Below are 72089 nucleotides of genomic sequence, written 5' to 3' on the forward strand. Positions count from 1 at the left end.
CAAACGCCAACAAGAAAATCTACGATTAAGGAAATCAACGACAAAATATAAATGGATTAATGTTTACCATCCCTGCGATGTTAGCGGGCGAGAGCAAGTCCAGTCCCAAACTGCTTGAACGATGTACCTTTCGCGAGGTCAAATGGAAGGGTTAGGCTAAAGGCAACTCTATCCCTCTCACGATGGAGAGCGGGTCCTGCCCCTCCTGGCAGCCCGAATAACTTACCCCAACCCCCATCGTAGTGAAGAGCAGACCATCCACATCGCTATCCGAATAAGTTACCTCCCTCGCGGGGTACCAAAGGTAAAGGCAGACCAAAGGGTTGCCTTATCCCTCCCGTGGTAGAGTGTGGGTTAGCCCTCGGCAACCCAAAGGTCAAGGCTTACCTTTCTTGCAAGCTTCAATAGGTGAGTGTGGGTCCAGTCACAAACTACCTGAATGACGTACCTCCCTCGGAACCAAAGGAGTAGAACTAGGCCGAAGGTTGTTCTACCCCTCCCGCGATGGAGAGTGGGTCATGGCCCCCTAGCGGCCTGAACAACTTACCCCGACCTTCGTCGCAATTAAGAATGGAATCAGAGCCAGCCTGACCCAATACTTACCTTCCCTGCGATGTCAACGAGCGGATGCGGGTCCAGTCTCAAACTGCCTGAACAACGTACCTCTCGCGGGGCCATTGGGGAAAACTAGGCTGAAGGCTGTTCTACTCCTCCCGTGATAGAGAGTGGGTCATCCCCCCAGTGACCTAAACAACTTAACCCAACTCCTATCGCAGTGAAGAGCGAACCAGCTATACCTCTGTTTGAACTTACCTCCACCACTAGATACACAAGGAAAGCTAGGCCTAAATGCCTTATCCCTCATGCGATGAAGTGTGGGTCAGTCCTCAGCTATCTAAAAACAAAAGATTTTACCTTCCTCATAAGAGTCAATAGGCGGGAGTGGGTCCAGTTGCAGACTATTTGAAAAGTTACCTCCTTGTGGGGTAACAAGGTGAGTCGAGCCAGAGGCTACTTGGACCCTCCTTCGGAGAAGAGTGGGTCCAGCCTTTAGGCGGCCCAAATACTTACCCCGATCTCCACTGTGAACGAAGAGTGGGTTTAGCGCCAATCTGGCCCAAATCCTACATTTCCCTGCGATGTCAACGAGAGGGAGCAAGTTCAATCTCAAATTGCCCGAATAAGTTACCTCATTGTAGGGTAATAGGGGCGAGTCGAGCCAAAGACCACTCAGACCCTCTCGCGGAGGAGAAAGGGTTTGGCCTTTAGGTCACCTGAATAATTACCCCGACTCCTATCACGGCGAAAGAGCAGACCAACCCCACGGCTATCTGAAGAAGTTTCCTCCTTGGGGAATCAAAAGGGTGGGTTTGACTTGAGGCATCCCAACTTCTCTCTGATGGGGTGCAGGCCTAGTCCTTCGACTACTCGACGTGAACAAAATATCCAAGCTAGAAAAGTTAGAACAAGGGGCTACACAATGTCAATAGACGAGAGCGGGTACCTTCCCGCGGGGAAACAAGGACAAGTCGAGCCCTCTCGCAGAGAAGAGCGGGCCCGACCTTTAATCTACCCGAATACTTACCACGACTCCCGTCACAGTAAAGAACAAACCGACCCACGACCACCCAAAGAAATTACCTCCTCGGAGGGTAAAGGGGCAAGTCGAACTAAGGCGTCCTGACCCTTCCCCGGCTGAGTACTATCGACCGCACGAATACTAAAGTGAAAAGCACGAACATCAACAACATTGACGTTGACAACACAAGCAACAACAGAATGGCAAAAAACGACAAGCACAATACGATATAGGCCGGGAGGCCCAGGTTTGCAAAATTAACTCATGCCCTTAAGAAGAAAAAATAATAGCATCCTTATATTTTGACTAGGGATCAGATGCAAAGTGAAAGGATGAAAGAATTGAGCAGGGTAATGCCCAACAATAAGGCAGACAATGAAACGAGGAAGTCGGCGTAAGGAGAATGCGGAGAAACATTGGCCTCACCAAACAAAGTCACTAAGGTCTCAGAAGAATGGCTACACATCAAAAAAATTTCATCCCAATCATCACAGGGACTCTATCTACCCGTATGAGAATCGTGACAACATGTCATAGGAATGGCGTGGAGAATCACTCTACCCATCCATGATGATCAGCACATGATAAGACTCATGCACCCGAAAATCACAATTACTACTAATTCATACCATTCAAACCCATCATCTCAAAATTGCAGTGTTAAGATAATCCATAAACATAACGAAGAAGATATATTATTTTTCATGTAAAAAAATGGGAGAGTTACAGAATATGCAAAGCATATCCTTACAACATATCCTTACAACGTATCCACAAACATTCACCCCATATCCTAGTACAGTCTTAGAATAATCTACCTGAAAAGTATTTAAATACTTCGGTGGCGCTGACGCTGCTCCTCCTGTCACTTCCTTTGTAGTCACTTTCTTTCTTTGAAGACTCTGACTCCAAAGAAGATCAATCACTTTACAATCTCAAAATTGATATTTTTCCCTAGTCCAATACCTTTTATAGGGCGAGACCGTCACGTTTCCTTCTGACTCTAAGTACGTCTGAATATGAGCCATTTGATCTCGACCATCCATTTATCCTTTGGACTTGAAGAATTGTAGAGATCGAGTGATTGATGGGACAAGGTTTACACATTCGTCTAGCTTTCCTTGAGTCCAATCTAGTAGTTATCCCCCTAATAAGAGTCTCCTATATGGCGTTGGACCATACATTTGAGATAAGATGATATAGCCTGCAAGTACGTGATTTTTTCTCCACAAGCTTAATCTAGATGTGACATCTCAGATGGAGTATGGACTTCTGCATACAACAGTTGTCACCTCCTGGACATCTCCTCATTATCCCAGAGAGCCCATACATCTGTATCAATCTTGTCCTTGACCGTTGGTCGTCTTTGTTCTGCAAGCCTCCAGCATTGAGATAAGCAGGCTTTCTACAACATGCTACTTGACTTACTTTTTCTTTGGCCGCAGACTATCCACCCAGTTGTTGCCTCTTCTTTGCATGCTATCGAATGAATCATCCTTAGTTGATCGGTTCTGAATCGTGTATGTCAGGCTTTCTACATACTATTGCTCATCCTACTCTTTGGACTAGCTGCATTTTGCATGAGCGATGCCTCGTCTTCCATAGCAGCTTGCCATAGGAATGGGTCTCTTCCCTTTCTCCGGCACAGTCTTCACATAAAATTTGTTGAACATTTTTTTTATTAGTAAAAAATTTGTAGGAACTATTTTTTAATAGCCTTTATTGCTTTTTACATTATTGAGTCTTGTGTTTATCTTGTCCTATCAAAACTTTATCAGGCTTTTATTTACATGGAACACATGCTAGATTAAGTTGTTGACATAGACCGTGAAGAATACAAAGGATATTGAATCGAAAAGATCAACTAGGAAATTCTTATCCAAGGTTTAAATTTTTCCCATCGTTTTGACACTATCATTATAAATTAGTTCCTCCATCAATATTCCATCAAACTTTTCTAGTGGCAAGTTTGATATGTGGCTTTTAAATCACATCATAACCAATAAGCACATGACACTTGTTTGCTCGAAATAAGTCTAGCATCACATCAAAACATAAACAACAAATAATAATAATAATGAAAAAAAACAACCCCACACAAGCAATTAGCAAAAAGTTTAGATGATGTATTTCAATTGGGAAATAAGTAAGTTATAACCCAAATCAATCACTACATTTTTTATGCAAAATAATCTGGAATAGTGGGATTGGTTTCATACAAAGGATAGAAGAATATTAGTGATGATATCTATTCTATTTAAAAGTTACAATTAGCTTGATGAAGCAAAAAATCTGGATGCATAATAAAAAGCAGCAGACAAATTAATTAAGGTCCCACTCAGGCTGCCTCCTCCCATGGGCATGCAGGATAAAGATGAATAATTAAGGTGGTCCAGTCAAATGATAAAAGAGATTGCTTTAAGCTCCTGTTTTAGTATTTACTATTGGAAGCAAGGTAGGTAGGTGGATGTATTGATAGTGTTAATTCAAATAAAGTGGTGGAGTGCTCAGCCATTTCTTTGAGTGCAGTTCAAGCAGATCTTTTGAATCTCATATTGTTGATGATCCCAACTGTTTCCAAATTCATAGTCATGGATATTGAGGTCGTTTAGACAGTAAGATGAGATGAGATGAATTGAATAAAATAATATTAGAATATTATTTTTTTAATATTATTATTATTTTGATATTTGAAAAATTTAAATTATTTTATACTTAAATTTATCAAATTTGACACATAACATCCATAGTTTAAGGATGTAGATGTTTGGGTAAGAGTATTTTTCTTCTAAAGTAGAATAGTTTTTTTTTTTTTTTTTTTAAATCTAGGGTACAACTTTTCCTCAAATTCTTTCCAAACATAAAAACTACTTAATTTGATATCTTTTATTATTTTTAAATAAATAATCTAAATAATAATTACTTAAAAAATTATACAAATTCATTGGGTGATGCTACAGCCCCCGCTGGGGGCTCCCGCTGGGGGCTGTAGGATTATTTTATATATTTTTTATTTAAATAATTTTTTATATAGATTTTTTAACATTTTTTAATATTTTAAAAAAATAATATATTTAAAATATTATTAAGAAAATATTTTTTTAATCAGAAAGTAAAAAAATATATATTTTCTTAATTACGAAGTAAAATAAAAAATTATTTTTTATAATTTTTTATTTTACTTCATGATTAAGAAAGTATTTTTAATAATATTATGATTTTTTTAAATATTTAAAATGGACATGATACAGCTTCGCTGGGGTTCCTGTTGGGCTTAATATGTACTCTTTTATGTGTATTTTTTTAATTTATTTTTTATATAGATTTTTTTTACACTTTTAAAAAATAAAATAAATTTAAAATATCATTAAAAAACACTTTCTTAATCAGAAAGTAAAAAAAATTATTAAAAAATACTTCCTTAATCACGAAGTAAAATAAATATTATTTTTTATTCTATTTCTTGATTAAAAAAATATTTTTTAATAATATTATAATTTTTATTTTATTTTTTAAAATATTTAAAATTATTAATAATATTTATATTAAAAAAACTAAAATAAATAGATAAAAAAATGTTACATGCCCAGCGGGAGCTCCCAGCGGGAGCCCCCAGCGGGGCATGTAGTATTTTCCAAATTCATTACTCAAACATCTTTAATAGTGGGACCCACGTTTACACAAAAATCTATAAATTTTCTTCTATTCTCTACTTCTTAAACTATTCATTATTTTGATTTATGATGTCATATTTGATATGTGAACATTTTAAAATGTATCTTATCATGAATATAATTTTTACTGATAAATGAATAATGATAGTTCCCCTTTAAAAAAAAAAACTATTCATCACCAAATAGTAGTTATTAGTGCAAAGCGTAAAGCATATGGGTGAATAATGTATCTAATCTATGTATTTTTTACCATAGATTAAAATGCATAAAGCACTGAATCTCAAACATTGTTGTCAGTTTTTAGCTTCGTTTATTTTTAAAGATGAGATAAGATGAGTTGAGATTAAAATTAAAAAATTGAATAAAATATTATTAGAATATATTTTTTAATATTATTTTTGTTTTGAAATTTAAAAAAATTGTAATTATGAGATGAAAAATTTTCAAAGTTTTGGATTTTAATTTTAAATAGATGAGAGGTTTTCAAAGTCTTGATTGGGTTTTTTCCCTACCCCATATAACTTCTTCATTATAATTATAATTAGTCGTTAACATTCGAAAATAATTAAAGTAAAATAGTCAAAAAGTGAGGAAGTTAGATGAATAAATAATAATAGGTCAATAGTTATAGGAAGATAAATAGTTTTTTTTTATATTATTTAGTTGGAAAAGTAACAATAAAATGTAAGTGTTGGAAATTCAAAGACAAGGAACGAGAAATCAATAGACACTAATAATGAAAAGTCATTATTTTCCTCTCTAGTAAATTATTAACCATGAATGGTAAGCGGCATTTTGTCTTCAATCTTTTTTAATCTTAAATATATATAAAAAAAAAATAGAGTAGATTTATTGTGGTAATAAAGACGAGAAGTGTTACAGCGACAAAGAGGTCTCACATTGACATGACTTCATATGATATATATATTTATTTTATAATAAAAATAAATAATTTACAATCTAACGTATCACATCAAGTCACGTCATTTTGTAAATCTATTTTTATTAAATCTCTTAATGGGTTCGAGTAATGAGATTTACACAATATTTTTTACAGCATATTTTATAATTATATTTTAAAATAAGGATATTTTTATAAAGTAATATTATTTTTATAAGATATTTTATAAAAATATCATTCATTTTAAAATATAACTATAGAAAATATTGTGAAAAATATTGTCTTTATCATTTTTCACTTCAAATAAAAAAACAACGAGGGGACTCAATAAAATACATAAACCATACTTCAAAATTATAATATTATTACTATGAAAATTAAATAATAGGACAACGTCCTATATACTTATTCCATAGGCAAAGAGAGATATGTGATTAAGACCTATTTAGATTGAGAAATTATTTTATTATTATAATTTTGTTAAATTTTTACGTAAAATATAATAAATAATTTAATTTTTTTAAATTTTAATTCAAATTTTTTAATTTTTTAATTTTAAAATTTAAAATAATAATAATAATAAATAATATTTTAATTATTTTTAATTTTTATCTAAAATCGTCTAGATAAAGAAAACATTAAAAAAAACTTTCAAACAAAAAATGGGAGAGTTTCGTACACACACGAGCTATGAATTAAGAGGAATGAAAACAGCTAAGATTCAGGAACATCACCTGACAAAGCAATAAATCGAATAGAGACAGTTTTTAGGTTAGTACGTACCTTGTCTTTTTCAAATTTCAAATTTTAAATTTATTCACGTGTATTAATTGTCTGGCTAATTATGTCTCTTTAAAACCTTATATTGCAAATAATTAAAAATTAAAAATCATCATTTTAATTATCATTTATTTATATATTTTATGATTTGATGATAAGTAATGAATAATAAATAATTTTTAATTTAATATTATATTAAAAAAATAATAAAAATATGACGACAAAAAGAATGACCTAGTGCTCGCCATTAATGAAAACGAGCTATAGAGAGGGAACACAAATGTTCTAAAAGGGATATCTATCTCACTTATTCTTAAGAGCATTGCTTGATCTAAAGCCTCAGTTTTTTTAATTTATTTCATTTTATATAATTTTTTTAAATTTTTATAAAAAATAAAATAAATAATTTAATTTTTTCAAATCTCAAAATAAAAATAATATTAAAAAAATATATTCTAACAATATTTTATTCAACTTTTATCTCATCTCATCTGTAAAAACAAACGAGGCAGAATTCCGTATCTCTGAATTCTAGGGTTTAATTTGAGGAAGAGAAAGATTTAAAAAGTCGGGTAATACTTATTAAACATTTAATGTTATCATAAAAATTCACACAAAATAAATATCATAATATCCATTTTAGGAGGAAAAAAATTCTTTCAATTTATAATTTAAATTTGATGAATTCAAGTGAAAAGAGAGATAAACACAAACAAGGAGAATGGCTATACATCAGCTTGTAGCAGCAGCATATCTCACATGATTTTTTTTTTTTTAACTCAATACATTAAGGTGCTGCGGCTACAAACTGATGTAAATAATTTTTCAACAAGAAGAGGCCAAGGACAAGGGCCCCCAATGCTTGAAGAAACAATTTCACTGGGTGCTTTGGTTGCATGTTTTTCTTCGTAACTTTTGATAATTTTGCTCGTTTAGGTTTATAAGATGATCAGTCTCTCATAAGAATTAAGGAGCATGTATTGTCCATAATTTTTTTAAAGAAATATTTTAACTATAAAATGATTACATAAAAATAAATTTATAAACTAATGTAGCTTGATGTGGTGCGTGAGATTATAAAGTTATTTTTATTATAAAATAGATCTAACAGATCTCATGAAACCATATCAGTTTGTAGATTTATTTTTATGTAATCTATTTGTGTTTGTAGCAGTTCTCATTTTTTTAAGTAAGCCATTTTTGTCATTATTAAATCAGCTTTTGGTCTTCATAGTTTTTTCTTTATATTTAATTTGAAAAATATTATAATTGATATTATATTATATCTACATAGTATGTAACTCATGTACTATTTAAGTTGAGAGTGGTTTGGATTCAGAAATAAGTTGAGATGATTTGTAATTAGTAGAATAAAAGTTGAATTGTTTATTATATTTTGTGTGAGAATTTGAAAAAATTGTTTTGAAATTTGAAAAAGTTGAATTGGTTATTATATTTTGTATGTGAATTTAAAAAAATTGTAATAATGAGATGAAATGAATTGATGTAAATTTTGATTTCAAACGAAAAACTTTTTAATATAATTTATTGTTATACCTTATTTAGAAAACTCAAAACTTGGTTTATCATTTATAAATAATTATCTATTTTTTTATATAATTCATATATAACTTGTTTTCAAAGTTTAGCCTCTTTCTTTTAATTGCAACACATAATAAGCTTAAACGTAAAAATTCTCAAAATTATAGGAAGAATGAAATTTTGAAATCTATTATTTTTCTTTATTATATTTTTATTTTTATATTATATTACTCTGTTTACATTGGAATGTGTAGATACAGAGTTGTGCAGTGTACTTTGTGGAGGGTACTTGCAGCAGTTAGGAGCCCCACAAGGACTCTGCATCCATCGTTCAATTGAGATCGATAGATTTTAAATGCATGGGATTGCAACGGTGATCACGTGCAAAATCCATTAATGGATTGAGAGAGGCAAGCCAGAGAGCCATAACGTATTTATAATTAATGAGACGATTGGGTTTGAAGTTGATTTTAATTTATTTTATTATTATTTATTATTATTCAATAATTTTAACTTATAAATTTCATTATTATTTACAATTCATCTCATTATTATTCACAATTTATCTCAACTCATTTTAAGTCATCTTTAAATCCAAACGTCTTCTGACAAAATAGTTGTAATTGTGAGTACGTAACCGTCATGTGATTATTTATGAAAAAATGAATAGATACGAGATATGTGAAAAAAAATTAATTTTTTAATAATAAATTTTATTATTTTTTAAAACGACTGCATGATACTTATACAATTATTGAGCGTGAATTCTACTCTTTTTTTTTTTTATTATTCCTTAAGGAATGCGAACACTTGTATAATTCATAATTTTATTTAATGAGCATTGCTATTCATAAGCCCATACACTACACACCAAAATTTTTTTATTTTTTTAAAATTATTTTAAAGTTTGTTTTGGTTTTATTATTCTTAAAATAATTGAATGATTCTACTCATAATTCATATACCACACATTTAATAAGAGAATAAAATTAAAGAAATCATAAAAAGGTTGGTGTGTGGTGTATGAGGGTTAAGAATATAATTTTTCTTATTTAATATTACTCAAATTCAAAACATTCTTAACTTGTCTAAATTATGTAAATTCAAGAAACGTTAGCTGTAAAATACTATGTGAAAAATTTATAAGTAATATAATGTGTGTATATTTCTTCATTTTTTATCTTTATTTTTTTAACGAATAATTATATAACTTATTTTATATATTAATTCGAAGTCTTAAAATTCAAACAAAAACTCAGACAATATTGGATACCAATGGATTTAAATTTTAGAAAATCATAAATACTGTAAAATTTATTTTATGTATAATTAATGTTAAATACAGTTTTGGAATATGCAAGTCTGATGTATTCCCTTTGAATAAGAGTGAGTTTACTATTAAAAAAATAATTTCTTTCATGTGAATTTTATATTTATCTATTTTTTTTAAAGGTACGCACGGGTAATGTATGTTCTAAGACTATTATTTTTAAGGGAAAATGCAGTTTAGATAGTGAAATGAGATAAGATAGTTTTAAATAAAAATTAAAAGTTAAATAAAATATTATTATAATATTATTTTTTAATATTATTATTGTTTTTAGATTTAAAAATATTGAATTGTTTATTATATTTTATGTGAAAATCTGATACAATTGTAATAATTAGATGAAATGATATAAGATTAAACACTTTTACTATCCAAATGGGACTAAAGATATAATTTCTCTTTATGTTTTTATCTCTTTTTCGCTTTGAATCCTCTAAAATTCGAACAAAAACCTTAAAGAATCCGAAGTGTTCAACTTATGGAATTACGGCAGTAAGAAAATAATTGACAGTTACGAATAACAGTGAATGCTTTTGCCGGGGGATATAACTCCCCTGATAGCCAAGCAAGAGTCCAAGCTGTGTCTGACCTTTGTGTTCTGACATTCATGGCATCATTTTTGGTTTTTGCACAAGCATAGATTCTCCGCCTACACAATTCTAAGTAGCTCTTGCCTTTCTTCTCAAATCTGTGAAGTGGTTTTAGCTGGGGGAGAGGCGGGAGGCTGGTGATGGTTGTATACCGAAGATTCAGATCAAGAAACAGAGAGGCCAAAGTGAAAAGACAATGGTGACTGGGAGCTCGGAAGATAGAAAATGGAGGTTTGTTCTTCCTCTTCTTCTTTTTGTTCTTCCTCTCTATCTCTCTCTCAAACAGCATTTTTCTTCACTCTGTGCAATGGGTTTTCTCTTAGTGACAAAAAAATGGAAGGGGGCGATGGTTCGAGAACGGTGGAGTCCTTAAGAGGGAGATTGCTTGCAGAGAGACAAGCTTCAAGGGTAGCTGAAGAAAATGCGGTTCTTCTGGGCAAGAAGGTATGCCCTTTTCCCTAACTTTCCTGTAACTAAGGTTTTGATCTGCTGTTCTTTCCCCCTGATTGGTAAAATTGGATATTCTCTCAGATCCTTTTCCAAAATATTTGAATTTTTTTTGTCTGACATTCTCTCTCTAATTTATTCTCTAATGTGACTGAGAGGTACAGTTGATAGAACTAGAGAATCAACTTAAACAAGAGACCAAACTGAGATACAAAGCTGAAAAAAGGTTCCAAGTTTTGATGAAGAAACTTGAATCCTTGAACATTTCCACCATATCTGTGGAATCAGAGCAGTCCAGCTCGTCAGAAAAGGGTGAAATGTCTTGTACATCATCGACTATTACCTCAGATTCCAAAAACCAGGAAGAAGATGAATCCAAGTCCCAATTCACAAGCCCAGAAATCTCAGAAGACCTGGAGCACAATGCATCAGAAACTACTTCTACATCCACTAAAATTCCTTCAAGTCCTTCCACTGAAAATGATTCTGGGTCTCTGGGTACTGCTAATTCCAAATCAAACTCCAATCTCAATGATCCTTCCCAGCACAGATTCAGCTATAAGTTGAGTACCAGCTGCTCTGAAGATCCAAACACTGATAATCATAGGTACTGAATTCCAATCTGCAATTGTTCTTTTCAAAGTCAATCTTGGTTTTGTAATCAATGAAATTTTTAAACATTTCTGCTAATCATATATAAGTGATGATTTGTTTCAGTTGTTCAAGCTTAAAATCTTCGATAGTAGATAATGAGAGTGATCAAGGGGACAAAGTTGATAACTCATTGGCATTAGTTACGGTGAGTTTTCCGGCGACATCAAAGACCGTTGAGGTGAAGCCACTAAATCAAAGTGTTCGTGAAGTTCTTGATGCTCTAAGGCATGCCAGGGAAAAACTTCAGAGCTCAATGCAGAGAAGACATATGATTCAAGCTGGCCCAGCTTACACTCACTTCTGCAAGTAGTAATTATGTCAATTTCCTTTCATAATATAATACTATGGAAAGAAAGAGACAAGTCAGTAAGATATAGTCATTTGTGTTACTTTTGCATGGAAACAAACAGAGAACATGTAATATTATCTATCAATCTTGCCGTCGATATTGTCTATCAATTTTTGAATTTATTAAGACAAGAAAATATATTATAAATAATGCTACATACAATCGTTGAGCGCACAAACGTCGTGTAATCGTTTTAAAAAATAATAAAGTTTATTATTTAAAAATTAATATTTTTTTTTATGTAAATCCCATTTATATATATATATTTTTTTTTTTTGAAATGATTAAGCTGCGTTTAACTACTCATAACTGAGAAATATTAACTGAATCCAAAGATTGCATTAATCTGAGTGCAATGTTAATAAAGTAGTTCTGATTGTACTTGAACGTCAAAATGAGCATGTGAAGTGGGAATTTCTGTCTATATCTGATCATGGCGATGGGTCCCCACTCTTGGGTTTTACTTGTGTGACTCTTTACTCATGGTCATTTGATCCTTGTGACTTGCATTTAGGGGATTTGATTCTTGGGCTTAAGTGTTCGCGGTTCAGAATAATTACAAAACTACCCTTCTATTTTGATCAATTAAACCATTAGGGAGACCTAAACTAGGCAGTTGTAGGGCTGGACAAATGAGGACTATATCCAGCTTTTATTTGTGATGAAAAAATTATTAAATACTCTCAAAATGCGAATGGCGTGGTATTCTCACTCTATCAATATATGTCATGTGATTGTCGCCTCGTTTGTTTTTAGAAAATATCTCATCTAATTTTTATAATTTTTTTAACTTCTAATACAAAATAAAATAAATAATTTAATTTTTTCAAATTTTAAAATAAAAATAATATTAAAAATATATTTTAACAATACTTTATTTAATTTTTTAACTTTAATCTCATCTCATCTTTGAAAACAAACGAGTTCTAAAATAACTTATCTAAGTATTAATTTCATAATATCCTATAATAGAATGGGAGTACGGGCATTCGTCTTCGTATTCTAAATAAACCTAATATTTACTTTTGTAACTGAGCCTCTTTTTGACTGATAATCAAGGAAGAATCATTGATTAGGTTTTAAAACATCTCAAAGTTTAAACATGTTTAAACGTTCACTATATATGTTTTTTCATGAGATTTGAACATGTCAAAAAGCAAGGATGCCTAACCCCAAGCATATTCCCTTAGCCTGCTATGCCTATGCAGTTTTGTCTAAGGGTGTATAGGAATCGACAGGACCAGCTTTTGCCGATGAGAATTGTCCACCGGAGTTAGGAACCAGTGGAGAACCGATTGGCCGGCGGTAGAAAATATAAGGAATCAATGTCCGCAAGTTCGGTCCCAATCTGAATCAGGTTCAAATCATCGAGCCAACCTTATATAATATATATATATATATATATATATTCTTTATATATATCAAAGGTAAAATGAAGTCGTTTCACTTAAATGATTTAAATGGCATCGTTTTACACTAAAGGTATAGGAAAAAAAATATGCGTCGTTTAGCTCTAGGGTTTAATAACCCCTCCCCTCCCCTCTCTCTTCTTCATCCCAATGGATCTCTTTATTTCTGCTCTCTCCCCTCTCACCCCGCAGTGTAGTACTGCGCCACAATCCTCCCCTCCTCTCCTCCTTCACGCAGTTTGGAGCTTGGTCTGTCCCTCATCTCTCCAAGATCTCTCATCAAACTCTTACTCGAACTATCCCTCACGGTCTCACCTCTCCGAGATCTCTCCTCTCTGAAACGTCTCTCCGAGGCCGAGCTCTCTGTTGTTCAACTTCATGTCGAGCTCTCTCGTTCTTCTCTCATCTCTCCTGTTCACCTCTCCCTCCTGAGTTTTTGTTATGAATTTATGATTTTGTTGTAAATTTTTAAATTTGTTGCAAATTTTGATTGATTTTGTTTTAATTTTTTTATGTGAATTTGGGGATAGATTAGCAATCGACAGACCGACCGTAGAACCGATCATTATCAACCATAAGAAATCGCCGTTTCTCTTTGTCCCTGCTGGCCGGTTTCAATCGGCACTTAAAAAACTATCGGTGCGGTTTTGATTTTGGACCGAAACCGCACCGATAGGTCGGTTTTCAGTCCTAATTTTGTCTGTGATTGGATTTAATTGCAACCCAACAGAGCATATGCTCTTTTGAGAAATTCTTTTTGGCCTTAAAACCTCTTAGAGTTTGCTCTCTACTTTATATGGTAAAAGAGAATTCCACATTATACGAAGAAAGACAATGGCAGGTCGATGTTGTTTCCAGGTGCATATATATATTTGGTAAAAAGAAAACGAGACTAAAGTGAAACTTTTCCACGAGAGGAGGCTCATGCATTTTAGCTTGGTCCAGCAATTCAACTGGCTCTATGTACAAGATAGAAATAAAATAAAAATAATAAACGTACCTTTGCCGGTGGGATTAGAGTACTGATGTCCAGCCTATCTTAAAGATATGATTTCAAGAAATCTCTATGTAGGTGCTCAATGGTACGGTTCTTATGATGAGTTCTTGAATATTAGTAATGGAAGTCTTCGAGAGAAAATGAAAATTAAATAAAATATTATTAAAATATTAAATTTTAATATAATTTTAATTTTAAGGATCAACACTCCAGAAAATTTCACCATACTTTACTTTTCTGTAAAAAATACCACTTCCCGTGGATTTTAAAATGGAATTATGAAAGAAATGGTGATGTTATGACACGAGTTTATTTCACAAAATGGTGGGATAAATTCGCGTATGTTCAAAAAATTGTTGATTTCCTGATCAGAGATTTTCCCCAGTCTGCTCCAAATTTGCAGAATATTACGGAATTTCCACAGATCATGACTGCCCCATCCAACAGGAAATTCAGATGTTTTTGTTTTGCTAAAAACGGAATCTGCCATCTCTTAAACAAAAAAGAACAGAAGCATTGATGCCTAACCTTGTTAAAGGTTTAGCAGCAATTTGTACAGAACCTATGTGAATATATTTAAATCCCTCTTTTCTGTATTTTTTGATATCTTCCTCATCAAGGAGATAGCATTTTTCCTGGGATTTAGATATACTATAGGTTTGTTCGACTGTTCGAACATTCAAAGTATTCAAAAAAGTATTTTTCAACCAAGTGGTTTTATAAATATCAGATGGTTTAATATCTGGGATCTTCCATGATCCTAGATCAGGAGATAGCTCTTCTCCATAAGAGCAATCCTCTTCATTGACAATATCAGGTGACAAAGTCGACCTGGAACTAATTGAGGAATTACTCCTCCTCATCCTAACAGGTTTTGATCCTAATCTACAGGGAAGGTTGCATCTCAAAGAGGCTGCGAACTTTACCTTGGCTGGTTATACACGGTCCACCTAGTATGCCCTAGACGCCTACCACGGCTGGAACGGGTCTTATAAAGGTGCTTGTTATAACACAGACACGATACTGGACCACCTAGTGCAGAAACTCCCGCACCCGGTAGAAGATGATCAAAACAAGATAGAAAAAAGAAGAATAATGTGCAACAACTAGATACCAAATATGGCTCTGATACCATAGACAGCGGAAATGGAGAGAAGAGGGATTAGAGAAGAAGAGAAGAAAGGAGAATATGGAAAAATAAAGCAAAGCAAATAAATATGCACAATTAAAGGCAGGCGGTTGAACCGACCATATGCATGGATGCGATGCAAAATAAAATAGATAGTATGAAAATAAACATATTCATAAACTTTTGCTAAATTGTCTCTGCCTAGAAATGAAATAAGGTTCTCCTTTTATAGACGAAGGAGTTTCTGTATACATGGGATCCGTGACTCACAGCTGTCGTTTACTGTTGAAGCACGGGAAAGTAAAAGCAGAAAGTAAATCCGTGAGTGAACAGTGTTATCACTGTTTAACCACGGGTGTCATCATTGTGTCTGGCGGCTGGAGCTGCTTTTGACACAAAACGACAAAGCTTAAAGGGGACTAGTGGATCCGGTCCTCTTTGAACTTAAGTAGTTGGCAAAAGTGGTACCTTCTGTCGAAAGTAGGTAGCAATTATTCTTCATCTGTGTCTATCCCGGCAAATCCGGAAATGGAGAGAAGAGGGATTGGAGAAGAAGAGAAGGAAGGAGAATATGGAAGAATAAAGCAAAGCAAATAAATATGCACAATTAAAGGCAGGCGGTTGAACCGACCATATGCATGGATGCGATGCAAAATAAAATAGATAGTATGATATGATCCTAATGACAGTGATATCAGCTGTCATTAGGATCAAAACTTGTTAGGATGAGGAGGAGTAATTCCTCAATTAGTTCCAGGTCGACTTTGCCACCTGATATTGTCAATGAAGAGGATTGCTCTTTTGGAGAAGAGCTATCTCCTGATCTAGGATCATGGAAGATCCCAGATATTAAACCCACTGATATTTACAAAACCACTTGGTTTAAAAATACTTTTTTGAATACTTTGAATGTTCGAACAGTCGAACAAACCTATAGTATATCTAAATCCCAAGAGAAATGTTATCTCCTTAATAAGGAAGACATTAAAAAATACAGAAATGAGGGATTTAAATATATTCACATAGGTTCTGTACAAATTGCTGCTAAACCCTTAACAAGGTTAGGCATCAATGCTTCTGTTCTTTTTTGTTTAAGAGATGGCAGATTCCTCGGATTTGAGGATAGCATTCTCGGAATGGTCCAGTCTTCTTTATCAGAAGGACCAGTCCATTTTGATTGTTTTCCAAATATTACATTGGCTTTGACTGATGAACATATTTTAAAATGGGAGATAAATGATCTTCGTAATAAAGGCATTATCAGGAATAGCAAGTCACCTTGGTCTTGTCCTGCTTTTTATGTCCAGAAAAATGCTGAACTAGAACGGGGTACCCCTCGTCTGGTTATTAATTACAAACCCTTGAACAAAGTCTTAGAGTGGATTAGATACCCTATTCCCAATAAACAAGACTTAATTCATAGGTTGAGTGATGCTGTAGTCTTCTCCAAATTTGACCTTAAGTCTGGGTTTTGGCAAATCCAAATAGCCGAGTCAGATAGGTATAAGACTGCTTTTGTTACCCCTTTTGGTCATTTCGAATGGAACGTCATTGACTTTGTAAGGACCTTCTCGTCTGCGGTAATTACTTCTTTTGACCCATATGCGAAAGCAATTGAGTCAAAACCCATTCCTATTACTCCTCAATTTTTCCTCCCAAAAGGAAAAGCTGAGTTCTTGAAAAAGAATTTTGTTTCTTATCTGTTTCATATCGAGCCCAACAGCACGATATTTACAGATCCCTTCAAAATTTCTTCTTCATATTTTCCTCCTCTTTTTCACTGGATCCCTGAAGATTTCTCAAAAAATCTCCAGTTTTATTCCAGTATTTTAATTCAAACAAATTCGTTGGTTATCAAACCCATTCCTGACAAGTTTGATCCCAACAAATTGATTTACCGCAGTGCCTATATTCACAAAGTCATCACTCAGGCAGAATGGGGGTCTTCCCCATATTCTACCAAAAAACTTGACTTAATAGACACTGCTTTCTCTTATTTTGACTACATTGATGCTTGGAAGCGCTTCATGTTCTTCCAAACTCCTGCTATGGACCATTCCTGGTTCTTATGTTTTGACAAGAAATTCAAAGGACATCTCCCACTTTGGTTCATCCAATGGTGGAACCAATATGGATATGCTCCTGAAATACTTCCTGATGAGCTCTTCAAAGCTTATCAACAATTTTCAAAAGTCGTCGGTCCAACCCTGGATCAACACTCCAGAAAATTTCACCATACTTTACTTTTCTGTAAAAAATACCACTTCCCGTGGATTTTAAAATGGAATTATGAAAGAAATTGTGATGTTATGACACGAGTTTATTTCACAAAATGGTGGGATAAATTCGCGTATGTTCAAAAAATTGTTGATTTCCTGATCAGAGATTTTCCCCAGTCTGCTCCAAATTTGCAGAATATTACGGAATTTCCACAGATCATGACTGCCCCATCCAAAGGACCTGAATATCCACTTTTACTTCAGGCCCCTGCTCCTCCACCAAAAACCGAGGGGGGGAAGGATAAGGACAAGGACAGTTCCTCCAGCAAATCCTCCAAGTCCAAGAAGAAAACAGATTCACTCTTCGACAGACTTAATAAAAAGGATTTAATCAACATTTTAAAAGAAGAATTATCAAAGTCTCAAAGCAAGTCTGAAAATGACTCAGACACAGCATCAGAGGCTTCATACAGCAACTTCTTCGGTAATTCCGGATTCGTCGGGATAGACACAGAAGAAGAATAATTGCTACCTACTTTCGGCAGAAGTTACCACTTCTGTCAACTACTTAAGTTCGAAGAGGACCAGATCCATCAGTCCCCTTTAAACTTTGTTGTTTTGTGCCAAAAGCAGCTTCAGCCGCCAGACACAATGATGACACCCGTGGTTAAACAGTAATAACACTGTTCACTCACAGATTTACTTTCTGCTTTCCCGTGCTTCAACAGTAAATGACAGCTGTGAGTCACGGATCCCATGTAAACAGGAACTCCTTCGTCTATAAAAGGAGAACCTTATTTCATTTCTAGGCAGAGACAATTTTAGCGAAAACCATATTGTAAGCTATCTGTTTCCTCTCTGCCTATTTTCATATTTCCCAAGAGCAAAGATCCTTTAGTGATCGCTCTACTCTGTGCCATAAACTTTGTAATCTTTATTAAAGTTTATGAATATGTTTATATTATCTGTTTCATTATTTTGCAATGCATCCATGCATATGGTCGGTTCAACCGCCTGCCTTTAATTGTGCATATTTATTTGCTTTGCTTTATTCTTCCATATTCTCCTTCCTTCTCTTCTTCTCCAATCCCTCTTCTCTCCATTTCCGCTGTTTATGGTGGACCGTGTATCTCCTTCCGAATTCCAAAATATTATGAACGACATCTTCAATTCGTTCTCTGCTTTCACCATTGTCTACATTGACGATGTTCTTGTTTTTTCCAAATCTATTGATGAACATTGGAAACATTTGCAAACGTTTCTTGACATCATTAGATTCAATGGTCTTGTTGTCTCGGCAATAAAAATTAAATTGTTTCAAACCAAGATTAGATTCCTTGGTTACGACATCTCTGAAGGAAAAATCAAGCCAATCCAAAGAGCCATCGAATTTGCTGATAAATTCCCTGATGTCATTCTTGATAAAAATCAATTGAGGAGTAATAGGAATGGGTTTTGACTCAATTGCTTTCGCATATGGGTCAAAAGAAGTAATTACCGCAGACGAGAAGGTCTGTGGTTGAATTGGTTTGCCAAGTGGTTGAAACCTGTTGGCAATATCAAGTGCTGTGGAGGCAGCACTGGTGGAAGCAGATCCAGCCTCATTCTTGATGAGGTTTATACTGGGCAATGGTGGTGGTGGATTCACCTTTTTCTCTCTCTCTCGGGGTTTCTTTTTGCTGGCCATGGTGAGGTTTCTGCAAAAATTCACGGGTGAGAAAGTCAGGGATAAAATTTTTTGTGCCTTTGATATATTCAATATCAAAATCAAAAACACTAAAAATACCTTGCCATCGTGACCTTCTCTTCTTTCCAGCTGACGAAGAATTGAAGGGATCAGGAGTACTGTTTAGCGAAAACCATATTGTAAGCTATCTGTTTCCTCTCTGCCTATTTTCATATTTCCCAAGAGCAAAGATCCTTTAGTGATCGCTCTACTCTGTGCCATAAACTTTGTAATCTTTATTAAAGTTTATGAATATGTTTATATTATCTGTTTCATTATTTTGCAATGCATCCATGCATATGGTCGGTTCAACCGCCTGCCTTTAATTGTGCATATTTATTTGCTTTGCTTTAAAGGTGAAAGCAGAGAACGAATTGACATCTTCAATTCGTTCTCTGCTTTCACCATTGTCTACATTGACGATGTTCTTGTTTTTTCCAAATCTATTGATGAACATTGGAAACATTTGCAAACGTTTCTTGACATCATTAGATTCAATGGTCTTGTTGTCTCGGCAACAAAAATTAAATTGTTTCAAACCAAGATTAGATTCCTTGGTTACGACATCTCTGAAGGAAAAATCAAGCCAATCCAAAGAGCCATCGAATTTGCTGATAAATTCCCTGATGTCATTCTTGATAAAAATCAATTGCAGAGGTTCTTAGGATCTCTCAATTATGTTGCTGATTTCTACAAGGATATGAGGAAACAATGTCGTCCTTTGTTCAAACGACTCCTTTCTAATCCTCCTCCTTGGACAGAAATTCATACTAATTTGGTAAGGAAAATTAAGGCACATGTCAAAACTCTTCCGTGCCTTGGTATCCCTACTTCTGATTCTTTCAAAATTGTGCAAACTGATGCCTCAGATATTGGTTATGGTGGCATTCTGAAACAATGTGTTTCACCAGGCTCATCCGAACAAATTGTTCGCTTCCATTCTGGAACCTGGAATCCTGCACAAGAAAATTATAGTACTATTAAAAAAGAAATTTTAGTTATAGTACTATGTATTTCCAAATTTCAATCTGACCTTTTAAATCAAAAATTTTTAGTCAGAATTGACTGTTTATCTGCAAAATCTGTTTTAGAAAAAGATGTTAAAAACATTGCATCAAAACATATTTTTGCACGATGGCAAGGTATTTTAAGTGTTTTTGATTTTGATATTGAATATATCAAAGGCACAAAAAATTTTATCCCTGACTTTCTCACCCGTGAATTTTTGCAGAAACCTCACCATGGCCAGCAAAAAGAAACCCCGAGAGAGAGAGAAAAAGGTGAATCCACCACCACCATTGCCCAGTATAAACCTCATCAAGAATGAGGCTGGATCTGCTTCCACTAGTGCTGCCTCCACAGCACTTGATATTGCCAACAGGTTTCAACCACTTGGCAAACCAATTCAACCACAGACCTTCTCGTCTGCGGTAATTACTTCTTTTGACCCATATGCGAAAGCAATTGAGTCAAAACCCATTCCTATTACTCCTCAATTTTTTCTCCCAAAAGGAAAAGCTGAGTTCTTGAAAAAGAATTTTGTTTCTTATCTGTTTCATATCGAGCCCAACAGCACGATATTTACAGATCCCTTCAAAATTTCTTCTTCATATTTTCCTCCTCTTTTTCACTGGATCCCTGAAGATTTCTCAAAAAATCTCCAGTTTTATTCCAGTATTTTAATTCAAACAAATTCGTTGGTTATCAAACCCATTCCTGACAAGTTTGATCCCAACAAATTGATTTACCGCAGTGCCTATATTCACAAAGTCATCACTCAGGCAGAATGGGGGTCTTCCCCATATTCTACCAAAAAACTTGACTTAATAGACACTGCTTTCTCTTATTTTGACTACATTGATGCTTGGAAGCGCTTCATGTTCTTCCAAACTCCTGCTATGGACCATTCCTGGTTCTTATGTTTTGACAAGAAATTCAAAGGACATCTCCCACTTTGGTTCATCCAATGGTGGAACCAATATGGATATGCTCCTGAAATACTTCCTGATGAGCTCTTCAAAGCTTATCAACAATTTTCAAAAGTCGTCGGTCCAACCCTGGATCAACACTCCAGAAAATTTCACCATACTTTACTTTTCTGTAAAAAATACCACTTCCCATGGATTTTAAAATGGAATTATGAAAGAAATGGTGATGTTATGACACGAGTTTATTTCACAAAATGGTGGGATAAATTCGCGTATGTTCAAAAAATTGTTGATTTTCTGATCAGAGATTTTCCCCAGTCTGCTCCAAATTTGCAGAATATTACGGAATTTCCACAGATCATGACTGCCCCATCCAAAGGACCTGAATATCCACTTTTACTTCAGGCCCCTGCTCCTTCACCAAAAACCGAGGGGGGGAAGGATAAGGATAAAGACGGAATCCCTTTTATCTCTTCTTTATATCCTTTCATGACTGAGAAAGACGGTATCACTACCGACCCTTTTGGTCAGAAAGTAAAATTTCATTTTGCTTCCCGATTTGAAATCGATTCGGATAAGAGCAAGAAATCTTTGTTTTTAGCAAAACAAAAACATCTGAATTTCCTTCAACAGGAAATCAAGTACAAAAAGATTTCTGAACAATTATCCAATTCCATTTTGATTTCAAAAATTGATGCTTTCAACAAACGTTTAATTACAGATGTTTGTTCTGATTTACCCAATGCTTTTTGGTATAGGAAGAAACACATAGTTTCTCTCCCATACATTAAAGGGTTTAATGAAGCCAATATTCCAACAAAAGCTAATTCTATTCAGATGAATAGCAAGACGCTGGAATATTGTCAAAAGGAGATAAATGATCTTCGTGATAAAGGCATTATCAGGAATAGCAAGTCACCTTGGTCGGGATTCCCAAAATCACTTTGTCAGACATGTTTTTTACTAAAACAGAGGGAATCCGAAAACAAATATTATTCTGGCAAACAAGAGCATTATTGAGCTCATAATTAATGGTCATCTTTGAGCCATTTGCCGAGAATAATCTTTCAGTAGATTTTTCAAAATATTTACTAGGAATGATTCCTTCTTGAATACAATTCAAGTCTGATCCAGAATCAATCATAGCAACAACAGAAAATTGAAAGTCATGAGCAACAATAATATTAACTCGTGAAAACCATTTAGGAGGAATAGTATGACGAATTAAACAAATCTGGTTGTCGGTAGGGGAACCCTGTTGACTAGAACCAGCCTCAGTTTGCTCATTATCAGAAGGGATATCATGATCAAGTTGTTTATCAATCTTGATTAATAAAAATTCTTGTCTTAAAACTTCGTTCTCAGATTTGAGATTGTTTATTTCAGACCTGAGATCTCCAATTTCTTTTTTGACAGAATTTATTTCAAATTGTAAATCAGAAACAGAAATACTCTTGGATTTTTTCTTTGAAAATTAACCCTTTGAATAGAAGGTTTAGGATCCTTTCGGAGCATAGACTTCTTTAGCTTTAGAAGGTATTCTTCTTTAAGCTCAGGGTCAGTAATTTGAGAAATTAAGGTAAGCAAAAGATTCTGTTCTTCTTCCTCCTTTGTTAAGACATTGATTGTCTTACTAGGGGGCTTACTACAAGCAGAATTACAATTGCAACCCAGCTTTAAGTCAGAGGGATCAGGAGTAGTAGCTTCAGAGTGATATTCTGAATCACTAGAGCTGTACTCAAGAATCTCCGATGATGAAGACGAATCTGTTTCTAGGAGTCGAAACAGTTCTTCTCTATCATTGGGATTAATATCCATCTGGCTAAGCTTCTTTTTAAAAGCTTTGGCTTTCTTGGGACATTTGTTAGCAAAATGTCCAGTCTTGCCACATAAATAACATTTTCCAGAAGAATCATCTTTGGAATTTTTGAAATTCTTTTTCTTCGGAAAAGATTTGGTAAATGGTTTTTTATAAGTTTTCTTATAAAATTCATCACGGGGTTTTCTCCTGAAACCACCATGAGGTTTAGCCATTTTATGCTTTCTTTTAGATGGAGCAATACTAGGAAGACCGAATTGTTCACAAAAAGTGCCCATTTCATATTTGGCCTTCTTACTATTTCTCATCTGTTCTCGAAGCATTCTTTGATCATGACACATACTAATGCCAAGTTTCTTAACAATACTGAAGATGTCACCATAGGTGTATTCTTTATAGTTAAGTAATCCATCAGCACCAGTAAGTTCTTCCTTGACTTTGTAAGCAAATAGTCGAGGTAATCCATCAATAAATTTCTCCTTCCAGTAAGGCTTTTGACTGTCGTCACGAAGCATTACTCGAGAAATAAAAACATCTTGATACCATCTGTAATCTGACATCTGGTGACATCTGAGATTATTCAACTGGTCGCTCACACGACTAGTTACATTAGATGGTGTTCCAATAAAATGTTTTAAAATAGTAAAAATCAAAGTGTTGATGCTATCAGGGTGTGCAGTCCCAATAGCTTCATCAAAAATAGCTAATCCTTCCTTATTGCATTTTACTGCATGTTGGATGGATTCCCTAGCATCACTGGTTAGATACTTATCCCACCAGTTTCTTAAAACTCCGGTAAAACCTTGAGTTAAAATAATTACAATATCTGGTTGTCTAATGTTATTGTTGATATAAGCATTAGCAACCATTGACATTTTACTCATGGTATTGATGATTTCTTGTTCAGAGAATCCATCAATATTCCATTCGTATACTTTGTCAGCAGAGTAAGAAGATTGGTTTTGAAAAACTTTTTCTTCAAACTGTAAATCAGGAGGTGTGGGTCTGGAATACCAATTCTTCGTCAGACTCATTGGCTTGGGTCCTTTTGAAGAAAATCTGGCTATTTCCAGGTTTTGAAAATTCTTTTCTATAAGATCAATATCCTTGTCTTCAGAGGATTCTTCGTTAGAAGATTCTTCTGAAGTTTCTTCAAGAACAAATCCATCACCATTACTATTAAGAGTACTGGTAGAAGGTTGTTCTTTCTTTAGATCAGCAAGTAATTGATCAATTTTATCCAAAGTTTTGGCCTGAGGATTTTTAAAATCGATTTTTTGCCTATCTTCGGGTAAACTAATCAAAGGTTTTTCAATCTTTTTCTTTGGCTGATAAAATGTTTTAAAATAGTAAAAATCAAAGTGTTGATGCTATCAGGGTGTGCAGTCCCAATAGCTTCATCAAAAATAGGTAATCCTTCCTTATTGCATTTTACTGCATGTTGGATGGATTCCCTAGCATCACTGGTTAGATACTTATCCCACCAGTTTCTTAAAACTCCGGTAAAACCTTGAGTTAAAATAATTACAATATCTGGTTGTCTAATGTTATTGTTGATATAAGCATTAGCAACCATTGACATTTTACTCATGGTATTGATGATTTCTTGTTCAGAGAATCCATCAATATTCCATTCGTAAACTTTGTCAGCAGAGTAAGAAGATTGGTTTTGAAAAACTTTTTCTTCAAACTGTAAATCAGGAGGTGTGGGTCTGGAATACCAATTCTTCGTCAGACTCATTGGCTTGGGTCCTTTTGAAGAAAATCTGGCTATTTCCAGGTTTTGAAAATTCTTTTCAATAAGATCAATATCCTTATCTTCAGAGGATCCTTCGTTAGAAGATTCTTCTGAAGTTTCTTCAAGAACAAATCCATCACCATTACTATTAAGAGTACTGGTAGAAGGTTGTTCTTTCTTTAGATCAGCAAGTAATTGATCAATTTTATCCAAAGTTTTGGCCTGAGGATTTTTAAAATCGATTTTTGGCCTATCTTCGGGTAAACTAATCAAAGGTTTTTCAATCTTTTTCTTTAGCTGATCTTTGGGGAAGACCAAAGGATGATCATTTCTAAAAACAGGAGGAGAAGTTAAAACAGGTTTCTCCACCTTTTCTTCAATCCGATCCAATTGTTCTCCGATCGTTCGAAGAGCAAGATTCGCAAAATTATTTTGAGAAATAATCTTTTTTGTTTCTTTCAGAATCTTGTCCTTGTCTGGATCTTTTGAAACAATAGTATCAGATAGTTTGAAAGGGGAAGCAATTACTTCCGAACCTTTAAAAGGGATAACAACAGTCTCCAAAGGAGGGTGACTGGATTGAATCACAGTCCTACCTTCTTCTTTGACAAATTCATTTTTAACAACATTCAACGTGTTTTTTGAAACATAAGTATTTTTTGCAAAATCTAGAAGAGAAATATGCTGTTGAAGCCTATTCATCTATTCTTTCCATTTGCGTTTGACACGTTGTTTTTCTAAATCTGAAAATTTTGCAACATAGGCTTTTCGTCTTTGTTTGTTTTCAGAAGAAGCAAAATCTTTTAATAAAGCAGGTAAATCTATTTCAAAAGATTTGTTCAAAACATTTAAACTGTGATGAACTGGAAAAACAGGTGCAACAGGGGCTTGCATATCTGAAGCAGTTGGAGACATAGAAGACGTGTCTTCTTTGTCGGCTTCATCATTTACGTTCTGATTCTGTGAAGAACCAATTTCTCCTTTTGCAGAATAAAAAGCAGAAGTAACTTGAGAGGAAGTAGAAATTCCTTTCATTTTCAAAGCAGGTTTAGCAGGTTGGGCTGTTCTTACAGAATCCTCAAGAAATTGATGGAAATTAATATCCTTTCTTGGATTGTTCTGAACAGGGCCAACAAAACTAGATCTGGAACCAGCAAAAGAATTTCTTCTTCTACTACTGGAGGTTTCAGATTTATCAAAAGAAATTTTAACATCTCCATTGAGATATTGCTGGATGATGTCAACACCAGCATCCTGGGCAATATTCTTTGGAGGTAAAGGCATTTCTTGTTCCAAAATCCATTCATTAGGAAGAGAAATATCATCCCAATAAATCCTTTTAGGAACTTTAATATCCACATCTGAAGAACTACTCTGGATCAGAAGAGTATGCTTTCCAGATGGTTTTGCAATGGCTTTTGGGTCTAAATTCGTTTTTAAAAGACGATAATAAACCCTGAAAATTAAAGCAAGAGGTTTACTTCCTTCAATCATGTGATATCCAGAAGTTAAAATATTTAAAATCAAACATTTTAAAATATGGTCATCAGTTAAAGCCAAAGTAATATTTGGAAAACAATCAAAATGGACTGGTCCTTCAGATAAAGAAGATTGGACCATTCCGAGAATGCTATCCTCAAACCCGAGGAATCTGCCATCTCTTAAACAAAAAAGAACAGAAGCATTGATACCTAACCTTGTTAAAGGTTTAGCAGCAATTTGTACAGAACCTATATGAATATATTTAAATCTCTCTTTTATAAAACTTTTAATCTCCTTATCGCTAAGAAGATAACATTTTTCTTGGGATTTAGATATACTGTAGGTTTGTTCGACTGTTCGAACATTCAAAGTATTTAAAAAAGTATTTTTCAACCAAGTGGTTTTATAAATAGAAGATGGTTTAATATCTGGGATCTTCCATGATCCTAGATTAGGAGATAGCTCTTCTTCATAAGAGCAATCCTCTTCATTAACAATGTCAGGAGGCAAAGTCGTCCTGGAACTAATTGAGGAATTACTCCTCCTCATCCTAACAGGTTTTGATCCTAATCTACAGGGAAGGTTGCATCTCAAAGAGGCTGCGAACTTTACCTTGGCTGGTTATACACGGTCCACCCAGTATGCCCTAGACGCCTACCACGGCTGGAACGGGTCTTACAAAGGTGCTTGTTATAACACAGACACGACACTGGACCACCTAGTGCAGAAACTCCCGCACCCGGTAGAAGATGATCAAAACAAGATAGAAAAAATAAGAATAATATGCAACAATCAGATACCAGAATGGCTCTGATACCATAGACAGCGGAAATGGAGATATTTCTCTTCCTAATGAATGGATTCTGGAACAAGAAATGCCTTTACCTCCAAAGAATATTGCCCAGGATGCTGGTGTTGACATCATCCAGCAATATCTCAATGGAGATGTTAAAATTTCTTTTGATAAATCTGAAACCTCCAGTAGTAGAAGAAAAAATTCTTTTGCTGGTTCCAGATCTAGTTTTGTTGGCCCTGTTCAGAACAATCCAAGAAAGGATATTAATTTCCATCAATTTCTTGAGGATTCTGTAAGAACGGCCCAACCTGCTAAACCTGTTTTAAAAATGAAAGGAATTTCTACTTCCTCTCAAGTTACTTCTGCTTTTTATTCCGCAAAAGGAGAAACTGGTTTTTCACAGAATCAGAACATAAATGAAGAAGCCGACAAAGAAGACACGTCTTCTATGTCTCCAACTACTTCAGATATGCAAGCCCCAGTTGCACCTGTTTTTGCACCCGTTCATCACAGTTTAAATGTTTTGAACAAATCTTTTGAAATAGATTTACCTGCTTTATTAAAAGATTTTGCTTCTTCTGAAAACAAACAAAGGCTTTTTAGCTTCAGAGTGATATTCTGAATCACTAGAGCTGTACTCAAGAATCTCCGATGATGAAGACGAATCTGTTTCTAGGAGTCGAAACAGTTCTTCTCTATCATTGGGATTAATATCCATCTGGCTAAGCTTCTTTTTAAAAGCTTTGGCTTTCTTGGGACATTTGTTAGCAAAATGCCCAGTCTTGCCACATAAATAACATTTTCCAGAAGAATCATCTTTGGAATTTTTGAAATTCTTTTTCTTCGGAAAAGATTTGGTAAATGGTTTTTTATAAGTTTTCTTATAAAATTCATCACGGGGTTTTCTCCTGAAACCACCATGAGGTTTAGCCATTTTATGCTTTCTTTTAGATGGAGCAATACTAGGAAGACCGAATTGTTCACAAAAAGTGCCCATTTCATATTTGGCCTTCTTACTATTTCTCATCTGTTCTCGAAGCATTCTTTGATCATGACACATACTAATGCCAAGTTTCTTAACAATACTGAAGATGTCACCATAGGTGTATTCTTCATAGTTAAGTAATCCATCAGCACCAGTAAGTTCTTCCAAGTCCAAGAAGAAAACAGATTCACTCTTCGACAGACTTAATAAAAAGGATTTAATCAACATTTTAAAAGAAGAATTATCAAAGTCTCAAAGCAAGTCTGAAAATGACTCAGACACAGCATCAGAGGCTTCATACAGCAACTTCTTCGGTAATTCCGGATTTGCCGGGATAGACACAGATGAAGAATAATTGCTACCTACTTTCGACAGAAGGTACCACTTCTGCCAACTACTTAAGTTCAAAGAGGACCGGATCCACTAGTCCCCTTTAAGCTTTGTCGTTTTGTGCCAAAAGCAGCTCCAGCCGCCAGACACAATGATGACACCCGTGGTTAAACAGTGATAATACTGTTCACTCACGGATTTACTTTCTGCTTTTACTTTCCCGTGCTTCAACAGTAAACGACAGCTGTGAGTCACGGATCCCATGTATACAGGAACTCCTTCGTCTATAAAAGGAGAACCTTATTTCATTTTTAAGCAGAGACAATTTAGCAAAAACAATCTTGTAAGCTATCTATTCCTCTCTGCTTATTTTCCCTTATTTCCCAAGAGCAAAGATCCTTTGGTGATCGCTCTAGCTTGTGCCATAAACTTTGTAACTTGTTAAAAGTTTATGAATATGTTTATTTTCATACTATCTATTTTATTTTGCATCGCATCCATGCATATGGTCGTTTTAATTTTAAAATTTAAAAAAATTAAATTTTTTATTATATTTTGTGTAAAAATTTAAAAAATTATATAATTATATGAGATTAAATTAGATAAAATAGTTTAAACTATATAATCAAACCAGACAGAACTGACATTGGATTACCTACATATTAGCCAAATTTTGCCTTTTAATTTTGACTTGTGAGATAACTAATCCAATACTGGTGCTTTGATAATTGGAAGATCATCTTCTATAGGGGCATAGAATTTGTACGATTAACTAGATATATTGATATTACATGGTCAACAATGTATTTGGAGGACATATCTATGGCTCTCTACCCACTCAGGTACAACACACCCCCTACTATTGGAACCGTCATCCTTCTCTCTACCACCTCCAACCATATGCGGCCCTAAACCTCCAGTGTTTAGCCTCCATGCGCCACCATTGACGTGCGTGGACGACACTTGTTTCCATGAGACTCTAGTTATTTGTCATTGCTTTCTTTTCTAAGGGATATGGAGAATGAAGGTGTGGGTAGCTCTACTGAATTCTCTGAAGCAATCAACTCCAACGCTTGCAATCTCCTGATGTGTTTACTTGTTAAAAAGCCTTGTACGAGGATTTTATTCTTTGCTTTGTCGACGAATATTAGCTTGGACCATATTTTTGGTACAATTTCCCCTTTTCATTTGTTATTTTATGCATTGTATAAGTTGTAACGAGTTATTTATCGAAACCACCCACACCCTTCTTTTGTATTCCTCTCTGTTAATGTTAAAAAGTTACACAATAGAAAGAACATGAGAAATAATCATTCTCGGCCCACGATGGCTACCCGACTTCACTTGGTATCATCTGAATTCCACGATGGCAGTCTGGAATGGTGGTACGGTGCTCATACGTGCATCCATAATAGTGAATAAAAAATAAAAACATGAAATATAAATAGAGACGGAGACACACATTTATGCAGTTCAACACAAGCCATACGTCTATGGATCGTTTGGAGGCCAAATCCAGTACTATAATATGAGTATTTTATAGTCTCTCATTTATCTTTGTACAATTGAGGTTGGTGACCTCTTTTCTAGAGAAGATAATATCCTATAGCTCTTGTTCAGAGGTTGAAGATGACCTATGTCTTCTCGTCCTCCTTAAGTCTGGATGTCCCCATTTTCTTAGGTCTCAAATCCTCTTTTATTGTGGCTCTGTTAGTGGTATGTAAGGAATTAAGTTTTATGTCATTCTTCCCTTGCATGTCTGACTTGTTTTCCTCCCCTTTCACATTTTTTTCTCATTTTTCTCTATTTCCTCTTCCCATGTGGCATTTGTTTTTCGTTGTCCCCTCCTTGTTTCTTCCCACTTGTCTCCTAATGGTGGCCCTTCGATGGGCTGAGTCTGGTATATCTGAGCCTACTCTTTTTACCCCTTCAGTTGACCGGGATTCTTAAGGTCGATTTGCTCAACAATAAGGCATTAAAAATCTTCAAGTCAACCGTGATAGAGATAGTTTGTAGAAAACTACAGAATAAATTCCAGAAACTGGTCCCTGGTCTTTTTTTATTTGTGCTAAGTAGTGAAGCTTCCCATGTGCAGAGCTCGGCTTGGAGAGTTGTGAGGGCAGAGCTTGGCTTGAAGTTTGTTTGTAGGGAACTGGCTTAGTACGCAAGGGTTGGCCAGTCAAGAGACTGGCACTGCCTATAATTCATGGCTAGCCCCGGGACCCGACTTTGTACGCAAGGGTCAAGCAGTTAATGGACTGTCACTACCCATAGTTGACGAGTCAAGGGACCCGGCTTAGCACGCGAGGGTCGAGCAGTCAAGCCTGTTACCGCTCATAATTTGTGGCGAGTCTAGGGACCCAGCTTTGCATGTGAGGGTCGAGCAGTCAATGGACTGTCACCGCTCATAGTTTGTGGTGAGTTGAGGGGCTCGGCTTAGGGACCTAGCTTAGTACGCAAGGGTTGGGCAGTCAATGGACTGTCACTATCCATAGTTTACGACAAGTCTAGGGACCCGGATTGGTATGTGAGGGTCGGACAATCAATGGATTATCACTTCCCATAGTTCGTAGAGAGTCAAGGGACTCGACTTTGTTGAACCTATGGGCAAGGGTCAAAGCAGTCTAGAGACTATCACCACCCATAGTTTGCAGCGAGTTAAGAGACTCGGATTTGCTGAACCTGTGGGTGAAGGTTAAAGTAATCAAGGGATTGTCACCGCCCATAGTTCGTGGCGAGTCAAGGGACTCAACTTTGCTAAACTTGTGAGCAAGGGTCGAAGCAGTCAAGGGACTGTCATCCCCGTTGTTCACTACGAGTCAAGAGACTCGATTTTTGCTAAACTTGTGGGCGATGGTCGAAGCAGTCAAGGGACAGTCATTGCTGTTGTTCCACACGAGTCAAAAGACTCGGCTTTGCTGAATCTTTGGGCGAGAGTCAAAGCAGTCAAGGGATTGTCATCGCCATTGTTCGCCGCTAGTCAAGAGACTCGGCTTTGTTGAACTTGTGGGAGAGGGTCGAAGTAGTCAATGGACTATTATCGCCATTGTTTGCCCCAAGTCAAGAGACTCAACTTTGCTAAACTTGTGGGAGAGGGTCGAAGCAGTCAAGGGACTATCATCTCCGTTGTTCGTTGCTAATCAAGAGACTTGGCTTTGGTTTGTGCATTGTTCATGGTGAGTCCACTGACTCAGCTTTCGTTTGCACGTTGTTCGCGGCTAGTTCGACAACTCGGAATTTATTGAAATAGATGTTTGATCGTGCTAAAATGCCAAACTGGTTAGCATAGATAATCCAAATCATAAATGTGAGATTTGCAAACCTAAATCGCTTTGCTAGAATATGGCAAATGTTTGAGGTGCGCCGACTAAGCTTGCGGGTAGCCATGCTTTGGCAATGATGAAGATCTGGGGTGCCCACGATACCGAACTGTTTATTCTGATGAAAACAAATTAATATGTTTGAGCGATGCTAGAGTGGGGCTATGAAAACAAATTAAGATGCCTTGCGCCACATGAACCAATTTTGTTAGTAAAAATGAAATTCAAATAGCAAATTTTGAGAGAGACAAATCGGTGTGATTTAGCTGTTGTAGCCGATTTTTACTTGACTGAGATTGTCCATTGCCGATTGTTTGTTTTTGGTTTTATTGCTTTTCTCTTCTTTTTTTTCTATGCTTTATTTGCATGGGTCGAGACTCCTGATGACCGATGAACTATCTGAAGAGTCTGAATCTTCATTAGAAATCTACAAAGCACCAAGCAACTCAATTTATCATGAAGAGTCTGAATCTTCATTAGAAGAGATTTTGCATTTTTTATCACATGGGGGATGCAACTCAATCTATCATATGTTCTCATAGGAAGGTTTAGGCTAGTACCCCACACAATTAAGAGTCAAAACAATTTGAGATTTTCGCAATCCAGAACATTGCTTGCCATAGGGTCAAAGAATTTCCATTTGAGATCTAGATGCTCTAGACCGTTGGTGACCTCACTTGGACTTGAGAGAGACAACTAGGGGATAGAGAGAGAATGGTGTTCATTTTGGCAAGCCAAGACTTCCCCACCGCGTGCTTGCTGCCCACTACCAGTGTGGTGAGATACTGCCAAAGGTGAGATATTGCTCACTTTAAGAGAGAGAGGGTGCCAGTTGCACATTGGAGTTGGTTTGGTTGCACAGGGCAGTGTACATGGGTGGCTGAACACCTTTGGGCAAGCAAGGAAGCTTGCTCGCCATGTACCCTAGGTGGTGAGCTCTCCACGAGTTTCAGGAACTGAGTGGCCTGGTAACCCACTCTGGCTGAGCAAGCTCAAGCCTAGCAAGGGGTGGCCAAGTAAAGGTTGCTCGCCTGTGTGCACAGCGGGATGGTTACCCGCGTGCATGGTTGAGCAAGAGGCAACTGAGGAACACCCCACCGGTGACAAAATACGCTGGTGAGTTAGACATTGACCGCCATCGGCTTAGATGGCTTCATCCACCCATGGACATCATGGGTGGTATGGAATCAATGCTTGATGTTGAGACTTCTGGCGGTTGGGTAGCTTCCTGGTCGGTGGGATATAGGGGTCTCGTTGTCCGCCATGAGTAGGGGTGTAACTGGTTCGGTTTTGTATATTTTTTAGAACTGAATCGATATACACCAGTTTTGAAGATTTAAGAACCGACACCGAACCGATTCACTACCGAAACTGAAACTTCCTGTTTCGGTCCGATTTTTTCAATTTTATGGATTATCTATGTTAGTAATAATATGATGTTTACATATACTAAACTATTAGCTTATTTATATTATAGTATAAGTATATTATTTTATAATAATTAACACATACTAGTATAATATTGAATTTAACTATTGTCTATATAAGTTCTAGAATTTTTATATGAGTATATATGATCTAATATGTAAAAATATATTTACAAAAAGAATATACATTATAATTTATTATGTAAAAAATGTATTTATAATTTATATATATACATATCGAATGTAAGTTTATATTAATAACTTAATATTAATGTTTATGTTTATGTTTCAGATTTTATGTATATTAATTTTCTATTTTAAGATTAAAATTTATATGTTATATCAAATGTTATATTAAAAATTATAAGATTAATTTTATGACATATCACATATTATATTAATTTTATGTTATAAGATTAATAGACTTGAATAATAAGATTTGAATTTCATGTTATATATAATATAATATAATATAATATACAAAATTATAAATTTATACTGGTCCGGTTCGGTTTAAACCGGTTTTCAAAATATGAAAACCAGTACCACGCCGGACCTTACGAACCGGACCGAACCCCCCGGTTCAGTCTGGTTCAACGGGTTTTTCAGTTTTTTTTTTTTACACCCCTAGCCACGAGGGTGGCTAGTGGTGGCAACCAATGGCTCCACAAGCCCACGGTTGGGAAGAGTTTCTTTGGTGTCCCGTGGTGTGTTTCGGTGGTGGAGGATGGAGCTTCGCGGCAGAGGAGCCCCGTGATTGAGGACCGCCTTTTCGGTGGCAGAACACACTGATGGTCCAGACGATTGCCGGTGTTAGCGTCACCAGGTCACAGACACCTGATTTTAGGACCTTCGGCAGCTTCCATGGCTTCCAGCAACAAGATACCAATGGGAAAGCTCCCATCAACTCGTTCTGGTGGTACGGCCTAACGACCGGCTTCCACCAGTGCCAAGCAAAGTGGGTGGCATATCGTCATGCCCACCATGAGGGTCACCGAGTGCATGATGGTGTGCACCAGTTCGGCACTATACATGCCATGCACAGTTTGGGGGACTCCTGGATGCACGTAATCATGCACTGTGCATGCCATGCATAGTTTTTGTGCGTTGTGTATTTTAAGTGCATAGTTCACATAGAGGTATAGTGCTTAATGTATTTAAGTTTATAGCATACATCCATGTATTCAGTTCTCGCCTCTGTCCTTGCACAATGCCATGTGTGAACTCAGTTTTCGCCCTCTCTCTTTCTTTCTTTTCACTTTTTTGTAGAAGTAGAATTAAAAAATAAGAGATGGAGAGTTGGAAACACTTATCTGAGAGTATATTTCTTTGCTCATTTGGAGATCTCTTTGGTAAGCTCGAACATCTTCCCTCCCCCACTTCCGATGTAGAAAATAAATCGCATGCCACAGAGGGCGTCATATGTTAATGCCAAGAAAATCACACAAGAGGCCAAAACGGGAGAAATAGTCATTTTTGGCCTACGGTGGTGATCTTGGCCCACAATCGGTGTCATTTGAAGCCCACGATGGCGGTCCGGAGCAGTGGTATGATGCTCATACGTACATCTATGGCAGTGAATAAAAAATAAATACAGGAAATGTAAATAGAGACAGAGACACACAAATTTACATGATTTGACACGAGGCCTACATTCATAGGTCGTTTAGAAGGAAAATCCACTATAATATGAGTATTTTACAATCTCTCATTTCTCTCTATACAATAGAGGTTAGTGACCTCTTTTCTGAAGAAGATAATATCCTAGAGCTCTTGTTTTGGGATTGAAGATGACCTCTGTCTTTTCGTCCTTTCGTAGTCTGGAAGTCCCCCTTTCCTCATGTCTCAAATCCCCTTTTATTGTGTCCTTGTTAGTGGTAGGTGAGGAAGTAAGCTTTATGTCACTCCTCCCTTGCATGTCTGACTTGCTTTCCTCCACTTTCTCATTTTTTCCTCTTTTTTCTCACTTTCTTCTTTTCTCTTCCCATGTGACATTTGTTTTTCCATGTCCACTCCTTGTCTCTTCCCACTTGTCTCTTGATGGTGGCCCTTTGATGGGTTGGGCCTAGTATATCTAAGCCTACCATTTTTACTCAATTCAATCTCTTTTAAATTAGTGAAATGTTTGCTCATAAAAGAAAAACAATTGAGTGATCAGAACCAAATTGGGGAGATTAGTAGTTGTGGTCATAGAAATGGTGTTTTGTGCTTGGAAAAATATATTTTGGTCTACATCAACCCCCAATACCCATTGGGAACATGTTAGATTTCATGACAAAGATTTTCGCAATTTTTTGTCTACAAGAGGAGTGGTATACAGTAGTCCCAAAATTTAACATACCCGGCACACCCAATGACTTGGAAAAAAAAGAAATATAGAAATTCGTTTGAAGCATTACTCAAACCTAACAAAAGCACCCTTCTTTTCTCTTCTGAAGCAAACTCCTGAAAAATGCCCCGAATTTTTCCAAGAAAGAAGAAGATCAGCCTCCGTCTGAAAATCTAGATCTCGAAATTTGGTACTCTAAAATACCAAAGGCCTTTCTAGGTCTTGCTTCTGTTCTCGTCAAAATGTGAATTATACTGAGAGTGATGACGGTGATGTGAAACAGAAAAGGAAAGGGGAGAAGGAGACCAGCAAAAAAGGAAAATGAGAATTGGGGCAGAAGGAGAAGGGAATGGGGAAAAGGGGGAGAAGAGTAGGGAAATCGAAAGGGAGAGAAGGAGAAAGGGGCGGGGAAAGAGAGAGAATGAGAAATATGTATTTAAATAGGAGGGTAAAAAAAGAAAATCATGTATTTAAGTGGTGTGCAGGATGTGAGACTTACGTTTAGAATTATTATTCTTTAAGTGGTGTACAAGATGTGAGACTTAGTATTAAGTAGTGTGCAGGGTGCAAGACTTACGTTTAATCAAGAATAGTATTAAATACTATGGAATCCACGAATTGTGTCTATTATATCTTTCTAATTGTTGACCGTGCTTATAGGTAAAAAACTGTAGGGGATCTCTATTCCTAGATTTCAAGCTTCGGATCCACAGATGATAAAGAATCGGAATGCAATGATAGAAAATGCATCTTTGGAAATACGCGTGCTTTGGTTGTTGGTGTACGGAGTTGCCTTATTTGAGCTGCACTAAAATTTATCCTTCCAAAATAATGATGATAAAACCACACCTGCTTTAATCAATTAGGAATAAGTACAAAAGCAATTCCTAAATCTTGCGCAATTATCTTTTTACCCTCAGGTTTACAATTTCATCACTTTGTTCGTTAGAGTTGTAAGTTTTACAATAAGAATCTTCCGTTTGATTCTCATCAATTTGAGGAAAATCTGGCCTAATATGTCATATGTCCATTAATAAAAGGAATATACAATTATTGAAGAAATTAAAAGAATCAATAATAAATCCAGCACGTTAAAACTAAATTTTAAGAAACTAAATTTATAAGGAAAATGATAACCTTACAACTATTTTACAACTAGTTTACAATTCTATAAGAAATGGAGGGTAGTTTTGTAATATTAAAATTTATTTTTAACAAAATGACATTATTTCATTGATTGTTTGAATATTAGTCGTAAAATAGTTGTAAAAAAGTTATAGGTATATCATTACTCAATTTATAAACTAAGAAAAAGATTTTGCAAAAGGGAAAAAAATGAATTAATAAAAATAAACTTTAAAAGAAATTAAAAAAGAAAAAGGTGGGCCATGTGTAGGCAAACCAAGTATTATATGGGACAACCCGTGTACACCTTGACCACCTTGGTTGCACGTGGTCATCATTGTTCTATTGATAATAATAGACTTATTACTTTCTACAATTTATTTTTTTTTTTTTATTTATTAATTTTTACTTAATAGTTAAAAAAATAACTCTTAGTAAAATTATATATTTTTTAATTTTTTCTTAATAATTAAATAAGTTAAAAAAATACTTAAAAATAATAAAAAGCAAAAATTTTAAATATCAGTATAGAGTAGAAAAATTGTGATAAGAAAATAATAAAAATATCATTATCCTTGTTCGACACCTTGTGTGCCAAAGACGGCCACACTGCCGGCCTTGGCTGCTTTTTTTTTTTTTCTTTTCTTGATATTTTCTTTAAGTAATGATAAACACAGAATACTTTTTACAACACATAATATAAAATAAGAATATTTTTATAAAATAATATTATTTTTATAAAATATTTTATAAAAATATCCCTCCTTTTAAAATATTATTATGTAAAATATTATATAAAATATTGTGTATTTATTATTTTTCTTTCTTTTCCAACGTTATGTACATTTGAAGAATTTGGATAAATTGATTGTCAGGAAAAAATAATGTGTTAACCAGCCATTTCTCATTATTTGATGAAACACCACTTGTACTTATTGCAACAAACAAAGAGAAAATAAAAATAATAATAAAAAAAAATAAAAAAAAAATAAAAAAAAAAAGAATCTAAAGGACATTGCCAACCAAGTCGGTTGTCAGAGTAGTCTTTTCATTCCCAAAATATAGCTACTAGAATCAAGCTTTGGCATAAACAGCATTCACCATGACCACAACACATAATCATTATGTCGACAAAAGAAATGATGAACGATTGGGCAACAGGTCCTTCCAAATGTTTCAACAAGTCCTTCAGATTAAAAATTCAAAATTACAATGCTAATGACAAACCTAGTTATCAGAGTACTCTTCATCCCAAATTCCTACCTTGCAGATTGTGCAGTTCTCCCAGTGAGACCTAAGAAAAAAATTCCCAAGAACCTCCAAAGAGTGCAATTATCTCAAATTACAAACGAAAACAACAGAAATTCTGATAGATCTGGACTATTACTTTACTGCTAATTTAATAGTTGAGTTCTGGAAATGGTTCTCATGATCAAGTGTTGAACGCCAGTACTAAGTAAACATATGCCTTTAAATCTTTGGTTGATCCCACAGAAACTTGAATAGATAACATGCACCGGATTAGATAGAAAGTGATGAGTTAATATGATCTGATCCATGATTAATAGTTATAATATTACGTGTGTAATTGCACCATCATCAAATAAGATATGAGACAAAACTGAAAACCCCCATTTCAAGCAAAGAACATATGCAAAATAGTAGAAAGCTCCTCCCTTTCTTGTCCTCTTTTAAAGTGAAAACAGGCTCAAATCTATCTCAAAAGACATAAACCCATGCATGCCTCACAAATGCCATGGCTGAGGCCATTCTCAGGAGCGCTATGCATCTTGTTGAACATTGAGTTCACCCTATGGGTCCAGCTCTCAAAAAGTAGAGACCTAATCTAAGACTGCAAATTCGATAATAATCCTATATCTTAAGTCAAACCAACTAGAACAATCTGAGAATGTACTTTTTCTGAAGGCCCGTATTCTAAAGTAATTAGTTCGGCCATAGAACCATTAATACCAGTAGCAAACGATTTAATGCATTTTGACACTGCTAATCATGGATCAGATGATGATAAACTCACAAAACCAACTTAGTACTGGCATGCAACATGATCATGAATCTGCAACTATAAGCATATATCAGATCCTAGCCCACATCTTGAAGTATCAGAATTTGAAGGAGCATCATTTTTTCCTTTCTGTTTGATAAGTGGCCGATCGAGCATAAAATTGGAAAATGAAAGGTCTTAAAATGTTAAATATCTATTTAGTAATTTTGAATTTCTGATAGTTTTCGGAGACTTTGAGATAATTAACACTCAGGAGTTAGTCATAAATTACTCTAGGTCTCACAAGCAAACTGTTGCTACACCATATCCAGGAAAAGAGATCTTCATGCTGCCAAACTCCTGTTCAGGGCCACGGAGGTATCTGTCTAAGAATGGAAAATGCTGCATCTGGGAGTCTAAAAGACGGAATGGATGTAGAAGCCGTATAGGGAATAAAAAAAAAACAAAAAAGCAAAAAAAGCAAAACAACAAAACCTGCCAAAAAAGGGACAAGAGGTAAGAGATTGAAAAAAAGAAATTTGAGAATTCTGCCAAAAAGGGCAATAGAAAGATTGAGATGAAAAAAAAATACAAAAGCTGCCAAAAAAGGACAAAAGTAAGAGATTGAAAATGAAAGAATTGAGAATTCTGCCCTCTAAAGCACATAACTAAGAGTAAAAACTGATCCCTATTCATTAGTAATAGATAAAAGTTTTTTGGGGGGGGGGAGAATTATAGGGAGTGTAAGTAACCCTGAGGAATTCCAGTGGGATAAAGTGTAAATAGACACTGTAAAGATACATCTAAAAAAATACCTTACTACTGAAAATGATGTTTGGCGTTAAGCCACTCCTCCAGCCTCGCCTGTGATAGCTGCTTTCTGATTCACAACAAAAGAAAGATCGGAGTGAGCACAATTATATACTTTCTCTTATCCAAAGGAACTGCCAAAAAACCATTAAAAAGACCCTTACCTGCTCCATATCTCCTTTGCCATTCACTTGGGATAAAGAACTAGATGGAGAGCTTGAAAACCTGAAAAAAAAAAACATTCGAGTTTTACCAAATTATAATATCATGCAAACATCACCTTTAGACTGCCGGTAGCATATAGGATATCAATAAATGGTTATGTGGGCAACAGTTTGCAGTGGTATAGACCTGATTGTCCTTGCTTTCCTTTTTTCTTCTTCCACGGTGTCTGTTTTAGAAACTGGTGCAAACCTGGCAAGCCGAGCTTTCTTCTTTGCTTCCTCATCAGCAGTAGCTTTTTTCTTTCCTTCCACATCAGCAGTGGTTTTCTTTCTCGATTCATCATCAGGAGCCACAGATGCATCACAAAGACCAAACCTGGGGGAACAAAGTGTTTCTTAACAATCTGCCTCGACAAAAAATGACCATCTAAAGAATCTAAAATAGTCAACTACAATTTATATAAACAACAAATTAAAAAGTATGGAATGAAACCTCTCTGCTCTAGCCTTTCTCTTAAGGTCCTCTGACCCATGCAATGGGGACCCCATGCCAAACCTGCAGAAGGTCAATCCCCACTTGATAAAGTTCCAATAGTCAACAGGGGAAAAAATGATGTACGGAATTCAAGTCAATTCTAAACTGTATCTTTAATTCACAAATATCTATACCGTGCAATTCTACCAAAGAAAAAAAGAACTAAAATCTACCCGCAGCATGTGACTGGAAAAAGCGAGATTAACATGCCAGGATCCCAAATAACACAAGATCATTTTATTTACATCTGTCTCAACAGAAAACTTTGTTTAATAAACGACGACCTTCCATCTGGTGGAGTTCATAAAATCTTATCTATGATTTTTTTTTTTTTTTTGGGCAAGTTAAACCTATCTATGACAATTGAAGTCTAGAATAAAACACCAGGAAAAGTATGATCTTTCTACCTTTTTTTTTCCTGTCTGTGGGTGGGATCCTACATTTTTTTTTTTTTATAAGTAGGGTGGGATCCTACATAAGGATGTTTGCCTAGAATTGCCACCATAAAAAATCATGCTTATCTGAAGTAATTTCCTGAGCTTCTTTGACTGGGCCTATCAAGTTTTATATTTGATAAAACGACCTCTCCATTGTGCCAGCCTAAACACTATTAAACAATTCAATTGATGCTATAATAACTCTCCAAAGGTTATTTTCTGACTACAAAATTTTTAGCAGCTAAAATAGGTGACATTTACTGTGCTGCAGAACCTCTCGGCATCCAAACAAATAATATAATAGGAAAAGAATACATAAACATAAGTTGTTAATTCCCTATTCAGATCTGAAGTTATTACCACTGTTGTTTTAACCCCAACACTCCCCAAAAAACAATTGTCAATGAGGTTCTATAAAAGAATTTCTTCTCTCACAAATAATTGTTTTTGAGCTCAATGACAATAAATCATGCATCAAAACATCAAGGGAAAACACAGGCATAAATGTCATAAAGGATACACATTCTCAAGTGTAAGAGCATCAACGGAAGAAATTACTGCTGCAGCATACTAAAGTAAGAGGTTGTCTGAGACTCCTTGACAATCTTGCACTATACATGGTGTATCCACTGCAGGGCAATCTTTCTATTTTGATAAGTAATTTTTTTTTTTTCGATTTTGATTAGTAATTTAATCTCATTAGAAGAGTGCAGACAGGCATGACCCTCAAGTACACAAAAGAATCCCCTATCCAGGAGAAAAAGAAGAAAACAGTTCAAAAAACTAGAAAACAGAAAAAGAAAAGCTGTTATGAGCTGATATCCATGTGTAAAGGGAGTTGAGAACGTTTTTTGTCATCTTTCCCACTGAAATTTGACCATCTTCAAAGGTCCATGCATTCCACTCTGTAACAACCCAATCCTAAAAATTAGGCCATAAATATGTTTTATGTATTTTCATATTGTTAGAACATTCTATTATGGTTATTATTATACTACTGTCATTTTTATCAAAATTCTGTCAATATGCTATTAATTTTTATTATTATTATTATTATTTGTATCTTTATTATGATAGGACGAGTATAGTGAAAATACTTTAACTTCCACATTCTCTATCATCTCTCAAACGTTACTCATTCTGTAACTGACAGAATCAGAAGGAGCATTTTCTTTTATAACTCTCCTTCCCTAGAAATCCTCCCAAAACCGCAGCAATTATTCTCACAGCAACACTCTCTCCATCATCGCGCAACAATGTCCTCCCACAGCAACTTAACAGACTTGCAACCTCAACTCGATCGAGCCACCACAACGCCATGAGAAAAAATCATGGAGCAACTCAGAGCAGTCACCTAGCCACCTACCGAGAACCACGACAACCACCGTAGTTTCATCCTTCTCACGGCTACATACCCTCAATGGCTCTTCATAATGGTCACGGCAGCAACCACCATACACGTCGGATCCGCCACCAAGCCCAATCCTCGCCTCGCCTCAGTCCTCGCCCCACCCAGCCACTGGCATCCCTCTTTGGCGCACCATGGTTGCACCATTCGAGCTAGCGATACCAAGCCACAAACCCAACCAGTACACAAGAAAATCAAGAAGCCATCTTGCCAGAAACCATCGAGGAAGTCACAGAAACTGCCGCCAAAAGCTTCCTGTCACTCCAAATCCGTCGCACTATCCCGGTAAGCCCACGACGGCCGTCTTTCATTCTCTTCCTTGGCTCTGTTGTATCACGGTGTGACAACACCATGTCCTTTCTTCCACAACTGCGCCAGAGGTCGCCGACGCCGACCTCAGTCTAGCCCAGCTCTGCCGCCAGCTCTCTCCTTTTTCCATGTTCTGCTTCTATCAAAATAAAGGGACCTTATATATATATATATATATACATATATATATGCCTCCCTCCCGTAACCTTAGTTTCTATATAAGGGTAGCCTCTTTTACTCAAATTACGTTTATATCCTGAGTGTAATTTGTATGCTATTAGACGTGTTCTTTTTACATGAACTAGGCTTGAATTTAAATTAAACTCTGTTTTAATTGGGTTATGTTCCAGAGATACCAATTTTCTATATGGGCTTCATTTTAATGTAATTAAAATGCTATTATATTATTTTAAGTTGAGTTGTGCTTAATATTTTAAGTTATCCATAATTTTACATGGACAATTATATTAGCCCATAAGCGATGGTTTACAGAAAAATAAGTTACGGTTTTAATCATATAACTAAGTGTTAAATTATGATTTGACTATATATTAGTAGTTTACAAGGAATTTTTTTAATGTTAAAATATTATTGAGGATATTTTATGAACTATTGTTATTAGATAAATTTAGATTGAACACAGTTTCCTCTTAAATTATATGTTAGTAATATTAAATTACGATTACAAAAATATGTTATTAGTATTTATTTAGATTTCTTGTAAAATCTAACAATTATGTTATTTAGCCAATTTACAAAATTGATATTGTACGACTTGTTTTTGTATAAGGATTTTAATACTAAACATGATTAAGCTTATTTTTATGAATTGAATGTTTTCACCAATTATTTTTATAAACTTAGATAAATATATATATATATATATATATTAAATGATATTTGAAAGATTTGATATTATTCTAGCAGTAAATGGTAAGTATTTAATCTTTATTTTAAACGCTTTTAAGTTCAATGTCTATCGTATGAAGAGAATTTCTACTGTTTATTGCAATAGATTTGATATAATTATGCTATTAAAGTTGTAGATTGAAAATATAAAAATATGTTAAGAATATTAAAATGAGATTAGTATTTATTAGATTTCCTATTAAGATTTAATAATTATGTTAATTATAAGGAAGTAAGCCTATTTTAAGAATTTAGGTTTTCATGAGTTATTTTAGCAGAATGACTATAACCCAAGTATTTTACCAAATTATAATTTTAAAGTGAAATATGTTATTAGTATTTTATTAGTATTATGATATTAGTATTTAATGTTTTTTTATGAAACATAGTATGTATTAAATTATTCTCCACGATATGTATTAATTCAGCAGAATATCATGACACGTTTTACTAGAAATATTTTTTTTTTATAAGTACGTTTTACTAGAAATATTAGTGACGATCCGTACTTCGTATAGGTAACGAGCTATGAAGGAAATTCAGGAAGCAACTCCACGAGATAAGTAATTTGATCACAAATTAGGATTAACACATAGTTAAGACTATTATTATTAGAGCCATTTTTTTGTCAGCTACTTTTATGTACCACACGTCATATGCAAGCATGTCACTCAATATTAGCATACGACAATGTCAATCCGCATCATGTTCAGATTCAGCATTTTACAGTTATTTATATTAGTATGTATGTCATGCATCTCACATTGTGTAAGATACATAAGCTATCTTAAGTTCAAGTGCAAGATAAGATAAGATCAGTTAATTTAATCAGTTAATCAGATGGACATTCAGTTCAATTTCAGGGTGGATGTGCAAGTCATGGACTCAAACATGGTCCACTGTAGTATGTCAGAATACTACTCAGAGCTCCCCTTACTGCAGCAGGATGTGGGGCTAGTGCACAACCTTGCACACAAGGTTAAGTGTGTGGGCCAGTCAAATCAATCAGTTAAATCAGATCAATCAGTTAATAAGAAAGTCATGCATAGCATGAGCATGAACAGTCATGATTTAAGCTCTCAGCATAAAAAATTTATGAAAAATCCTATATTTACTACATTTACATTGTGATGGATTTCTTACTGAATCTTCGACTCATTTTAGTTTATTTCATATTTTTAACATCCTAAGTGAGAATGGTGTTCAGTACGAGCATGCGGGTCAGGCTTAGATGGAGCAGTTGGATTTAGTTCGAGGCTTTAATTATTTATTTAGTTTGATTTACTAATTATGAAATCTCTTGCCTAGCTTTATTTAGGAGAGCACGTGGTATCCCTAACCCTAGGGAAGGGGTTGTTACATACTCTCTCCCCATACACAACATGAAACATAGAGGAGCCAACTTCCAAAACCATTATGGCGCCCCTCCTACCTTCCCAAAATAAACCAACGATTCTCACCCATCTAGGCATAACCCACTCAACACCACACAACTAAGTAGAGTCCATAAATCTCTTGTTACTTCACAATGAAGATGTAACACACCCCAAAACGTTAGATTAAAATACAAAGAGAATAGCTCGCTTCGAGGGAGCACCTCCAACAAAAAGAAGGAAGAAAATAGGAATTTGATTCAGTTTTTGCATGTTGTTACAAGTGCGTTCTTCCACTATAGATATTAACCACTCCTCTAACTAACTCCTGGGCCAGAGGCCAACTCAAACAAGACGGTTTAAAAAAAAAAAAAGACAAGTTCATTACAATCATAACCAGCAGCAAATAGGCCATGGGCCGACTCCCAAATACAAGGTAATTTAAACGGAAAGGGCCACAAGCCAAATCATTACCCACTAGACTGAACCCAACCTACTAGACCTTTATTACCTAAACCCAAGCCCACTATGGCTTCAGTCCACCCATTGACTAAGAACTCAAACTTAACTAAGTTTCCCAACTGCAGTTTCTTTCTGACTACAACATCCGAACCTTCCCTTCACCACAGACCCGTTGTTGCCTTTCCAAACCTTAATTTGTTGCTCGATGTGTAACATAACAAATGATTCGAAAATGGGCCTTCAACCAATATGGGCCAGGCCCACAAATTAGGGGTTAGGTTTCCACCCATTTAGGCGTATGACAATACTGTCCCCTTATTAGAAGACCTTGCCCACAAGGTCAATACAACTTGACAAAATTATGATAAGGAGAAAACAAAATTATCTTCTGCAGTATCTAGGAAGGGTTGCTATCTCTCTGCTATTTATCTCATTAAACACCTGGCAAAAGACAAAGGAGTTGAATATCAAGTTTTTTATAATATCACTTGCATCAGAGTGGCGAGTATGGAGTTTAGAGAGCTCACCGAATAAGGTACTAGTAGGGAGTTGAAACTGCCGCCCACATTCTGCATTGAACTCCGTGTAGTAATTGGACCTCTTAAGATTATATCTACATCAAGAATTACTATGAACTCGGCATCAATATTTGCATGATTAAGCCAGTGAAGGATCGCAGCTGGTTTATTAATTGCTGGATACAAATCGCCAGTTAATGGATGTTTGGTCATGGAAGGAACATAATGAGTAGGAGCCAGGTCATGGCCAGTGTATTGCTTCAAGTCTTCATCAGAACAGCTGATAAGTCGTGTAATATTTCCAGGCTAGCCACTCAGGTGGAAGCTGTGGACAAGTCCTACAGTCTGCCAATCAGAGTACGTGGTACATTTGGTGGAAAAAATGGTGCAAATTTTGGATATTGCCCCCCAGGCTTAGCAATGACCTGCTTACAGTCTGTATTGGTTCTTTCTCATTTTGTATAGTAGCAAGAGTCAGAAGTTTTGTCCAAAAAAGTTCAGCAAAAGCTTTGCCCATTAAAAAGCTCATGTATTTCAACCAAGTTGGTTTAGAGCATCCATTTGCCTTGTGTTGTAATAAAAGACCGTCTTTTATACTTTGAATACACTTTATACTTAAAAATAGTGCCCGCCTTTTATTTGGATCAGATTCCATCATATGTACCTCTCTAGGAAATGGAGGTTCAGGAAATAGCTGACCATAGTCATAAACTATATCATCCTCATGGTGATCTAGTTTACCAAGAGACCAATTTCCAACACTGAATGGAAAACCATAGTGAAGAAGAATAAGTTCAACTCCCTCTTGTGGCAAACCATAGTGACGAAGACCAACTTCTGCTGCACCAAAAGAGTATCCATACATCTCACTGATCCACCCTTTCCCATAAATATCACCAATTCAATTGGTGGACCAGTGAGCTCTATCTTCTCGCACTTGTTCTGTTTTTGAAAGCCACAAGGGAGCCAATGCTTGAAGATCATCAATGTGCATGGCTAGAAGCCCACCAACTTTGTCACAGAGTTCTGGGTCTTTTGTGTGCAACTTAGCTAGTGCATTATTGCATCCAATCAAGCACCCATAATAAGTTGTAACAGGTTTGCCTTTCTCAACACCAAGTTCCCCAAGGTAGAGTTTTATTTGTCAAACGTTGATTGCAACGTTCTGAAAGTGATGATACATTATCCCAAGTTCCATTCACTAAATGATTTCCCACAGAATTTCTCTATTCCTCTATCAAAGGGCCAATGAGGTGGCAATACATCGAGCAACTGGAGTGAAATTCTTATCTACTAAAACTAGCAAACCTATAAGATTTTCCCATTGCCCTCCACTAGAGATTACAAGAGAAGCATAAAGGACTTCAAATACCTGAGTTTTCAGCTTCTTACCCCTAAAATTCTCAACCAGGAGGCAGGCATTTGTGTTGGAGTCATCTCCACCAATAACAACAAGCCCATCCAAATCAAGCTTCTCATTACCCTCACCACTAAAAATCACAGCCTGAACAGCAGCACCATAAGCAACAGCCTCATCAGTAACATTAACACATTCTAGCTTCAAAACTTTCAAAAGAGGACATCCCTTAGCCATAGCAAGTAAACCTTTGTTGTTTATGTACTTTGAATCCAACTACAAGATCACCACATTTGTTGTGCGACCCAACTGCTTCTAGAGAGAGGTCTGTTATTTTTGCACAAGCAAAAACCCTTACGGACTTAATATCAGGCCTCTTGATTTCCTCCTTGGTCACGGTCACAATGAGCACTCCATCCTCCATGGCTACTTTTACCCCATTGGCCTTGGCGTTCTGTAGCAACCTAAACCTCCTTGCGAACTTCCCGCTACTACGCTCCACACGATGCTAGGTATTGGTCTTCTGCTCGTGCTACGATTCCTTTCCCCACTGATCTGGATCTGTCCGTCCTTCACCTCCACCTCCACCTCCACCTTCACCTCTTCCTTCTTCAATCCCGATACATCCGCCTTGAAGATGTGAGCGGTCTGGGTCTCCTTCCAGTCGACCTTAGCGTGCTCGAACGAAGATATTTTGGAGGAAGAAGGGATCTCAGAGTGTTGAAGGAAGAGAAAACCCTCGAATAGGTCCCACACCTCTAGTGAGAATGGGTCGAAGATGTTGGATCGGCATCCAAAAATGGATGGAATCATCGATATGCTTGCTTGGTTTCGATTCGAGGAATTGGAAATGGAAATCAAATTGAATAAGAGGTCGACGAAGGAAACCTCTTATAATCTAGATGAACATTCCAGACCATTCTATGGAGCACATCCTGTTATCAAAATCTTCACCTCCCAAGTGGGTATCATCAGCTGTGAATATCACTTCAAATTTCTCGCCACCAGGGTCAAAGATGCCCTTCTTGTGTTGTTTCCTGAACATGGTCAGCTTCAATCGGTAGGGAAGCACCGCTTGCATTTGGAATTAGCAAATTAAGAACACTTAAGAATCGGAGCAAACGGATCTGATACCTTTCCCTAGGTATATCTTAGCTCCACTGAAACAACAAAGTTCCATCTCGAGACCCATGGCTACCGAAATTTGATCGAACTGGCAGCGGATTTGGAACGGGAGTCCAAAGCGGTCTTCGGGTGGCAGTGTGGTATCTTCTTCTTGCATTGCACAAATCTGGTCCTGCATCTGGTTTAAGTTTTCTGTAAATTCATCAGGAAATTCATTTATATGTTGCTGGAATACTTGGTGGCTTTGTGTTTCTTCTACTAGTTCCATGATTTTCTGGATTGACGCAAGTATTTCTTGCATGTTTTTGTAATTTCTTGATAGCATAGAGACCAGTGTCTCTCTAATACTAATTTGTAACACACCCCAAATGTTTCATGAAAATACACATAGAATCGCTCACTTGGAAGGGAGTACCTCCAGCAAAAAGAAGAAGGAGATAATAAGGAAGAAAATAGGAATTTGATTCAGTTTTTGCATGCCATTACAAGTGCATTCTTCCACTCCATATACTGACAACTCTAACTCCTCGGCCAGAGGCCAACTCAAACAAGACAGTAAAAAAAAAAGACAAGTTCATAACAATCATAACAAGCATTAAATGGGCCATGGGCCGACTCCCAAATACAAGGTAATTTAAATGGAAAGGGCCACAGGCCAAATCATTACCTACTAGAATGAACCCAACCTACTAGACCTTTATTACCCAAACCCAAGGCCACTATGGCTTCGGTCCACCCATTGACTGAGAACTCAAACTTAACTAAGTTTCCCAACGGCAATTTCCTTCTGACTTCAACTTCTCAAACCTTCCCCTTCACCACAGACCTGTTGTTTCCTTTCCAAACCTTAATCCATTGCTCGGTGTGTAACATAACAAATGATTCAACTAATGGGCCTTCAACCAATATGGGCAAAGCCCACAAATTAGGCCTTGGGCTTCTGCCCATTTTAGGCATATGATAGAAGAAGAAGGTGATTGAGAGGCTCCCCATTCTTCTTACATATACAACACCTCTCCACCACAACGACGCTCCGTTTTCTAAGGTTATCCAATGTCAATTCCTTTTTCTAATGTTGCTATCCACACAAAAAACTCCACTCTCAAATGAGCCTATACTCTAAATATACTTTGACATGGAAGCAGGTCACCCGTAGGTAAGGTTAAAACCTGATAATATGACCACTTTGAATTTGTGTCTTTTGGAATAAATCAAATATATACCATTCACATCTCCTTTCCTTACTCTTGAGGGAGTACATCATATAAAAGAAACAGGTAACCAAACCAACCTCCCAATCTTTTACTGATCTAGTAAAATGTTAATCCACATAACTCCATTTTGAAGTTGCATTTGATTTGCCAATTACGCGTCCTTACAACATGCAATACTACACAAATCTAGAAGACACATCTTCAAAGGTCAATCCCAAGAGCACACAAGATAAAAAAAATATGTTGGCAATAAATACGTAGCCTTATAAGAAGCACCCAAATACTTCATGGGCAAAGAACAAACTTTACAGCCAAGAATACAGGCCAAGATTTCCGCATCGCCAACTGGAACAATATCATATTTTTCCAAAACAATATCCAAAGCCAACAGCACTTCAAAACATAAGAAAAGGCATCACAAGTTTCACAGTTGTTCAATTTGCGTCACCAAAAATCAAAGTATCATTGGCAAAAAATGAATGGGACAGTAACGACCCTTCACTATCCCTCGACCCCACCAAAAAACAACAATCTCCTATCCATTGTAGCTTTCATCATTCTACTCCATGTCTGCGTAACAACCACAAACAACAATGGCAACCACGGATATCCTTATCCACTACTGGGTAAACCTCACCGACACGGCACTTTTACCCCGCAGTCCTATAACCAGTAAAAATAGACTCCATTCTAATGTACACAAAAAAAAGATACTGAACCCAACAAAATATTATTGATTCATGAAACACCTATAAGAGGAATCGCAAGAAAACAAAAGACAAAAAGCATTACGCATACCTCTCCGCTCGAGAATTACGTTTCTCTTCCTCGGTGAGTTGTAAAGTTATACCAAACCGCTCGGCTCGGCGAGTCTTCTTCTGGATATTGGAAACCGGACCATCATCCCCAGCAGGCGAGGATACCGTGCTATTCGGATCCTCACAGTCCTTCGTCAGAATATTATTGGGAGAGTGTTCATGGAGATCCGGTTCGGAGACTGTAGAGTCTAGGGTTTTCACAGGGTTTTCTTGGGCGGGGAGAATACTGGGGTTGGATTTCTCAGATTCGGTGGCCATCGTAGATGGAGAGGGATGAGATTTCGTGAGAACTACGGCTCGAGAATTGCAACAGCTAGTATCTGGATTCTGCGAATTCTGGACTATCAGAGGCAGAAAGGGTAACTATGATGGAATGGAAAGTAGGGATAAGCATCCGTTCAACTGATAGACTTGGGAGGTTTGATAAGGATTGGAGGCTTGGTTTGAAATTAAATTCATATTAATTTATTTTAACTCATGTTACAGTTTTTTTAAATTTTAATATAAAATATAATAAATAATTTAATTTTTATAAAATTTTAAAATAATAATAAATAATAAATAATAATATTCTGACAATATTTTATCATCTCAATTCAATTCAATTCAACATTCAAACTCATCTTAAGAAATTTTATTTTTATTTAAATTTTTTTATCTAACTATTATTATTCTTATCATTAACCAAACATAAAAAACAATTTTTATAAATTTCAAAATAAAATATAAAAATTATCACAACGTTATAAATTTTAAAATAAAAATAATATTCAAATTTTATATTCAAATAATTTTTTAACTTCTAACTCTAATTCCTATTATAAGATTTTTAACTCTAATCAAACAAACTCGGAGTGGGTAATCGGATAGAATCGGAGTTACGGATTTTTTTATACATATTTTTCAACTAGATATTGGCTATGAACCGAGTTTAGTACCTGATTGGGTTTGAGTTCATAAGTTTAAAAAATATTGATAGTATAAAAGCTTTTTTAAAGAAAAAAATTAAATATTTGAGAAATTTATAAAAAATCTTTTAAGCACCTAAAAAAATTGTAAGTCCATTTTTAAAAATGAAAAAAAAAATTGAAGTATTTGTTGAAAAGTTCTTGTAGATGCCAACTTTTTAAAAATTCAACATAATTAATTTTAAAAGCACTTTAGAAGCATGTTTATCAAATAATAAATAAATTTTTAATTATAAAATTTTTTAGTAATACTCTACAATTAAAAGCTATACTATTGTTTTAGTACGAATTTTCAGAAATTTATTTGTGATTTTCGAATGCCAAGTCAGCTAATGGGAGACTGCCACGTATCAGCCAGATCACCAGCCGACAGAAACAAATTATTTGAACGTCCAAGACAACTGTATGGCATTGAAAACATTGGCTATACAAATGGTGCAATACTCACCATTCAATTAATCAGGACTTAGTTTTGGTTTACACGTTTGGATTCGAAGATGATTTAAGATGAGTTGAGATGAACTGAGATGGATTGTGAATAGTAATAAGATAAGTTGTGAATAGTAGTGAGATTTATAAATTAAAGTTGTTGAATAGTAGTGAGATGAGTTGAGATGAGCTGAGATGAGCTGAGATGAGTTGAGATGAGCTGAGATCACTTACGAATCCAAACGTAAGATGACGTTTGGATTTGAAGATGACTTGAGATGATTTGAGATGAGTTGAGATGGATTGTGAATAGTAATGAGATGAGCTGTGAATAGTAGTGAGATTTGTGAGTTAAAATTGTTGAATAGTAATGAATAGTAGTGAGATGAGTTGAAATGAGCTGAGATGACTTGCGAATCCAAACAACCTAAGAAAATAATAGTTTTCCCGCTTCCTATTTTGGGTATTGGAAAGAAAATCATGTTAGAAATTGTAATATTTCAAAAGAAAATCTGGTCAAAAGTATTTATCTAATTTGGGATATATTGATATGATATAAAAGGGTAGTGCAATTTGAAGACCTTTACATTATACAACATTCACATAATAATATTATTTAATTTATAAAATTCAAATTTTAAATTAAAATATATCACGTGAACGGTGTGTAGTTTAAAATATAGGAAACTCAATAGATTAAACTACATAAAATTTTATTTAAAGAGCAAAGTCAATTTGTTATCCTTAAAGTGAACCTGAAATTGTTTGAATTTTATTGAGACACTTGGGATCTTAATTAGAAAAAAAATTGCACCATTAGTTTAGTTCGAACTTCTAGAAATTTATGATGCAATAAAAATTTTTGCGATTTTCAAATGTCAAGAAGGCCAATGGTAGAGTGCCACGTGTCAACCACATCACCAGTCAGTAGAACCAATTATTTGAACACCCTAGATAGTTGTGGGTATTGAAAACATTGGACAGACACATGATGCAATCCTCACCATTCAACTCATCGGGACTCATTTATCAATAAATCTTGTGGTTTAAGATTACATTTGGATAGTGAGGTGATTTCAAATATTTTATAAATAATAATAAAAAAATAAAAAATATTAATAATAAAATATTAAATAATAATTAATAATATTGAATATTATCAGCCTTTTGGCTACAAGGATTTAGCTTTGATAAGTTTAACTTTCCCACTTCCTATTAACGGTGTTGGAAAGAAAATCATGTTAGTAATGTTGATACCCCAAAAAGAAAATTTCAATTTGTGATCCTTAAATGAACCTAAAATTTCTAAGATTTTATTAAGATACGAATCATAACTAGATAAAAAGAATTGCACGCTTAATTTAGTTGAAATTTAAAGAAATTTATGATGCAATATTTTTATGATTTTCGAATGTCAAATGGACTAATGGTAGAGTGCCACGTGTCAGCCACATCACCACCCGATAAAGCCAATTATTTGAACGCCCAAGACAAACGTAGGTGATTGAAAGATAGTGGTTATACATACACATGGTCCAATCCTCATCATTCAATCTATCAAGACTTGCTTACATGTCAATAAAGCTAATAGTCTTAAACGATGAGCATGCTTCTTTTTCCTTTTATTAACCGAAACATTTATTTCATATTTTCTTTGCTCTTCCTCTTCCGCATACACACAGTCAAGTTTACTCACTCACACAATCCCATTTTAGTGAGAAAACCGAGTGAGAGTAGTGACTAAAGATAGGTTTGGAGGGTGAGATGAGAATTTTATATTTTATTTTGAAGTTTAAAATATTAAATTTTAATATTATTATTGTTTTAGAATTTGAAAAAGGTGTATTAGAATTTGAAAAAATTAAATTGTTTATTATATTTTATATGGAGATTTGAAAAATGTGTAATGATGAGATGAAGATTTTATATTTTATTTTATGCCCCAAACCTGTTCTAAGTGAGGTGCAAAATCAAGGACTTAGCTTTGGTAAGTTTAACTTTCCCACTTCCTATTTTTGGTGTTGGAAAGAAAATCATGTTAGTAATGTTAATACCCCAAAACAAAATTAGATCAAAATTATTATTATTTTTTAATTTTGGGATATATTAGTCTAATATGAAAGAGTGATACTATACACCATACTATCATCTTATTTTAATCATACTAAATAATATGTAGCACATTCATTATTATTAGATGATAAAAAATTATATAATAAAAAATTATTTAATAGTGATAAATATATAACATCTTATTTAATGAGATGCAAATAAGATAATAGTATGATATATAAAATTTTCTAATATAAAAATGTAATGGATTAATCTAATTAGAATTTTATTTGGAGAGTAATGTCAATTTGTGATATTAAAGTGAACCCAAAACCTTTTAGATTTTATTAAGATAATCAAGATCTAGTGCAATAAATGCATATATCCGAAACATTAATCTAGTGCAATAAGTGTTTTTGTGATTTTCGGATGCAAGTGGGCTATTGGGAGACTGCCACGTGTCAGCCACATCACTAGTAGGTAGAACCAATTATTTGAACGCCCAAGATGGTTGTAGGGCAAAAATAAAAAAAAGATATACACGTGATGCAATCCTCACCATTTAATTCATCAAGACTTGCTTACATGTCAATAAAGCTAGTGGTTTAAGTCTTAACCAATAACTAAAGGAGGAAACAACCTTTTTAAGTGTTTCCTTCCTCGTGACTTAGCACAGTCGAGTTTATCTTCCGCATAATTTTTAGAATTGAGCTCTACACTCGCATCGACAAGCAAATGAGGAAACAATTTCTTTAAATGTTTTCCTCCTCTCCACCTAGCACAATAAAGCTCATCTCCCACCTACCCCAAAAAGCCGAATTTCGTCTTCGCACTTGCGACCAAAAGAGAACAACTTTCTTAAGTATTTCTCTTATTGGTCCTAAGTGCGTCGTACCCATCTCCTGCCTAAACATAAAAATCAAGTGCCTCCAATCGTCCATGATGAACAAAAAAGTCTTAATCAAATTATATCATCCGTCACTCTATTGTATTTAAAAGTATCACAAATTTCTAGAAAATTTACAATATGAACATTAAGATCCTCTTATGACAACCGCCAAACTAGACGGCTTGTTGGATCATTTGAATGATGACCAGCTTAATCTCGAAGTTATTGGCTTGTATAGCTGGTCGCCTTAGACTGGATGTTACCCCATTCACTGAGGGCATCGCATAGTCTCTTAGCGCCTTGTGCTATTGGTTGGCCATATTAACTTCACAGGCGGTGACCTCTTTCTTTTTCTCTTTATTGATCTGACGTAAGGTCATTTCAATCTCCCGATTGAAAAGCGTATGCTCTAACGATCTAGATTGGCACATGTACTTCCGATTCCTGACAAGATCAAACTGAGATCAAATTAAATCTTTTTTTTATTATTATTAAAATAAAATAAAATAAAATCCAAAGTAATAAAAATCTAACTGGTATCAATATCAATAACAAATAACTATTCATTGGCAACGGCGCTAAAACTTATTCGCATAAAAATATAATCTGCAAGTGTACAGAATCATAATAAGTAGTAAATTGTTTTAAAGAAAACGGTTATCGAACCCACAAAAATTAATTATGTTATTGAGTATTGAAATCGATTAAATTAATTACTATTTGGAAATTCGAAATTTGAAGAATGGTTTATCTAAATTAAACTGAAGAAAAGAAAATTAAAATTAAGATTTTAAAAATAATAAAAATAGATCTAGAGCATTTAACTTCACCTAGCAAATTTCACACAATTTATTCTTCATTGTTATAGAATCTAAATTATCCAAAGTTGATGATAAAAATCCCTTAATTATTCAATATTTTCTCTCGAATAATACCAAAAATATCTCTATCTAATAGCTTCATATCTCTATGTGAATTGAACTAATTAGAGACTCATTAAGTTATTTGGGTCTTTATCACACTAGTCGCGGTAAAGCATCTCTGCTTTCACTCAACTAATGGTGTTTAATCTTAGAGTTTTAATTACAAATCACCTCTTGGTCTCATTACAATCTAAAAGATCAAACAATAGTTAGATAGAAAATTGTAAGCATTAAGAACAAGGAATAAACATTCAATCATAAAAATATTGAAAATAAAATGAGTTGGAATATAAACTATGTGTTCAATGCTAGGCTATATCAAAACTCTAGAAAATAAAATTAGTTCATAATGAAATTAAAAAAGAAAAAGAATAAAATTGGTGTTCTTCGTTGGAATCAGTTAATGAAACATGCGGATCTCGCCTCTGCTCCCTCAGATCTATCTCCTTAAAAGAAACTTAAATAATAAACTCTTAACCATCAAAACCTAAACTCAGACTCTCTAAAACTCAAAACTAAAACTAAAATTACGAACCAAGATTGCCTATTCATACCATAAGACGGGATTAAATAGATGTCAAAACTCAAACCCGAAAACAAAATAAATACAGCTACAATCTAGCCCAAAAATCTAGAAAATAGTTTCTAAAGATAAATGTTAACATAAAAAGAAATTATCCTAAGAATATCAAAATTATCTAAAATAGAAGATTTAGTGATATGTGGCTTGATTTGCGGAGATTATAAGGATTTGGTGGTTAGTAAATTGATTACGGAACTCGGGAAGATCCCATCGGGTAGATGCTGTGTGCGTTGGAAGAAACTGGTGGGCTTGGAGGTCACCTAGACCACAGGGCCTTCTTCTCTCGCCTACCGAGTGGAAAGATTATTCTCTTTGCTTGTCGTGGTACAAGGCTCCTTACCTATTAAGAGGTAAGTCTTCTCGTCTTTGGACGAGAGAAATCTCTTTGCTGTCCACGGGACAAGGCTTCTCGCCCAAATCTCATCTGCTCTCTTCAGATCTCATTACCTCTCATCAGTCTGGATCTGTAGGGTTTTCTTTTGTACCAAAATGTTCTCATTTTATACTAAATCTTCTCGTTCCTTCAAATCTAAAAAAATAAAATAAAATCAATAGTATTTAAGAGAAAATGATATTTTTCATAAATAAAAAAGTGATAAAAATCATATAAAAATAACACTTATCATCTCTCATCACCCTAAGTGCAGTTGAGCCCATCTCCCGCCTATACATAAAAGCTGAGTGCCTCCACTTGCCCCTGCGAACAAAAGAGGAAACACCTTAGTTAAGTGTCTCATTGCCGCCCCTAAGTGCAGTCAAGCCCATCTCCTACCTAGACATAAAAGTTAAGTGCACCTACTTGCCCCTAGCGAACAAAGGAGGAAACAACTTAGTTAAGTGTTTCCCTCCTCGCCACCTAGTGCGGTCGAGCTCACCTCCAGCGTAGCTCTAAAGCTGAGTTTTGCACTCGCACTGGTGGGGTGTAACGGTCTGATTCAATCCGGTTTTGAACATATTTTATAACCGAATCGGTATATACTAGTTATAAGATTTGAAGAATCGATATTGCACCAGTTACACTTCTAAACTAGTACTTCTAGTTTTATAAGTTCAAATCTGGTTTGGTTTGGTTTTTCCAATATATTATACATATAGTATGTATAATATTGTATATATATTATAGTATAGTGATATATGATATAGTATCAATATAACTACTAATATTATAGACTATTGTGATAATATATAGTTATTTATATAAGATTTTAAATTTTAATGTTATATTAATTAGTAAATTATCATATGATACAAAATTATTTTATATATATTATAAAAAATCATATAAAAAATATTTTATAGAATATAAAAAATTAAAATATATATATGAACGAGTTCGGTGTTAGAAAAAAAAAACTGGAACCAGACTGATTTCAATCGATTTTGAGAAAAATGGAACCGGTACCAGACCAAACCAAACCCGGTAACGGACCAAACCCACCGGTTCGGTTTGGTTCACCGATTTTTTTTTTCAACCATACGCACTAGCGACCAAAGGAGGAGATGGCTTCCTTAAACGTTTCCCTCCTCACCACCTAGTGCGGTCTAGCCCATCTCTCACCTAGTATTCCAAGCCGAGTGTTCTCACGCTCGCACTTGGCCATCAACGCCAGCGCATCTTCTCCAACAAATGCTGAGCATTGACACTCATGCCACAACCCCCACCAGTAGTTTATCTCCGAGAATGAGGCCCCAAGCTCTGCAGCCGCCTCGCGCAGGTTACTTTTGAGAATTAGTCGACAGACTCAGCAACTGTCTAAGATAGACCCAGGGGTTGACGAGCTCCTTGATCACTTAGTTCAAGTTACAACAGACAAACTCTAACATCAACACTAAAATGGAAACATTAACAGAAAATTGCATCAAGGCGCAAAAAATCCATTACTACCAACAATAGAAAAAAAAAAAAGAAAAGATAACGGAAATACACACTCTTTGCTAACAATAAGTGGTCACTTTGCTAATGATAAATGATCACATGAAACCATTTCAAAGATCGATTATCAAGCAAACGTTCGTAGAAATAAACTTCCCAGAGGCCCATCCTCGAAGGCCCTTACTGCAAATTTTGCATGTCTTCTTAAGCTTCACGCTTGGAGATCTAAATTGCTTTGCACAGACAACAAAAAACTAAGGACCAGTTTCTGGAAGTTGTTTTTCTACAGTTTTCTACAAATTATCTCTATTACGGCTCGACTTAAGACTAGGGCTATAAAATGAACAGGCTACTCGACAGACAGCCTGAATTCGACTCGACTCGAATATTAAATGGGCCGTTCGTAAACATAGAATTAGGCTCGATTATTAAACGATACAAACTCATATAAAGCTCGACCGGCTCGAGTAATGTTCGTAAACAAACTCGTATGAAGCTCGGCTCGACTCGTGAACTCAACTTGTATATATTTATACATATATAATACAATATATTATATAAAATAAGCAAAATTTAGATATGTATATAATTTATAATATTCATAATTAAGTATATAGACTTAGTGTTATTATTATACTCTATAGACTTATAGTCCACTACATATACTATATATAAATTTATAATATTAACTTATAGTCTTATAAAACTAGAAGTTATGATGAATACATACAATAAATATATAACATTATAAATTTACAAATTACACCATATGGTCCATATTATATATATATATATATATATATATATATATATATTCATATTAGTAAATGTATGTTAGAAATATGGTATATTGTCTATTGATATTAGTAATAGTATATTAGTATATGTATGTTAATATATTATTGGTGTTAGAAAGATGGTGACCGGTGGTGTTAGAAAAATGATACATTCATATACTATTACTAATGTATGGTGGTATAAGATATACTAATATACTAATATTAATATGAAAGAAAAATGGTAGTGTATTAGTATAAGATATTAGTATATGTTACTATGTATGATGATGGATAATATTAACATATCATATTAGTATTAGTATATACAAATGGAGGTGTATCAGTATTAGTGGTGTATTAATAACTATATAGTATTATTAATCTATTAGTAGTATAATCTTATATAATATATAACATTTTAGTATTACAAATTACACCATCTCCTTATCATATTAGTATAATAGTATTACAGTATTAGTATATAATAGAACTATAATATTATATCATGAATAATAAATTATAATGTTTGATAAAATATAAAGTTAGACAATGTTATATACTTATAGTTATACTATTATACTATTAGTATAGTTATATATTATAATAGTATATAACATGTGTTACAACTTAAATATTAAAATATAGTTTTATAGGGTATAAGTTATAACTTATAACATTGTACTATTCTGTACTATAACTTAAATATAACTTAAATATTAACTTATAATAATATACTAATATATAATTTTATAGTATATAACATGTGTTACAACTTAAATATTAAAATAGTTTTAAATAAAAACTTAAATTTTAAAATATAGTTTTACATTTTACAGCCAGTTATAACTTATAACATTGTAATGTATTAGTAGTGTTACATGTTAAAGAGGCTACCCGTATGACATTTGGAGTTATTGAGGCCCTTGGATCTTTATATCCAAATTTGAGTTGTTGATTCGTCGCAAAACCCTAGCCGCCCCACCCACTTGGCCACTTGCATCTCGATTCTCATTTCTATCTTAACTCTTTATACATTGTAGTATTGTTAGTTATTACATTGTAGTCTTGTAGATTTAGATCTAATCATCTAAGTATACTGTATGCCAAACATGCTGTGTGGTCAATGGTTTGACATTGTTCTGCCAGACTGTCATACATCAGTAACATCCACAGTCGTATATGCATGCTTTTGTAGCTTTGTCACTGTTCAATGTCCATTACTTTGATTGATAAGTTTATGCTTTATCTTTTTTATTTTATTTTCTAATGGCAAAATATGCCATGTTAGGGCTTTAGGCTATTTTGCTATTGTTTACAATTACAAATATATGTTTTAAGCTTTATATTTCATATATGAGAATTGAGAAAAAAAAAAAAAAAAAGCATTCTGAAGATCTTGCCTATAGATCTATGCTTGAAGCAACATTTACAGCTCACTGTGAGTTTCAATTTTTCATTTGCTTCTCTAAGTAGTCTCGAGTTATTTGTGTATATTGTTGATTGGAGTATGTTCTTGCTCACAGTATTTAAATATGCTTTCTTTTAAATGTTTTGGTAGATTAATCCGACCCTATCTGGTTCTTGTTTATTGCTTTATGTTCTTGCTTGAAGTATTTAATGATGTTTTATTGTTCATGTTTGGTTATTGTTTTAAGTATTGAAAGATGTGTTGGTTGATAATAAATATGGTTGGTTGATTGATTATAAATTATGATCATGTCTTAAGCACCATCTTTAACATGTGTTGGTTGATTATAAATGATCATTTTTTTTTAAATCTTTAACATATGTTCTTAAGTATTTCTTTCTTCAATCTGTTTTGTGTTTATGTTTTTAGTTCAAGTCTTTAAATATGATTTCTTGAACTTGTTTTGGTTGATTATAAATTATTATATATGGTTCTTGCTTCAACTATTTAATTATGCCATCTTCAACATGTCTTGGTTGATTAATCTTTCTTCAATCTGTTTTGTGTTTATGTTCTTAGTTGAAGTCTTTAAATATGCTTTCTTGAACCTGTTTTGGTTGATTATAAATTATCATATATGGTTCTTGCTTCAACTATTTAATTATGTCATCTTCAACATGTCTTGGTTGATTAATCTTTTTTTAATCTGTTTTGTGTTTATGTTCTTAGTTCAAGTCTTTAAATATGCTTTCTTGAACCTGTTTTGGTTGATTATAAATTATCATATATTGTTCTTGCTTCAACTATTTAATTATGCCATCTTCAATATGTCTTGGTTGATTAATCTTTCTTCAATCTGTTTTGTATTTATGTTCTTAGTTCAAGTCTTTAAATATGCTTTCTTGAACCTGTTTTGGAGGCACATCGACCCACAAAGGGAAGAGTCTATTGAAACTGTTCGAGTCAAAATTGTTTGACTCTAACATATTTTGGTTGATTATATCATCTATATTAGCCTATATCAGCCTTGCCTTTTGGAGGCACATTGAGCCATCAAGGCAAGGCTGCCAAGGCAAAACTGTTGGAGTCAAATATTTTTGACTTTAGCATATTTTAGTGTTCTTACTTCTGGAGGCACCTTAAGCCATCAAGACAAGGTTGTTTTCATTTTAGTTGATTAATATAACTTGTATGGTTAATGTTTGTATGCTTATTTTATGTTTCTGATTTTGTGTTTTAAAAATATTAGATCCTAGCAAATGGATGATCGTGTGAATTTGGTTGATCCGGTGGAGGAGTATGAAAATGAAAACTCTATTGGGATTAGCCATGTAGAGCCCATATTTGATGATGGTGGAGACACTGCAAATATTGATGCCCCTAATATTGTCTCTATTGAGGGCCAAACAGATGTTCAAACAGTAGCTAATGAAAGAAAAAAGAGAAAGATGACTTTCAATGTATAGAATGATTTTGTCGAACTTGAACAAGATGAGACTAAACAACCTCAATGTAAGTGGTGTAAATCTTTGTTTAAAGCATATCAATCAAGTTTTACGTCTACACTACGTAGGCAATTGCTAACTTGTTTGCCATATATGAGGTCTAAGAAAAAACAGAAAGTCTTAGCAGTTGAGTCTAAGGAGAAAGATGGTGGTTTCACTATCTCAAACTTTACCTATGATCGTAGTAGGGTCCAAGAGCTTGCCTCTCATATGATATTTTACCATGAGTATCCATTTTCTTTAATGGAGCATGTGGTATTTAATAAGTTCATGAGTGCAAACACTCCATATTGAGAAAAAATGTCTCGGGCTGCTGCAAAGAAGGAATGCATGATAACTTACGAGACTGAAAATACAAAGTTAAAGGCTTTGCTTAAACCTGTTAACAAAGTTCATATCACAACTGACATGTGGACTTCTTGTCAAAAACTTTCATATATGACAGTAACATGTCATTTTATAGATACTGATTGGCATATTTAGAGGTGTGTTTTGAACTTTTGTAATGTGTCATCTCCACATACTAGCCTTCTTATTGCTGATACTTTAGAAAAGTGTTTCCAAGGTTGGGGAATTGAGAATAAAATTAATTCAATTACTGTTGACAATGCAAGTTCTAATGATGTTGCCATTAGGATCTTGAAAGATAATTTTAGATTGAAGAAAACATTGTCTGTAGGAGGGAAATTGTTTCATGTACGTTGTTGTGCGCATATAACTAATTTACTTGTGCAGTATGGACTTGGGGATATTAGGGAGATTGTTGATTGTGTGAGAGATGGTATAAAATATATGTTAGCATCAGAGAGTAGGCTAAAACAGTTTAGTGAAATTGCAAAACAGTTGCAATTGCTCTCAAAGAAACTGATTTTAGATGCGCCTACAAGATGGAACATCACATATTTAATGTCGGATGCTGCAATTCAGTTCAAAGAAGTTTTTCCTAAATATGATGATAGAGATAGTAGTTTTGAATGGATTCCAACTATTGAAGAGTGGGGGCAAGTTGAAAATGTTTGTCAACTACTTGCTATTTTCAATGAAATAACCAATATTGTATCCGAAAGTAATTACCCAACAGCAAACTTATTCCTTTCTGAAGTATGGAGAATGAATGACATTTTAGGTAAGAAGAGTAAAGATAAGAATGAATACATGAAATCAATGGTAAGGAAAATGACTGCTAAGTTTGACAAATATTGGAGGGAGTGTAATCTATTGATGGCAATCGCTGTGATGTTAGACCCTAGATTCAAAATGGTCCTAATCCAATTCTGTTTTCCTTTAATTTATCAAGACTCAGACGCTTCTAAGAATATTGATTACGTTTCTCAAGTGTTGCATGAGTTATATGATGAGTATGTTCATGAATACAATTCAACTCTCAAGGCACAAATAGAGTAGGAAAATGCTCGAATAAACGTATCCAATTGTTCCTCAAGTGTTGGGAGAAACATGCAGAGTGACCAGTCATTATTTAAATCTTTTGTTAGAAGTGTTGATACCATGCAGCCTAGTAAATTAGAATTGGACAATTATTTAGAGGAGAGTATATATATATCTGTGAAGAGGGTTCAGATGTAAGTTTCGATGCCTTGGAATGGTGGAAAGCAAATAATCTTAAATTTCGAATTTTGTCCAAATTGGCCCGAGATATATTGGCTACACTAATTACCACAGTTAGCTCAGAATCAATATTCAGCACAGGAGGCAGAGTCATTGATCCTCATCGAGCTTCATTGTCAACTAAACTATCCAGATGTTATGTGGATCTGATTGGGTTAGAGCATTATATGGGCTTAAAAGATCATCAACAAATTTTGTAAGTGTAATCTATTTATTTTAACTGCCTGTTGCTTTTTTACTATTTTATTCTTACAATTATTAATTTATTTACAAAAATACTAATGCCTGTTTTTTTCTTGTCAATAGAAGGATGTTCCATCAGAAACTAAGATTCTCTTACCATAGCCATAGACCCACACAGACTCAGATTCTTTTTTTTTTTTTTTATCATGTTTAATCTATGGAATATTTGGGCAGCTTTCTAGTGTTATCTGGTCTGTATTGTTTAATCTTTAAATATGCTGTCCGATATTTGGACAGTTTTGTTCTATCTGATTTTGTTTGGGATGATATGAGTCATAACAGTTCAGGTTATTTCTAAGTTCTAACTCCTCACCATCCAGATTTCCTAAATTTCTTTAAATGACAAATTAAATTTTGCATTGTAAACATCCATTGACAATATTTTCAAGTTAAAAGTACTTGAGTAATGATGCAAGGGAATAAAAATGATATTAATATTTTTTATTGTATCAGTGTGTGCAGGTTGTCATGGTGATTTTCTTAAAATTTGGGAACTTGCTGACTTCTGTCATGGTGAACTCAGATCTTGTATAAGTTTGGTATTTTCCTATCATTGTGATTTTGATTAATTTTTGTTAGTGCAGTCTGCAATTGTCTGGCTGATTTTGTTGAACTTTGGTAACTTCTTGTGATTTGTGAATTTGTTTTGGTTAGTTCTTTGCTAATTTTTTCTAGCTGTTTTTGTTAGACTGTGGTAACTTGTTGTGAACTTTTTTTGGTAACTACAGTTGTCTGTCTTGGTTGTCTGGCTGATTTTGCTGAACTTTGGTAACTTGTAGTTTCCTTATTATGAACTTGTTATTGAACTTGTAACTTTTTTGATAACTTATTTGGTAACAGCCTGTGGTATTAGTGTATGCCTATTGAGTATTGCATATTTTTGCTTGCTAGTTGGCAGATTCGATTGTTCTTATGGGCCTGTGGCTAAATGGCTGGTAACTGCCTGTTGTATTAGTCTATGCCTATTGAAGTTGTCAACTTGTCTACCTAACAGTTTGTTGTCTGGCTGATATGAGTCATGCCTATTGTTGGGTCGCTGTTTTGGATCTGTTCTGTGGTAACTGCATAGTCTGCATTTGGTAACTGCAGTTGGTAACTTAGCTGAATCCCTTGTGCACATCTATCTGATTCTATTTTTATTAATCTTGCTGACTTCTGTGACTCTGTCATGGTGACTTCAGATTTCAATGAGTCTGAATCCCTAATGCACATATTTGTTTATGAGATTACTTGTGTAATTGTATTGTATAACTTGTTAGAGATATGCCATTGATTTTTTAGGCAAATTAAGTTTTGCATTTTCTGTCATACATCCATTGATAGTATTACTAAGTTAACAATACTTGAGCAAGAGATTAAAAATAACCTTAAACTTTTTAGTGTATTAGTGTATGCAGGGCAACAATGTCAAGATTTCTAACTCCATTCACCAACAAATGAGGACTTCATTCATTTCACAGCCCATTTTTTTTTTTTATCATAATGTATCTTATTTCATAATTTATTGTTGTAATTTGTAAAGTATTGTTTGATTCACTAGTTCCATTATGATGTAAAAATTAAAAATGTAATTTAATGTACCATAGGTCCATAGTCATAATACTCTTGAAGGTTTTATGATGTAAATTTGTATTTAATTTGTTATTTTATTGATGCATTTATTTTAATTTTATATTAAATATTTTAGTCTTTAAATTCTGTAATAAGCGAGCCGAGCTCGACTCGTTAATAGAACCGAGCTCGAGCTGAGCTCGAGCGCACTTCCCTTCTACATGAGTCGAGCTCGGATGCTAAAATATGTCTGGCTAATAAATGAGCCGAGCCCGAGCTCGACTCGAGTAGTGAACGAGCCGAGCTCGCACACCCTAGGCTTGCTCGAGCTCGGCTCGTTTACAGGCCTACTTAAGACTCTCAAGGCCTTTTTATTGAGCAAATCAATTTTAAGAATTGCGAGCATCTGTTAGGGATAAAGTTGACTAGGTCCTACCCATTGAAAACCTATAACTAATAATACGGGAAGAGATAAAGTCAAGAAATAAGACACACAAGAGATAAGCTTAAAGAAATTGACACGGACTCCTAAAAGGAAAGGGCTTTATAAGACAAGTAAGACTCATTTACTTCAAGGAATGAAATAAATCTTTATATAAGAAGGAGATCTTTACAAATCTAGGGGGACTCTCGAAGACTTCTCTACGCATAGACTTCATCATGCAAAGTGACTCCAAATGATCTCTTTTAAGGAAGACATCATCTTCAACCTCTTGAAATTCTAAATTCATCTATTGCATTAAGAGATATATGAGGCTATGAAAGATTATAAAATCATCTATTATAGTAGATTTGCCCCTAGACAACTTGTGAATGTAAGTTTTTATGCTAAATTACGTAAATTTTTGTATCTCTCTATTTATATTTTCTTTATTTATATTTGTATATTGTTTATTCTCATGGATGTACGTTTGAACATTGTAACGATACCCAAACCATCATTGTGAGCTATTTGATTGCATTATCGTGGCTTGAATTACCATTATGGGTTAGAGACGATTCTTTCCTCCGTTCCGACCTGTTATGCAAATAACAGTGGTTTAATAATAAAAAAGTATAACATTCGCATATTTACAATGAAATGAATATTCATAGCCTATATAATTTTTGAAGCTCTATGACGGTATGACCTTATATTAGTTTTCTTTCCTCTATAATTAATCTTATATTAGAACTAGTAATCGACAAAAAGATTGCATTCAGATTATCTCTCGATGAATCAAAGATTCAAGAGAGGATAAGGTTAAGGCCAAAGGGTCTCCAGAATGCCCTCTCTCCTCCCCCTTCGGAATTCCCCTGCAAAACTACTTTAATCCCGACAGAGCTTGACAATGGGATTAGCTTCGGTTATCCACCCCGGCATGCCATGTGTTTCGCCGCCTTCCAATTGCTCTCGGCTTCAACTTACTCACCACCATATTTTCAGTTTGCGCACAGGTTCCTCTCTCTCTCTCTCTCTCTCTCTCTCCGTTTAGATATAAAATATTAATCAACAACACTCTTAGTTATGGTGTCGCTTTGAAATTGGATTGGCAGTTGGTCATGGTCGTCGAGCTGAATATTTTCCAATTGCCTGCTCCAGAGGAACCGAGCAGGAGGATCATTTCTCTCCCTCAGGTGAATTTTGTGTGTGCATGCTTATGAAAAAAAATTATTTTGTAATTAACATTTGACATAATTCTGTTGAGCAAGCTAGGGAACTAATTGCGATTAATGTTAAATTGAACCAATGCAGTTCTACCCTCATCCAAACTTTTGACATTAATCTGTGATTTTCTGACAATATTCCGTCACAAATCTGTGATTGTTGGACTATTAACTATGTTTTTTGTTACTTCAAAGCATTTATGATGGGCACCAAACCCTGGCTCATGGTTTAGTCGACTTTACTGTCTTAGATTTCTTGCTGTATATGTAGATATCCATGTACGCACTATGTACACACTTTCATCATGCTATGTATTCATGGGCCAGCCTGCCTCTATTTCTTCAATGTCGTCTAAGGCTATAATGAGTATTTGTAATTTCTGCAGATTTGCTTCAAGTCTTATCCGCTTTAGAATGTCCACCATTAGTGATTCAATTTGATCAGTATCACCATCTATTGTATATGCCAAGGCTTTTCTGATTATTGCTCTCACCTGTGAGATGTATCACATTTCATGAAGCTGTATTATAATTGAGTTTAAAGAACTATTCATAAAAAAAATTGATATTAAAAGAACTGGTGTAATGTATCTGCAGAAAGCAAGAGAATCAGTTCTCAGTCATACGATGAGATTATCAACGCTGATCCCTATAACACTCCAGATGCAATCAATAATCTAGAAAATTCTCAGGGGCATGAAACTTATGCGTCTTCTGTTAGAAATGTTGCCTTTTGGGTGAGCTCCCTTTGAGCATGCTTTGACTTGTATACTTGAATCTATTATTTCTATCATTATCTATACCGGTTCATTTTAGTCATAAAATCTTATAGGTGTGCACTGCGGTGGCATTTGGCATTGGATTAGGTTTGAAAGATGGACTTGGCAAGGCATCAGAGTTTTTTGCCGGGTATGCTGAAATTTGGCATTGTCAATGCCTTTCAACCCCGAATAGAAAGTCCAATATAGAGCTAATACTTGTATATAATAAAGATAATACTTGTGTGTGGTTTATCATTGCAGTGGGTGAATCCAACTAAGTAATTGATATTGCCGAAGCAAAGATCTACACTTTTACAGCTCTCACAGTGTGCACAAGCACTATAATGACTCGCATGCTTTAGATAATTCATATGACTTATCCAAGACTATTGCTTGTGGTTTGTGCAACACTAACTGTAACTCTTGGAAAAAAATTTTAAACTTGAAAGGATAATATTACAATGTTCTGTACATTAATGATTTTAATTGCTAATGGAACATAAATGAGAAGAGCACGTGGTTTGTAAAACTCATATACTTCAAAGCCTAAGCATGCGATTAGTATGTGCTCCGTTTTTTGGTTTGTTTCATTGAAAATCCTCCCTCCTTGTGTCTATTTTTCATTGTAGTGCTAGGAAAGTGTTACAAACTCCAATTTAAACAATAGACAGCAATGCATCTTGCACCTCTTGAGGTGGGATGTCTTTTGACATATCTGAGGTGGAGAAGATGGTCAGAAGCATGGCTTGATGAATGAAATGATCGTGGTGTAAACTGAAATAATTCTTTACTTGGATTATTTCTTCCCAATGACCAATATGGGCTATTTGCAGGTATATATTGGAGCAAAGTTTGTCAGTGGACAATCTTTTTGTCTTTGTTCTGATTTTCAAGTACTTCAAAGTGCCCGTTATGTATCAGGTGAAACATGACCCTGCTTTCCATTTAACGAATATTATATAGCCTGATTCCTTTGGTCCTCAGATTTATATAAAGGTTTTTCATGTCATCTTTACCTTAATTCCTTGTAATGGGAAGCTTTTTTTTTTGGTCCCGGAGATATAGAATCGTGTACTTTCATATGGTATTGCTGGTGCAGTTGTCTTTCGTTTGACATTGATTCTTCTTGGAGCAGTCACTCTTCAGGTTAGTTTCTGGTGGTGCATGTTTTTTTTGCGCACTTAAACGTTAGTTTTTGTGAGCAGCCTTTCTTGTTTTACATACTCATTCTGAAAATTTTTTCACGTGTTGTTTTAGAGGTTTGAGGCAGTGAACCTGCTACTGGCTGCAATACTCCTATTCTCGTCATTTAAGGTTAAATTTCTCTTCTTAAATGATCTACCAATTGTTAGCGCAGTTTATCCATTTTCTAATGCTCCCCCACTCCACCGCCCAAGAAAAAAAAAGAGTGAGAATTTATTAGTTTTCCCTGTTCTCGTCAGTACAGGATGAAATAAAGAATGGGAGGAGAGTAATATTGTGTCGTCAAGTTCCCATAATTGGCCAGAAAATGTATTTTCTCATGAATTTCCACATCATTGACCTGCAATCATTGACCTAAGTTTCATGTAGGTGTGGTAACCGAGCTGCATTAGAAACCAAACAAATAAGCCACAATCACCCACTTGTATGCTAAACAAGAAGGAAAAGAGGAAAAATAGGAAAAAGAAAATGAAACACAGCTGCATTACAAACTCTGATTTTTTAGGCTCTTGAATCTGTTTTGTGATAGTCCCTTGTTCATATTCCTGAAAAATCTCTTACCGGTTGTTGTCTTTTATGCTATTCCTTTGGATCTAATGCCTAGTTACTTATAATTGTTGTCATCCTTATAGCTATTTTCCAGTGAAGAAGGCGACACTGACTTATCTGACAACTTTGTGGTGAAGACATGCCAAAGATTTATACCCGTCACAAGTAATCTCACGCCGTGTACTTGTTTCTTAGTTAGAATTGCTATTTCAGTTTTACGTATGTTTTGCAAAGCCTGTATCAAAATCCTCTGATTTTTGGGCAGAGAGGCCAGCCATGTCTCCAAAGCACATTCAGTAAAACTTTGAAGACTGGTGTAATCTCCTTTGCTTTGCCTCACACTTCAGAAAAAGTAAAAAACTATGGATTAAGTAAGAAAAGGTACATAAGTAGTGAGAAACAAAAATTGATTACAGGAACCGAAGGTTAGGCCAACTACTTAGTTTAGTATAGCTTGCACCTTAAAAACTTTATTCCTACCTCCTCCATATATACTTAAATAAGTTTGGCTCCTCCATCACTTAATTTTCAGAGTATATATGGGAACAACAGTTCAATAAGTCTCTATGAGGTGATCTTAAAGTAATCTAATTGATTATTTCTTGTCACAAAATTTTCACCACAAAATTTATATAGCCACCTACATGTTAGAGATTGAACACTCAATGTTTGTAGTGAACAGTTTTTCTTCTATCCTGTTTCTGGGACTCCTTTTACTATGGACCATGGCATTGGTGCAGGAATGATACAGTGCTCCATCTTAGTAGATTATAACAGTATTCATGATGGAACCACTGTCTTGACGGATTTATAATGTATTTAGATGCATGCTTATAGCTGAATCACTCCGCTAAACTGATCTTTCTAGTCTGAAATCTCACCCTTTTTTAATTATTGCAGCTAATTATGACAGTGATCGATTTATAACTGTTCAGGATGATGCCTGGAAAGTAAGTCGATGAATCCTGTTAATTGTTTGAAATTTTAGTCCTTTGTAATACTATATTGAATCATAGTCAGCATGACGAACATATGAATGTGTGAGAAAGCTGCACAAAAGAGTTAGACTTATCTCTTTTCTTTTTTTCTCTTATAAAAAAAAAACCTTATCTCTGGATCAGCATGTGTGGCTTGTCTCCCAAAGATTTGAAGTTCATTTACTGTATTAAATTAATTTGTACTTGATTTCTAATAGGTGTCAAACATTTTGGGCAGGCCACACCTTTGCTTCTCACAGTGGCAGTTATTGAGCTCAGTGACATAGCATTTGCGGTAGATATCGCTTGTCCCTCAATCATTTCAGGCATATATATGCTTTTCACTTTGGCCTTTACTAGTCTATGTTGTTAAAAGAATCTTGATGACTGCTTCATTTTCTTTAGGTTGACTCAATACCTGCAGTTTTTGGTGTTACCCGGGACCCTTTCATAGTTTTTAGTTCTAATCTCTTTGCCATCTTAGGTAATTCTTTTCACAGAAGTGCAATATCTGGACTGATTGTTCCTGGTTAATTGAATTTTTATATATTTCAAAATTGCATGTGATATATCCTTGTGCTTATTCTTTTTCGTATGATAGTACGATCAGAGCATGTTTTGGCTTTGAAACCTTTGATGATAAGAACTATAGTAGGTATGGCTATCAATGGTGGTATCCTGTTTACTTGGCTTTGGCGTTCTGATTTTCTGTTTCACTGTACAATATTAAGGTAAAGTGTTTGTTTTAGACTTATCTTACAAAAAAGCGCTCAAGATAGTGTCCTTTTTTTGTACTGTTTTACCTGAATTTAATGTCTTGAAGATGTATTTGGATTGAGATTTGGAGTTTAGCTATAAATGAACCATTATGTTTTTGTATCCGAACATAATTAAATGACCTAACATTGTTGTCTGATATAGGTTGTTTGTATTTTATTAGCTGATTGCTCAACATAATCGAGTTCCTACTAAACATACCTAGTTGGTCATATTCTCTGCTACCGTAGGTTTGAGGTCACTATACACACTTATTTCTGAAGGCATGTCAGATTTGGAGTATTTACAGGTAAAATTTACTCGCTCTTGGTGACTTTAAATGCGTGCTATCTTGTCAAATATTTACCAAAGTCATGCCAAAAGGAGGATGAGGTTCAAAATCATGCCAAAAGGAGTATTCTGACTCCCAGTTATGACACTTACAACCATCATTCATCCTCCTTTTTTGGGAATGTGGGATGCACCCGAGCCCAAAGTCTTTTTAGGTTAGTTTTAATTGAATAGATAGAATGGTTTAGCCATTTCATATCATATGGTCCTAGCTGAGTTTAATTTAATATGCACTTAAGAATCAAATAGGATTTATACAGGGGGAAATTACTATGATGGCTAGGGTTTTCTTACATAGGAATCTTCCATGCATGTGTTCAATGTGCACGTGAAAAAGAGTAGCCAGCTTGAATCTTATCTCTTTGGACAGTCGGTGTATGGGGCATTTAATCAAACAGCCCATCCTTGTGTTTGCTGCTAGACATGGGAAGGATGAGCTGCTGTAGGGTGTTAACAATGAGAACCGACATTTTCATTTTTGTTGTGCAAAATGTTGGTGTTAAATTTCATATATGTTGGATTACTCTCATTTTCAATATCTATTTGCAATGTCATAGACCTTATGCTTTGTGTTGATATGTTCAAATTTGTACTGATGGAAGTCGGCATTCCCTCATTCCTTTATATCAGCCATCCATTGGTGTTGTCCTGGGCTTTATTGGGTGCAAGATGATCCTGGATTTTTTTGGTGGGTATTTACTAAAGCGATTACCTCATCTTTCATGCAATCTCATACTACATGTATTTCTCAATTCGAACATTAACATTTTTGCAACTCTTCCTGTAGGATTCCATATTTCAACTGAGGCATCTCTTGGTTTTGTATTCACTAGTCTTAGTGTCGGAGTACTGTTAAGTTTAATGAACAAGTCTGATTAATTAAAGAAATACAGGCACAGAGGCAGGTAAAAACTACTATTTTATTTATTTGTTTTAAGTATTGCCCAACCAATGATAATAAAGTTCCCGT

General features: G+C 34.9%; 3 protein-coding genes and 1 pseudogene across 13 annotated transcripts in view; 2 read left to right on the forward strand and 2 right to left on the reverse strand.

The window, feature by feature from the left end:
* The first annotated feature begins 10396 nt into the window (after positions 1-10396).
* LOC108980113 (suppressor protein SRP40-like) lies at positions 10397-11941 on the forward strand. Of its 2 annotated transcripts, none has more exons than XM_018950940.2 (4): positions 10397-10627; positions 10720-10840; positions 11002-11450; positions 11561-11941. In XM_018950940.2, exons 1-4 carry the CDS (start codon positions 10593-10595, stop codon positions 11805-11807), a joined length of 852 nt encoding a protein of 283 aa, XP_018806485.1. In that variant the 5' UTR covers positions 10397-10592; the 3' UTR covers positions 11808-11941. The 2 variants fall into 2 exon arrangements, with proteins under 2 accessions (XP_018806485.1, XP_018806486.1); XM_018950941.2 differs by having other exon boundaries at positions 11008-11450.
* A 25715-nt stretch (positions 11942-37656) lies between these two features.
* On the reverse strand, positions 37657-50473 carry LOC109012840 (protein MODIFIER OF SNC1 11-like). Of its 3 annotated transcripts, none has more exons than XM_035689440.1 (6): positions 50027-50473; positions 40075-40137; positions 39769-39957; positions 39582-39642; positions 39428-39487; positions 37657-38967 (listed from the first exon to the last, which is right to left on the reverse strand). In XM_035689440.1, exons 1-5 carry the CDS (start codon positions 50302-50304, stop codon positions 39449-39451), a joined length of 630 nt encoding a protein of 209 aa, XP_035545333.1. In that variant the 5' UTR covers positions 50305-50473; the 3' UTR covers positions 37657-38967; positions 39428-39448. The 3 variants fall into 3 exon arrangements, with proteins under 3 accessions (XP_035545333.1, XP_035545332.1, XP_035545331.1); XM_035689439.1 differs by having other exon boundaries at positions 39423-39487; XM_035689438.1 differs by having other exon boundaries at positions 37657-39102; positions 39423-39487.
* Positions 45550-48188, reverse strand: LOC108999363 (annotated as a pseudogene).
* A 15575-nt stretch (positions 50474-66048) lies between the features above and the next one.
* Positions 66049-72089, forward strand: part of LOC109012839 (thylakoid membrane protein TERC, chloroplastic) — a 6505-nt gene continuing 464 nt past the window's right edge. The window contains exons 1-15 of one of the 8 annotated variants that reach the window (XR_004801346.1): positions 66050-66312; positions 66412-66492; positions 67120-67259; positions 67355-67431; positions 68117-68204; positions 68349-68429; positions 68541-68597; positions 69119-69200; positions 69936-69985; positions 70251-70307; positions 70418-70496; positions 70668-70743; positions 71020-71078; positions 71750-71807; positions 71907-71958. Coding sequence is in view for 4 of the 8 variants with exons in the window: in XM_035689435.1 (XP_035545328.1) it covers positions 66207-66312; positions 66412-66492; positions 67120-67259; positions 67355-67431; positions 68117-68204; positions 68349-68429; positions 68541-68597; positions 69119-69200; positions 69936-69985; positions 70251-70307; positions 70418-70496; positions 71020-71078; positions 71750-71807; positions 71907-71998 (1107 nt within the window). In the remaining 4 variants the exon portion in view is untranslated. The other 7 variants (XM_035689436.1, XR_004801344.1, XR_004801345.1 and 4 more) reach the window with 7 other exon arrangements.

The sequence above is a fragment of the Juglans regia genome, chromosome 4 (assembly GCF_001411555.2).
Source record: "Juglans regia cultivar Chandler chromosome 4, Walnut 2.0, whole genome shotgun sequence".
NCBI classification, from domain to species: domain Eukaryota; kingdom Viridiplantae; phylum Streptophyta; class Magnoliopsida; order Fagales; family Juglandaceae; genus Juglans; species Juglans regia.

What these genes read in the sequence shown, in the direction of transcription:
- LOC108980113 (XM_018950940.2), top strand. Translation starts at nt 10,593, where the DNA reads ATGGTGACTGGGAGCTCGGAAGATAGAAAATGGAG. An exon ending in CGGTTCTTCTGGGCAAGAAG is followed by an intron (nt 10,841 to 11,001) that starts GTATGCCCTTTT and finishes TGTGACTGAGAG; the next exon opens with GTACAGTTGATAGAACTAGA. An exon ending in CCAAACACTGATAATCATAG is followed by an intron (nt 11,451 to 11,560) that starts GTACTGAATTCC and finishes GATTTGTTTCAG; the next exon opens with TTGTTCAAGCTTAAAATCTT.
- LOC109012840 (XM_035689440.1), bottom strand. Translation starts at nt 50,304, where the DNA reads ATGGCCACCGAATCTGAGAAATCCAACCCCAGTATTCTCCCCGCCCAA. An exon ending in CGTAATTCTCGAGCGGAGAG is followed by an intron (nt 40,138 to 50,026) that starts GTATGCGTAATG and finishes GACCTTCTGCAG; the next exon opens with GTTTGGCATGGGGTCCCCAT. An exon ending in GCAAAGGAGATATGGAGCAG is followed by an intron (nt 39,488 to 39,581) that starts GTAAGGGTCTTT and finishes GTTGTGAATCAG; the next exon opens with AAAGCAGCTATCACAGGCGA.